The sequence below is a fragment of the Gymnoscopelus braueri genome (genome assembly GCF_963280865.1).
Source record: "Gymnoscopelus braueri genome assembly, chromosome: 3".
NCBI lineage: Eukaryota > Metazoa > Chordata > Actinopteri > Myctophiformes > Myctophidae > Gymnoscopelus > Gymnoscopelus braueri.
Window position 1 is genome coordinate 24,161,917 of NC_137612.1, and position 60,948 is coordinate 24,222,864.

A 60,948-nucleotide genomic window follows, 5' to 3' on the forward strand; every position below is an offset into this window, starting at 1 on the left:
GCATTATCAAACTGGGGGGTCCTTGAATTTAAAACGCTGAATTGAATCACTATCTAAAACAGGACTGACCAGGCATTGGTCCGTTGGGAGAATAACGGCTCCTCCATCTTCCCTGAAAGTGAGGCAAGTTTAATTGGTTTTAAAATGAGCCAACTGACACACAGGCACATATATACAGTTTCTTGGGCAGTCTCGTTAACTTTAGGTTTATAATGATGGGTATAGGTGAGGTTTTTCAGTGTTTTTACCAGTACATATAACTGACCTCTGGTCAATTCAACACTTTGGATTGTGGTTTATCAGAAACAAATGCCTGATACAGCATAGATTAGCCCAAGACAAATTTCCCTCGCAGGACAATATCTTATCTTATCTTACATTCTCTATTATGCCATGGTATACAGGGTAATGATGTACCAGGGATTCCTAAAGTGTGTTGTGTGCTCCCCCCAGGGCGTTTCTAGGGGGTGCGCGAGAGGAAAGAATCTAATGGTGGTAATAATTACCTCATAACAAATTAAATTACAATGTAATTATAATTTAGTGGGACTTTTCACAAGATAAAAACATAATGAGAAAGATCCCACCCACTGTCTAGAACTTGCACGGATCTTTATTACAAAACGACGCGGTGAAGGTCTAAGGACCGACTTATACAGTACAGTACCAGTGGTGGAAGAAGTACTCAGATATTTTACTTAAGTAAAAGTAGCAATACCACAATATAAAAATACTCTGTAAAGTAAAAGGCCATGTGTTCCAAAAAAATTACTTGAGTAAAAGTACAAAAGTATTGGCATCAAAATATACTTTAAGTACCAAAAGTAAGAATACTAAAATGTTTGAAATGCGACGCGTTGTGAGCTTGTCGATCGGCTATTTTCAAATAGCCTATGTATAAAATAGGGCTAAAGTGGTTCATGTATATTTTATAATATAATAATTTATATCTGCAAAGTAACTAGTAACTAGAGTTTTCAAATAATTGTAGTGGAGTAAAAGTACGATATTTGCCTCTGAGTTGTAGTGGAGTAGAAGTAAAAGTATTTTGGAAATACTCCAGTAAAGTAGAAATACCTTAAAATTGTAAATAAGTACAGTAGGCCTACTTGATTAAATATACTTAGTTACTTTACACCACACTGTAGAGTACATACAGTACAATACAATACAGTATATCACTCTCTCTCCCTCTCTCAGGCCACTAGTACTGCACTTGAAAATCCACAAATACTGTAGATCCTCTATTTGTCCATGTTATCAGTTTCTGAGCCTATATGCATATGTGTCTTTACTGTTCTTTACTGTACATGGTGGATGGTGGAACTTTATTGTAATTTGATTCAAATTACCGGCGTAATTTCCGTGACCACTATGTTATGAGGTCACATTACTTGTAACTGTAATTGACTTGTAACTGTAATTGACGCAATTGGCACAATTTTGTGGCTTAAAATGATGACAGCATTTTCCTCATAATGGGCCTATGTGCTTCTGAACCTGAACGTACAGTACTGTATGTCCTTGCCTTCAGTCATCTCTCTCTTTGTAGTTAGACTTTCATCTGTGTGTGAAAACGTATTGTTGCAATCTCTTGAATATTTCGTTACATGTTCTGATCATTAATTGTGCATGATGAAACTTGATGCCTTTAATGCAGATATAAATAGACTACATTGTGTTTTTTGTTTTTGTTTATTTGTTTGTTTGCTATCTATCTATCTATCTATCTATCTATCTATCTATCTATCTATCTATCTATCTATCTATCTATCTATCGTATCTATCTATCTATCTATCAATCTATCAATCTATATACCGTATTTATTTATTTATTTATTTGAATGGTGTGAAGGATTGGGGATGCAGTCACCTGGTCAGGATATAGAAGGGGTTGCATTGCATGAAACATGATCTAAACATAGTTAGAGAGTAGGAGGGTTTCTACGTTAGCATTGTTACTTACCACAAAACCACAGAAGAACTGAATATGACATTCCACCCGTCCTGTGTGGTCCGTGCTTATTAAATAAAACAGATTTTTGCCGCAATGACCACAACGTTCATATGACTTTATAGGTCCCCTTTCTCAATCTGTCTTCCCAGCAGTCCTCATATTTTTATGACATAATCTATTTAACCCCTGAACGGTATTCAGACCAATAAAGAGCTATATCCTTCCTGGTGTCAACAATTACGTCGCCAGAACCTGGCAATAGAGCAACGAAGCCCAGAATGGCTACACAAACAGCCAGAGATATGTAATGTGACCCTGTGAATTCTTAATGAAAACAACCTACCACTCTCTCTCACAGCCCTGTTTGCATCCTGGACATTCTCCCCATGCGCTCCCATCCCGGGAGAGCCAAGCAAAACAAAAAAGAAGCTCAACTTCTACGATTCCCCGTCTGCTCGGGCAGAATGAGCACAGTTGTAAGGATGCCAGGCGTTATATCAGCAATTAATTTGCCCAAATGTCCCTCCCTTGAGCATTTACATATGGAGCAGATTTTTGCATACTATACACACAGGAGAGGGGAGAAAGCATACAAATATCTCTTGAACCTATCATTCCTAAAAAATACCCTTCCGTTCAGTAGACGAGGATGTCTCGGACACACAGCCGATATCTGCGGTTATGTCGGTGTGTTTAAAAGGCCTTCTAAGTCCTTCGGAAAGTGTGTCCATATGTCGGCCAGTCTGTCTGTGGCCTCTAAAATCATGTTCAACTAACATAAACATATGGATGCCGCCCCAGGAGACACAATAAGGCGCTATACTCTCTTCAACCAATAATTTCCAATCTGCCACTCAGCGCAGACAGGGGTCCGTCTGCCTGTCCCTGGGGACGTGTCTGTCCAGCTTCCCCTTGACCCAGTCCTACAGACACAGGGAGGCTGGTACACTCTGACTACAGCTCAAATAAAAACTTCCCAGAGATGACTTTGTGTACTATAGCTTAAAGGAGTAGTTCACCAAAAAAAAATACTTATTTTCTATCAATTACACACCCCATGAAGCATCAAATTCATGGAGATTTTTTTTTCTTAGGCGCTTTCCTGAGCCAATAATTTGATCACCGGCGGAAAGATGCTAATGTATCGGGTAGGACACTCAGAGGAGACTCTTTGAGAGACCGCCGGTCATGAAATTATTGGCTTAGGAATGGGACAAAAACAAAAAAAATCTCCATGAAATCTCCAATGCTTCATGGGGTGTGTAATTGATAGAAAATAAGTAATTTTTTGGGTGAACTACTCCTTTAATCTTTACTTCACTCCTTTTGCTGGAACCCAAAGAGCTTTCCAGCATACACACACACACACACACACACACACACACACACACACACACACACACACACACACACACACACACACACACACACACACACACACACACACACACACACACACACACACACACACACACACACACACACACACACACACACACACACACACACACACACACACACACACACACGCGCGCACGCACACATAATCTGATACAACCTACATTTTTCCCCCAATTCTTCTTCTTCTTTGTTTTCTTTTTTTGGGTAAAACCACAACCAAAAATAGGGAACTGACAATTTGGCAAAGAGGAAGGAATCCACACAAAAATATTTCATTACACTGGGAAGCAAAAAAAAAACAATTTCCCAGAAAACATAATCCAAAACAAATGTTGTCTGTGTGTACTAGCAATGAGCGAGCAGACACACATACACACAAACGCACACACACACACACACACACACACACACACACACACACACACACACACACACACACACACACACACACACACACACACACTGTGGCATGGTCAATGAATTCTAAACGGACGGCCCCGAACCAAGGTGCATCAAGGAGTCAATATTGTTATGACAGGGGAAACGCGGTGACATAAGGGCCTGACAACTGGCCACCTTCAGGGCTGAGTGACCATGCACATGGTCAGATGGTGGCTGACAGCCTAGGACAGTGGACATTGATTAGCCCACATATCCATCACGGCCGTGTGAATGCTAATTAGGCGGGGAGGAGGAGGAGGGCCAAAGCAGGGCGGGTTTAAAAGCAAAGCGTACAGCTGATACTCTTATCCGCTCGCAACGAGCGCACAATACGCTTAATTTTCTATCACAGCAACCATAACGAGCGGCTAATGGCTACAAAAGGTCAGAGGGAGCAGTGATTAGACGAGGTTTCCGGTGATCCTATCTAAGATCACATACAACAGACAGGGCTGGTGTAGAGACTGATCTGCCTAATGAAAAGGAAACAGTGTTTCATGGAAGGGGCTCAGAGGGGCCGCCTGTCAGTATGACGTGACTAATCATTCAGCCATCACATTAAATACAGTCACAAAGAGAACCGTATCGACCATGACCGCTGGACAAGCTGTAGGGTAGCGACTGCCATTAACTAAACATGATAACGTGATTACGAGCCAGGGCTGAGAGAGCTAATGTATGTGTGTGCGTGTGCGTGTGCGTGTGCGTGTGCGTGTGCGTGTGCGTGTGCGTGTGCGTGTGCGTGTGCATGTACGTGTGCGCGTGCACGTGAACCTGGATAACTACAAAAAACATCACTCTCGAAACCACTGCCTCATCTCTTCAATAACTAGTATCAGAGGAAAGCTGAATGTACACCATAAAAAGTCTTCAGGGTTCATTTAACGCTGAGAATGTACAAACGGAGGGGGTCCATTTGGTTCCATTTGTACACTCTCAGAGTTAAATGAACACTGAGGACTTCACTGTGTGTGGCGCTGCATGGGCTGTGTGGCGCGCTGCCAGACCTTCATCATTTTCCACAACACGACGTCTCTTTGTGTTTCAACTGTTACTGTACCTTCTCCTCCGTCAGCCAGTTTCCTGTTCTGGTCCCTTGTCCCCCTCTACACTGCCCTCCTCCTCCCCCCCACCGCCCCCATCCCACTCCCCCCCCATCCATTCCCATTGTTCTGGGTGGGTTCCCATGGGCGTGCGTGCGTGCGTGCGTGCGTGCGTGCGTGCGTGCGTGCGTGCGTGCGTGCGTGCGTGCGAGAATGAGAGAGTGAATGAGAGAGTGAATGAGAGAGTGAATGAGAGAGTGAACGTAAGAGACAATAAGAGAGAAAGGAGACACAGAGGAAGAGGAGGGAAAAAAGAGAAGAGAGAGATGTGATGTGATATGAGGAAGGACAGAGAGAGAGAGATATATGGGAGAGATAAGAGGTGGACGAGGGAGGAAGAAGGGATAGAAAGAGATAGGAGCGGTCGAGTAAAGAACCAAGCGGGAAAAAATATCATAACAATATCCTTGTACAATAGTGTCTCTTGCTGAAAATAACAGATTTTCAGAAAACGGAAATGTGCTTGAAAACCTGAGGGTCTAATCTATGGGCAAGGTGACGCCTGCTGACTCCCGCTGACTCCCTGATGCCTTAGACGGTTTAATCTTATTAAAATATGGTCACGCATTTACTGTGGACATTTCCTTACAACACTGAACCGCAGAGCCTGAAATGGGATATGAGGTAGTCCGGAGGAAACCCCCCCGGGGTCACATTACTCAATTAAAATCAACCACCTTTGACAACCAAACTGTGACAGATGACGATGGAAGTGTCCCGTCGTATCGGGGGAAACGGCAGTGACCTAATTGAAAGACGACGAAGGACGCTGTCCGTATGTTTGCCGTCCGCGTGAAGCCGATCCGCAGCACTCGCTCCGTGAGACCGTTGGTTATCCATCCGTCTGACCTTTTCACCCTCGGCCGTAACAATCCCGTCGCAGGCTTGACCTTACGCGGTCACCTCCCCTTGCCCCGGTGATCTGCTGATGCCATTTATTGTCATGCCCCATTTCCTACTCAGCCTGTCCATTTGGGAAGATGGAAAAGCGTTGCTAGACGTGACCCGGGGGGGGGGGGGGGCCCTCGGGGGTAACCCTGTGGTCTGAATCATGGCTGCACATTCTATCGATGTAATGACAATCTGCCCTTTTGCTTTGGACGCCACTTACGACCAGGAATGATGGAGGATTTTATACCGCACTCATTTAAACTCACACATACTGACACAGAGCATGTGATTCAGTTTGCCCCTGCCCCCCCCCTTCTCTCTCTCTCTCTCTCTGTTTTCTTGTCTCTCTCATCGGGTCTCTGTGACTTGGGCTTTAGGACTTGTTTCTCCTTTCTCTTATTTTATCTCTTTATCTCTTTGTCTTTCCCTTTCTCCCCCCCCCACACACACTTTCTGTCTTTGTCCATCTGTCTTCCTGTCTCTCTCACTTTCTCTAGTGAAAATGAAATGAATACGTTCTCTCTCTCTCTCTCTCTCTCTCTCTCTCTCTCTCTCTCTCTCTCTCTCTCTCTCTCTCTCTCTCTCTCTCTCTCTCTCTCTCTCTCTCTCTCTCTCTCTCTCTCTCTCTCTCTCTCTCTCTCTCTCTCTCTCTCTCTCTCTGTGCTGTGTGTGTGTGTGTGTGTGTGTGTGTGTGTGTGTGTGTGTGTGTGTGTGTGTGTGTGTGTGTGTGTGTGTGTGTGTGTGTGTGTGTGTGTGTGTGTGTGTGTGTGAGTGCATGCGTGTGTGTGTGTGTGTGCGCGTGCGTGTGTCAGAAGATTGCTGCTCATAAAACTGTTTCCCCCAGGCTAGTGTCACAACAGTCCTGTCATACATTCATACTGTTAGACTAGTGCAGTATAATCAGGCCTGCGGTGGTGCCCAGTCAATCCAGCTACATCAAAGGGCCTTATAGAACACGCATGATTATATCATAGGACTAACATTGAAATAGAACATGATAGACATGCGTATAATTCAGCCTCATGAACCTCGTAAAAGGAGGTCATTGTATGTCTGGAATGTTAGAAAGCAATATCAGTCCCCTATGGACATTGGAAGGCTATGGGAATGTGATTAACTAATAGATAAATAAATATCGTCATCCAAGGTATTTGAAAAATGATTGATTGTGCAAAACCACAACGTATCTATTTGGTATTTTTAACTAGGCTGACATGTTTACTACCACAATGAAATGTGGATTTGGTTATCTCATCTGTCAAGTGATTGTAAAAAATCCAATGCATTAGAAAAATGAATAACAGTGACTATTGCTAGTGAGCTAACCGTACTGCGAGTACTCAATGTTTGCCTATCTGAGCTGGAACTGGGAAGTTCTTATTATCATCTCTGCCAGGCCGACAGGCGGAGATTATGTTTTCGCTCCTGTGTGTGTGTGTGTGTGTGTGTATACAGCTAATCTCGCAAACCACTGGACCGATTGAGGTCAAACCTTGCATGGACACCCCCAGACTGCAGAGGAAGAAACTCCACCACACTTTTTTTCAAATCGGCCTCATGGTGGCGCTATACCAGGCCACTATATGTTGTGGCCTATATCTCTTGGACCATAGGTCATACAATAAACAAATTCCCCTGAATTCCTTGGATCATGATGCAACTCCCTGATTTAAAAGAAATAAAAACATTTTCTTCAAAACACAGTTTTTGCTAATACTCGCACAGATTTTGTCCAAAATTCAGAGTCATGTGATAAACATGGATGACGGGGCGGGGCCTAGTTAACAAAAACACACGAACGCAGCGTGCAATCGACCCCGCATTTGAATCACACATTGAGCGGCCTCTATGATTTCACGTAGACCCATATGAGATTCCACAAAATGCTAGAAATGTCAGCAACGACATGTTAGTGTGTTGCCCTCACCTTCTTCAGCTGGCCGCTGCGTGTGCCCAGGAAGACCACGCTGTGTCCGTTGTAGACGTACGAGGTGACGGAGGTCAGTCTGTCCCTGGTCTCCGTGTACACGGTTTGGCCGGACACCAGCTGGGAGCCCCCCAGGGGTTGGTTTATATCCAAGCCACAGAAGTGGTCATCGATGGGGACGGGCTGCAAGATAAGAGAGAGATGCAAAGGAGGTGCGTCGTGAGAGTGAGCCAGACGGAGCCAGGATGGGATTATGGCCGTGAAGGGAGAGAGGGAGAAGAAAAGATTGAAAGGAAAAGAGAAAGTAAAAGGGATGGAGGGAAGGAAGGAAGGAAGGAAGGAAGGAAGGAAGGAAGGAAGGAAGGAAGGAAGGAAGGAATGAACGAAGGACAAAGGACGAAGGAACGAACGAAGGAACGAAGGACGAACGAACGAAGGAACGAACGAAGGAACGAACGAACGAAGGAACGAACGAACGAACGAACGAACGAACGAACGAACGAACGAACGAACGAACGAACGAACGAACGAACGAACGAACGAACGAACGAACGAGGAATGAATACAAAGAGGAAAAAATAAAAGAGGGGGGATCAATACATGTACAGTACCGTATGTCAATGGGAGGGAGTTAGAGTGACCAAGAGGGGAAAGGAAGATGGATGGATGGATGGATGAATGGAGGACGAGAAGGGAGGGAGGTTTTGAGAGTGCATGGGTTGCAAAGGGTAAGAAGAGGAGGGGAGGGGAGGGGGGGTAAAAGGAAGTAAGATGTAGTATGAAGGATACAGGGAGTGAGGGGGGTGTAGATAGATGGGAGGAGAGAGGAGGAGGAGGAGGAAAGGGGGGTTCGGCAGGGAAGATAAAAATGAATGAGATCACTGTGGACACAGAGAGGAGTGCGCGAGAGAGAGAGAGAGAGAACACAAACTGACTACTGTACAGCCTGACGCGCGTTCAACGCCATATCTTTGTGGGTTAGAGCAGAGACGGCATCTTCAAAGGGCTTCGCAGCCATTCTGTTTATCAACAGGCCTCATCCGGGCGCGCGTTTGTGAGGAGTAGTCTAATTGCTCGTGGCAAACAAGAGCGTGTCGTTGCGTTTTTCCTGCCAGTTCCTGTGATTCTTTAGATGGCTTGATCTGACATCATACAAACACGCAGCCCAAATGATGTCAGGTTTTCATTCTACGCATCAAAGCAGCCCTGTACGCTACATCTACAATTACCCACCTCAAGCCTCTGCTAATTGCTTGTCACTCAGAGTACAAATATCTCTTTTTCATCTGTTTAGAACTGTGCCTTGCGTTTACATAATGCCTCAGTGTGAGAAATACTGTACGGCCATCAGGGACTCCTGTCTGGCCATATCAACACATAGCATATAGAATGCCCAATATGTTTTAACCACAACTTGAGCCCCAGCATCCATATTCTCGGGGGAACATTAGCCAAAAATAGCCGATCTTCAAGCTCAAATGAGCTTTTGGTGGAGGGATTTTGTGTAAAGGGAAAAAGCGGTCCAAGTACAGGGCCAACTCAGGGCAGTTTTACTAAGTCTAGAGGGTTTAGGTGAAAATATAAAACAGTGGAAATAAATTGAAAATGGAAGCCACACAGCATTACCCTTACCCCTACCCGGTCCTCTAATTGCTTCTGTCCTGTCAAACAGTAAACACATTTTTTACTTTCATGAATACATTTTTTTCCCACTTATTTATTTCATTTTAAAGTAATAATATTAGAGGAATAACAATACAATTCTACATACATTTTGGTTCATTAGTATTATTATTATTATTATTAATAATAATAATATTATTAATATCATTATTAATAATATCATTATTACTATTATCAATGACATTTTTTTTTTCACTTCATCAAATCTTCGCTTCAATCTACAGTATGTAAGCGATGAACATAATTTGTCTTGTTTTCATGAAAGTCCCTCATTATGCAGAATTACGTCTGTCGCAGGAGCACAGCGAGAATGCCCTGCTCTCTACATTAAGAATGAGTCTCTGAGGGATCAAATACTGCTGACAGCCACAAGAAAAGAGAGAGAGAGAGAGAGAGAGAGAGAGAGAGAGAGAGAGAGAGAGAGAGAGAGAGAGAGAGAGAGAGAGAGAGAGAGAGAGAGAGCAAAAAGGAAAAGGAGAAAGATGATGGAGAGAGAGAAAGGAGAAAGGGAGGGAGAAAGGGGGAAGGTGAGAGACAGAAGGGGAGAGAGAAAGAGAGAGAGAGACAAAGATGGAAAAGGTGTGGGTAAGGAGTGGGTAAAGAAAGAAAGACAGGAAAACAGAGAGAAAAATATGCAACAGGGAGGGTGGGAGAGGGGGGGGGAAGAAGGGAGAGTGGGTCTGACTGACAGAATGAGGGAGGGAGGGAGGGACCTCATGGCGAAGCTTTTCCCTGACTGAAATCAAAGCTGCACACAAACCCACTCTGATTAGCATTGTAGAATTAATCTCCTCCAGCTCGGCTTCTCTCGCGGGATCCTACAAAAAAAACCTGAATGGTCTCTTGAGCGAGGCCCCGGCTATCTGCACATCAGCTTAAGGGAAGTGGGACTGTGGATGCAGGTCAATCAAAGAGTCAAGTGTGAATTCAGATCCCAAACCTGCGGTGGGTTTCATAATTTTTCATCATGCACAGCAAATTCCAGTCTGTTTTAATTTGACACTCGGTCAAATTAACACTCAGGATTTTGGTGTGTGGGTTTCATGTGTGTCGGTCTCTATCACTCTGCCTACTGCTCTGTTATGCTGGACCATATCCTTCTCCTCTTGATCTCCGTCATGCGTCTGTCCACCTGTATGACAGCTTGTCTTTCTCCCTCACTTTTACATCGATACACCTACAGCCTCATTTATACTTTGGAAAATAGCCGATCTGCAAGTTCACAATGCGTCACGATGCGACATGGTATGAGCTCGTAGGTCTGCTATTTTTGTTGCACGGCACCATCATACAACTAAGTCATTAGTCCTCAAAGTGGGGTGGGGGGGTCCCCAGCAAAATGTGTTAATATAGCAAAGATTTGAACCACTTTAACCTTTTATACTTTGGCTATTCAGAAATAGCAGATACTGTATACAAGCTCATATAGCGCGGCACCGAGTGCCGCGCTATGAGCTTGTAGATCTGCTATTTTTGAAAGATCATGAACTTTTTTGCAAATCTTTGAATACCTATATTTTTCAAAGCGAACATTTGTAACTCAAATCTTTGCTTCTGGGGGTCCCTGGAACAGAATATTTTGAGATGGGGGTTCGCGGCCAAATACATATAATTTTGGGCGTCCTAGACATGAAACAGTTTGAGAACCACTGAACTAAGTACCAGTGAACCATACCGCCTTGGTGCACTGCACGTCCTTCCCCAGCAGCCAGTGCAGCTCCAGGTTCCCCTCTCCCTGGTAGCAGGACTGCAGGCGCTCCTTGATGCGGGCGTTGATGTCCTGGATGGTGAAGACGCACAGGGCGGAGTTGTCCGGCGGGTCGCTGAACTGCTTCTGTCCCTTGGAGAACACGGCAAAGAGCACGTCCTCCCGGGCGCTGATGTTGAGGGATCGGGCCAGCACCCCGCCGGCCTTGGACAAGTGGGCCGCCTGGAGCAGGCGGTACTCCTCCCCGCGGTGAACGCAGCCCACCGGCAGCGACACGTAGGAGTGGAACTTCTTGTCGCCCTTGCAGAGGCGGACGATGCGCGAGGTGTAGAACAGGTCGCCGGGCGAGCCGCCGCCGGCGGGCATGCCGCTCTCCGGCGTCTCCGGCTGCACGGTCATGAAGTAGACGAAGTCGCCGCTGGCGAAGCCGTACACGTAGTAGATGTCGAAGAGCGGGACCAGGGCCAGCGTGTCCGAGGGGATCTTGACGAGGGACGAGACGAAGTCCGTGTGGAGCTCGTAGTCCAGCATGGACGAGGACTCCGGGTCGCGGGGCAGCTTGCGGCTGGAGATCGTGGGGAAGTAGTCCTGCTTGCCGCCGACGGCCGTGCCGACGAAGAGCGTGGCGTCCTGGCCCTGCGAGGGCACGACCACCCCGAACATGGTCCCCGCCTGGCTGTCGCTGGACAGGTAGTGCTCTTTCTTGTGCGTGGGCTCCACCAGGATGAACAGGTCGTCCAGCCTCATCAGCTTGCACACTCCCTGGTAGAGGCTGCCGCAGGCCAGCAGCCTGTCGTGGGAGTAGTCGACGAGCAGGAGTTTGTTGACGTTGTCGGTGGAGGCCAGCGGCTCCGAGCAGGGCTGGACGATCAGGGGAGGGTAGCAGGCCTTGTTGTCGTACTCGGGCCCCGTGTCGTGGGACACGAGGAGGGTGAGGTTGGCCGACAGCTTGTAGATGCGGTTGACCGCCCCGACGTACACGGCCCCCGTGGACCGGTGGACGGTCAGGTGGTTCAGGGACCACTCCCGCCTCTCCGACGGGAAGACGCTGAGGACGGGATGGCCGCTGGCCGCGTTTTGACCGATGGAGATCAGAGTCAATAGGCACAAAGCCAGGGGCCACGGCGTGGCCTTCGGAGGGACGCGACCCTTGGTGAGGCCGCAGTAAGTCCATCTTTTATCCAAGCACGATCCCATCCCCATGGGGTACAAGGAAACACTGGGGGGCAGGCAGCAAATGCCTGGGATTGTGAATCGGTGATAAACAAGATGGTGCGAGGAAGAAAAGGCGGGCGGCGGTGTAGTTTTATTCCCTCTCTGGTGACCTTCACATCATTCTGAAAGAGAGAAAAGAAAAAAGAGAAAATACTTTCAATGTCAGACCAACCTGTTCTCTGAATGACAGTGACCTAACTGCATGCTTTTGTGTGTAGCATTAACCCATTAAGACCTGAAGCCGATTCTACAAATGTCTTCTAAATCCCAACAGTTTTCTGAAAAAATTATGTTTCTATCTCAGTGGTGCTCAAACTTTTTCATGTCAAGGACCCCCAAAGTTATATGTATTTGTCTGCCAAAACCCATCTCAAAATATTTTGTTCCAGGGACCCCCAGAAGCAAAGATTTGAGTTACAAATGTTCGCTTTAAAAATATATATATTCAAAGATTTGCACACATGTTCATGATTTTTCAAAAATAGCAGATCTACAAGCTCATAGCGCGGCACTCGGTGCCGCGCTATGAGCTTGTATATCTGCTATTTTTTAATAGCCAAAGAAATCAAAAAATGACACAGATGCGTTCCCGGTTTAAAACGGTTAAATGATTCAGCCAAAAGCGTTCAATAAGTAAATGCGCTTGTTTTTCCGTACTCAGACATCAAGAGAAATAAGAAAGTGTTTATAAGAGCACTGTCTCCACATCTTTAGTTGCCTGAGAGTTGTTTGGATGTTCCTCCGTCTACAGGGGTGCTCATTATATCCACTTCTGCGTGAGAGAGGCCTATTACTCCGAACAAAGCGATGACAAGCGGCGCCTGTGCCTACCCTCTGTTTAGGCGGCTAATTAAATATGATCCAAATGTATTAATTATGCCTCCATATTTTTCGGGGCCTCTCTCTGTTTTCCTTTTCCCCCCCTCCCTCATGTTCGGCTAAATGGTTGGATCCACGAGGAATTAATCACTCTCCACAGTGGCCGACATTTCTAAATTAATCCGGTTTTTTTTCTTCTTCAAGGGATGGCAGGGAGTCATTAGAGACTCAGAATGAGGCAGCATCAACCCCTCACACTTCCACATTTAATTTCATTAGCATATTTTATGTAGATATTTCGAGCCAGGGACAAACAATGTCCCCTGGCGACATGAACGGAAAAAGGGACAATGGATGGATGGATGGATGGATTCGAGCGAAGCCAAACGGTGGCTGACGTGTTGTATTATTATACACACATAATATGTATTCTGTTCAGGGACGTAGCCTGTGAGTGTAGAAATACTGAGGTCCATGTCCCAATGCACTCAACGCAGATTTGCACTTAACCCGTTCAATCCGGGAACGCGTCTGTGTCATTTTTAGATTTCTTTGGCTATTCAAAAATAGCAGATCTACAAGCTCATAGCGTGGCACCGAGTGCAAATCTTTGAATATATATATTTTTAAAGCCAACATTTGTAACTCAAATCTTTGCTTCTGGGGAGTCCCTGGAAAAAACATTTTGAGATGGGGGTCCGCAGCCAAATACATATCAAAAAATTCTAAATCGTAACGGCATGTTGGTATATCAGTGGTGCTACAACTTTTCCATGTCAAGGACCCCCAAAACGTATTTGGCCACGGAACCCCATCTCAAAATATGTTGTTCCAGGGACCCCCCAGAAGCACAGATCGGAGTTAAAAAAAAGTTTAAACATATATAAAAGAAAATATTCAAAGATTTGCACAAAATTTCCACGATAAAAATAAATAAAAGCAGATCTACAAGCTCATAGCGCAGCACTCTGTGCCGCTATATGAGCTTGTATATCTGCTATTTTTGAATAGCCCAAAGAAATCTTAAAATGACACGTTCCTGGTCTTAATGGATTAATACAAGATTCACATGAAGATGTACTTTGTAATTATAAATGTCTACAGATGAGCCTGTGGTCTTCTTTTTCCCTCTCACTGAAATGCCAATCATTTTGTATGCCATGGCTCTGTCTGTGTGTCTGTTTGTCAGGGCTATTCTTGCAAACGGCTGGACCTACAGTATCAGTGTGCTGTATTGTCCTTCACATATGTTTTCTATTTTCAGAAAAATGTAACTTTAATATTATTATAACGGAAGTCAATGGGGGTCGGATCGGGTTGAATCCTCGCTCACATTTGGAGTCATATGTCATAGATATGTCATAGATGACCGACGTCACATACAGTATACTGGCCCCATGAAGTCTGAGATCCACATGGGAGCCAGGCCCGCTAATAGACCACTTTACCATTTACCATGTCTTCTCTACAGAGGACATGACAAGGTTACAACAAGGTGTTACCTCGTTGCTGACTTCCGTGTTCTCAAGAGAAACTATGGCCATCAGAATAAGCATAATATTACATTAAGGGTGAATTCTAATTCTAATCGGAACAGGATCAAATCTGCCATAATGCTGTACAGGTCACAAAGTATTGAATGTCCGTTGTGTTCTTGTGTGGCAGCTGAACAATAATGCATGCTAATAATCTCATAAGAACCTCGAAATGAATCTTGCACGTCATTAAAGTGAAATTATTCATAGCGTATGCTTAATATATGCTTTGAATGCATGTAATGATGTTTGACAATGTAATGCAATGCAGGTGGCTTTTTCCTTAGTTTCACAACTGTAATGTACTGTATATTTGATCATAAATCAGAGTGATTCTCATACAGAGCAGATAAAATAACCTAATTTGACACCAAATCTGTGTTTGGTCTCAGGTAAATGAAATAGCAGCAGTGTGTAATTTAGGCACACACTGAAAATAGTGTTGAGAGATGAGGTGGCTTCATACATGCAGTTACTTCATCTGGGCCCATTACTGGAGTAATAAAGCTGCCAGGTGGGAGGGGAGAGGACAGTAAATTAAATGGTCTGTATTTCTATAGCACTTCGTCCAAAGTGCTTTACCCTGTGTGCGCTACAGTCACCCACACACAAGGAGGCAACCATGCAAGGTGCTGTACCACCCTCATCAGGAGCAGTTAGGGGTTCAGTGTGTTGCTCAAGGACACTTCAAACACAAAGCCAGGTAGAGCCAGGGATCAAACCAGGGACCTTCCGGTTCCCAAACTGCCTCTCTACCTCTTGAGCCAAGGCTGCCTGTCTACACCCTGTTCCTTTTGCCTGAGTCTCTCCTGCTCTGGTGGCTCTTTAAGTGCTGCACAGCCTTATGCATCACTTACTGCACGTTGTTAGAAATCAGTATCAACAGTATCAACAACTATATACAAAAAGGGATACTTCTGCACACTTGCATTTAAAAATGCTTTAGAAACAGGTGGGCCGAAACCAAGTAAACCATCATGGAACAGGTAGAGGATGACAGTATAAAATATAACAGATAGAAAATCATTAAATAATATCTGTATTATGCTGATAGCGTCTAGTTTACAGATTTACATGTTACATTGCAGTCCAAGTACAGCAAATGTGTAAAAGTGCATCATTGGCGAAACACCTGAAGTGTCAAAAAGTCAGTCCTCTGCAAAAAAAAAGAATTTAACCACATTGCATCCCTATTTTTGGCATATCAGTGCAGGCAGAAATGTCCAACACTTTTCAAAAATGTTCACACTGCGATGACGTATGTACAAGTATAAAATAGGGCTTAAGCGGCTAAATCCATTTAGCCCCCTACCAAGATAATGTATGTGCCAAGCTAGGAGGCCTTAACACTGAGACAACTGACTGTTTTTGAGTTGTTTTTTTTTACCTTGGCTCAAACTCAAACAGGCTGGATTTCTCTGCGAGACTTCCGAGTATAAGTAAAGGTTAAATGAAGACAGACGTGTCAGATCTTAATGCGGGGCGGAGGGATGCGGTGGGTGCTCACCATTGGCTGGCTAACTAACGGGACGTCCGGCAGAGTTGGGTGGGAGCCAGCAGAGAGTGGGGCGGATGGACAGACACTGAGCTGGCTGGGTTCGGTCCAGCTTCTTTCTCTCTTGCATCTCCTGTCCATCTGTGCCTGCTATGCTCTCAGCAGGGGCACAAGGAGTCACTGGAGTGTCTCAGCCTCCACGGTCAAGTTTGGCAGGCTCAGTGTGAGCCGGCCTCCCTGTTAATGACCACCTAAGTCCAAGCTACAGTGCCATTTCCTTGTGTTACACATTTTGTGAAATCTGGTGGATTTGCGGGACATCACACTGCAAAATGGAACCAAATAGACCTGTAAGAGTACTATTTTAGCATGTGTCAAAAATGTATCACATTGTGTCAAATGTTTACCTTTATCCAATATAACAGTAAGAAAGAGGTTCTTATTAATCCTTTTAGTTAAGATTAAATGAACAATAAGATTCTCAACAACAAATCTTCAGGCAGTTTGCCATGACTCACAGGTACAGGAGGAGGGCCTCTGCATTATGGTGGCGGTAATACATCTCGACACTGCGCAGGGTTGCACAAAACCAATGCATTATTGTCACTAATAATAACCATTATCCCCTGTGGAGCACGACCCATGTCTGACTCTGTAGCTATTAAAGCTTCTATGTTTACCATTTCCACTGAGACCACTTTGAGGTGCTATGAACGGCGTTTCCAAACGTGAACAATTCCATTCTATTCTTTTTCATACCTCTGCCGGCAGACGGCCATGTCTGGAGGCATTGTGTTTTCATGTTGTCAGTCTGTTTTTCAGGTTAAAGGTCAAAGGTCAGGTTTGTTTTCAGGTTTTCAGGTTGTCAGTCCATCCGTCCGTCCGTCCGTCTGTACGTCCGTCCACCCGGTTACCCCATTAAGACCTGAAGCCGATTCTAAAAATGTATTTTAAATCCTAACAGTTTTATGAAAAACCTATGTTTCTATGTCAGTGGTTCTCAATCTTTTTCATGTCAAGGACCCCCAAAATGATATGTATTTGGCCGTGGACCCCCATCTCAAAATACGTCGTTCCAGGGACCCCCAGAAGCAAAGATTTGAGTTAAAAATGTTCGCTTTAAAAAAAGTATATATTCAAAGATTTGCACACATTTTCAAGATTTTTCAAAAATAGCAGATCTACAAGCTCATAGCGCGGCACTCGGTGCCACGCTATGAGCTTGTAGATCTGCTATTTTTCAATAGCCAAAGTGTAAAATAATGCTTTTTAGCTCAAATCAAAAAGTGACAGAGATGCGTTCCAGGTCTTAATGGTTTTAAAGGTCAAGGTCACTGTGACCTCTCAAAACAAAGTCTTCACTATACTATAACAGTCTGGACAGACACTGATGTAAACGGCAGATGGTTGGCGGAGGCATACAACCCACAATGCAATATTTCCAGTTTGTTTTTGTTTGTTTGCTTTTTAAAATCACACAACAAAGCTTTCAGTTGTGTTGGTACAATTTGGATTCTAATCTGATCAAGCGTTTTCCCCTGTCAGTGGGACGTGAGTCGTGAGATGAATACCTCCATCCACATTGGGGAAAAACAAACAAACAAACCTAGGCGGGCACAGAGGAAAAAGAAACATCAAAAATCATATATGCCAGCTCACGCCCAGCTCACGCCCAGCTGGACAGGCAACAATAGTGCTGCACAGAGGTTAACTCTTTAAGCCCGGGAACGCATCTGTGTTGTGTCGTTTTTAGATTTCTTTGGCTATTCAAAAATAGCAGATATACAAGCTCATGAGCTTGTATATCTGCTATTTTTTAAAAATCATGAAAAGTTGTGCAAATATTAGATTTTTTCTCTTTTTTTGGCGGACATCAACTAAAATCTTTGCTTCTGGGGGTTCCTGGAACTAAATAGTTTACAAATGTTCGCTAATAAATAATCCAAGATTTTGCCACGAATTTTCACGATTTTTCAAAAATAGCAGATCTACAAGCTCATAGCACGGCACCGAGCTTGTAGATCTGCTATTTTTGAATAGCCAAATAAATCTAAAAAATCACACCCAGTGTGAAGTGGGCGGTGTGGTCACAGTGGTCATCACAGTGATGGAGTGGCAACTTATATCGAGTAACTTATATGGAAGCTCACTTAAAAGAATAATGTGTTTTTTTTAATACCCTTTCCACCCACAATGTGTGATTCACTTAAAAAAAACATAAATGTGTTTTTTTTATAAAAAAAACATAAATGTGTTTTTTTTAAGTGCATAGTCCTATTTATAGGGCTATGCACATGTGTCATGTTTCACTAGCCAATCACAGTCCTGAATAGACTGTGATTGGCCAATCACGGTGCAGGGTTAGGGGGGTACACTGGTGGCCAATCACAGCGCAGGATTGGGGGGTGCAAATATCCAAACCTCACATATAGGGGCGGTTTCACCGCCCAAAAATGACACACAGATGCGCTCCCGGTCTTGATGGGTTAACTCACTGTTGAGAGCCTCAAGCTCGAGCTCTCTGGAGAAACACAGAAAAGTTCTTGCAGCAGAGCAAACCAGGACAGACAGGCAGGCAGGCAGGGCCAGGCAGACAGGCAGACAGGCAGAAAGTCTCATCGTTCCATCCATTTCTGCTCTGCTGGCTTTGGTCACGTCTGAGGCGTGCAGTCATGCTGCTCAGTGTTTACCCTGGATTATGGAGACAGCGCTTCACCTCGCGCACTGCCCTCCCTGCTGAATACTCGCCACTCAGACACACTCCTGCCCCAGCAGTGAATCTCTCACACACACACACACACACACACACACACACACACACACACACACACACACACACACACACACACACACACACACACACACACACACACACACACACACACACACACACACACACACACACACACACACACACACACACACACACACACACACAGGACCCAGTCACAATGTATACAAAACAGGGAGAGAAAGCCAGTCTCTCACGCTCTACAAACACGACCCTTTGACCTGAATCCAGATCACAGAACACATCGGTTCAGCTTTTTATTGGGGTGACTTGCTGTCACAGCTTCTGCAGTGTCCTATTTGGCGTGATCCGTGGGGCAGCAGGGATGGTTGGGTTTATTTTCTTGTTTCTTTGACCCTGTCTGCCAGCACAGATGAAGTAAAATGTTCACAGGGAATACAGCATCTGTGGCAGTGTCTCTGGCACATCACTTTTTATGTTGCTAGCTTTTCCTTTGTGTGAAACTTGTGTTGCGTTTGCTTTAGCCCAGTGAAGAACTGTCAGGAGTGTGCTCACACTGCTTGTAGTCAATTTGAAAAGCTTGCTTTGCTGCAGGTGTTACTAACAAAACACTAAATCAAATACATTGATGTCAGTCGTGCAGGCAGCACAACAACGTCTTTTGTAACATAGACAGGTTTAGGGAGAATAGCACAGTGTTGGACTGAGTGAGTGGGATCGGGAATAGTCAATAATCTGTGACACCAGGGTTTGATTTGCATGGGGGGATGGGGGGTGTATCCACACGCCTCAGCTTTTGAAATCCCTCACATCGCATATCAGTGGGGATGTTTTTTTTATCCCTGCTTCTGGTAAGACTGAATTAAATGTACATGCATTTCCTTTTGAGAAATGTAGACTGTCATGATATTTATGTTTGATAATATCACACTTTAACAATAAAACAAATTAAAAAACAATGTACTGTACAGTATGTTGACATTTGTCAAACAAAGTGTAATTCAAAAATAGTGAAAATTGTCGCAACGTGATGCGCTGTGAGCTTGTAGATCGTCTGTTTTTGATATGTATTGTACAAAGCATACATAATGTACTCATACAAAATCTCTGTTCACACACTGAATCAATAATGGGAGCCATGTCATTGTTATCAGATGTGATGTTTGGTCTTGTGGCCTAGTTTCGTGAGGTTGAACAAAAGCAATAACAGTACAGGGCCGCGGGGGTGGAAGAACTGTGTTTGAACTACAACACTCATAGCAGACCTGCTGTCCTCTTGATCACAGGAGGGGAAAGATAGGCCGAAAAAAAATTATCCTCACTTTGCCTTTGATCTTCGCACTCGCAGTAGCGTCCCATGGCGAAAACATGATGATATAATATATCTCCGTCTCTGGTCTGCAGCAAAAGTTCTGAAACCGAATTCTTAAGTTGAATGTAACTTTGTTGAAGTTGAAGAATTGCTGTGGGGCTATATTTTCTACTATTGCATTTCATAGTACTATGGCTCCGCTATATCACAGACTCTCTACCACGGGGCTTTGACGTTCCCATTTACAGTATCTAACCATGGTGAAAACTGCATGGCCTGATGGGATACTTTTGTCTGGGGGACTGGAGGGAAAGCCACACTTAGGAGTCGTTGGGGGGAGGGCGAGCATTGTACACATTACACATGAATGAGCTGTGAGGGCGCCAGCCGCAACAGAACTTGACTTCCAAATGAATAAATGAAGGCAATTAGTAGATCTGTTTACAATGTTGTGGAGACAGAAGTAGGTCAAACGTGTCAGAGACACGGGAGGGGGGGGGGGGATGGAGCTAGCAACGCCAGAGCCGGAGGCTGACGCTGGTACCTTCCCTGTGATGGGTAAGGGGGAATTAGGACATGAAAATGCCGTCTTTATTAAGGATGACTTTTAAATGAATGTCATGTTGAATCACAAGGGACCTGTGGGGCTTTTTTTTATTATAAAAGCAATGTTTCATGATCAGTCTGCCGTGCTTCATTTGTGGCAAACAACACAGAGGGGTCAGCCCATGGCTATGGGTCCCGAGTTGTCTCAGCCCCCCCCCCCCCCTCACACGGGAGCAAACATTCAGGCCCAAATGGCAAATTCATGAGGCGAATGTTCATATTGCCCGTATACCCACAGGATATCTTTTCTCTGACACCACACAATAAAGTCACTGTTTTGCGACACTTGTGCGAGATCTTCATCATGTTCCACATTTTAAATGCACGCAACTGTGTTTCCGCCCAGCCTTGTTTCTCAGCATAAGGGCCTCGGAAGACAACTTGCGATAATAAATGTTTGAGATTCCCTATCGAAAATATAGGCCTAAAATGAAATTATTTCAGGCCGGATGACAGCTTTGTCTGGCTTGCAGCATTAACACAAGATTTAATGTAAACCGCAAGAAAATCCAACCTTCCTCCCCCCACCCACAGTTGTTTGGTTTATTGGTCAATTCAGCGATTGCAGACTTTAGCACTCTCAAGGCGGCTGCTAATCATGATGGTAGAGTCCAGGAAGGTGTCCAGAGGGAACAGTAAAACCTGATTTATCCTTCAGATGCGCGCGGGTGTCGTGCAGCAAAATCAAGATCTACAAGCTCACAACGTGCGCTGCACGCGTTGCGCAGCGCACGTCACGGTCTTGTAGATCAGCTCTTGCCGGTGCGCGACACCCGTGCGCATCCAAGCATAGCTGAGGCTTAAAAGCGGCACTACATCATCCTAGTATTCTCTGCTCCTAACGGCCGCAGGATGCTGCGAGAGACTCAGAGAGGCTGCGGCAGACGCGAGGTGAGGGACCGATTCAAACACTTTGCCACACAACACAATCAGCTGTGCTTCTCCTGCAACGCTCACCATTATCTCGGGGCGCATGCATAATGCATGCAGATACAGTGGAAATTGCCGTTAAGAAGAATGCAGGAAAACCAAATGAAGGGCACGGCTGCACACAGACTCGCTCAACCACGCTTGGCTTCCCCTCCCCTTGGCCCCCGTCGGCCCCTGTCTCGTCTTCCATAAATCTCATGGTCGGTCTTCCTCGGCTAATGGCGACCTCAAGCAGGCTCCTCTCAAAGTCTCCCTCGTATCCCCTTGTGTTGCATATACGATGAGCATGGAGGGAGGGTAAAGTCAAAGTGACCTCCAGCGCTCTGATGAAAACCCGCGCAGCCCGAGCGCAATAGCAGGTCTTCTATAATTCACGGACCATCGTGGAAGAAAGAGAGAGAGAGGAGAAGACAGCGGCTGCTGTTGCTTGTGTGTGCAGCCGGCGGAGCACTTCCATGAGCTGCAGAGCAGCGCCTGCCCCTCTCCTCCCTCCTTTATGTCGCTTAATCCATTAAGACCGGGAAAGCATCTGTGTCATTTTAAGATTTCTTGGGCCATTCAAAAAAATTGCAGATACACAAGCTCATAGCGCGGCTATGAGCTTGTAGATCTGCTATCTTTTGGAGAAATCGTGATAACTGTGTTTTAAAGCGACCATTTTTAACTCTGATCTGTGCTTCTGGGGGTCCCTGGAACAACATATTTTGAGATGGGGGTCCGCGGCCAAATACATACAATTTTGGAGGTCGTTGACATGGAAAAGTTGGAGCACCACTGATCTAGCAACATACTGTTAGGATTTTGAAAACATTTTTAGATACGCATTTGGCCGCAGACCCCCATCTCAAAATGTTTTGTTCCACCAGGGACCCCCAGAAGCAAAGATTTGAGTTACAAATGTTCGCTTTATAAATATATATATTCAAAGAATTGCACAAATTTTCATGATTTTTCAAAATCGTGATGGTGAAAAATGTAGATCTACAAGCTTGTAGCTTGTAGATCTGCTATTATTGAATAGCAAAATAAATTAAAAAAAATGCGTTCCCGGTCTTAATGGGTTAAGCGACTACGAGAAGAACAAGGGGGTAAAAGAGGAGAGAGAGGGCATGGCAAAGGCCTGGAGTGTTCTCTGTGTGGACAGCACCTCTGAAGTATATATACATCTGAAGGGAATACGGGGCTGGGGGAAACATGAGCTGTGTTGTTCGCGGCATATCGACCAAGAGAGAGAGAGAGAGAGAGACCTGACACTGACAGAACATATCTCCGGTTGTGTTTTGGACGTACCGTATAAAGAGCACTCTCTCTCTCTCTCTCGCACTTATATACTCGCTCCAGTGTGCTATATTCAGGCCGTGTGATGTTACTGTCTGATACCGTCTTCAGTGTGGGGGCTCGTTCTTCGAAAAATCACTCCAGACATCCAGGATGCTCACACAAGCCTGATCCAGTTACAGCTGGGCCGGGATGCCTTGTCTGCATCAATCATTCAGAACTTCACAGTAAAAAAAAAAAAATGCATTACATCTCTCCAGCCCCCAGTCCGCATGGTGGATAATACACTCTACACGGTGTCAGTGGAGAGAAGCCGGGAGGGGGGTGGATCACTGTTGCGTACAAGTAGTGAAAATAAGCTGATCTACAAGCTTACAGTGCGTTGTGAGCTTGTAGATCTGTCGATATTCTTTACAACGTTAGAACATTTTCACCTACAACGACATACCCAAAATAGGAATGCCAGGCTTAAAGTGGTTAAAGGATCTACACCATGAATTTAAAAAAAATATTTGATATTTAATATCATATGGTGTATGTCCCTCAAACCTTTTTCAAAAGGTTTGAGCCTAAATCATCACTCAGATATACTCATCCCAAGTCAATTGTCTCTGGCTTATACAGCACTTTCAGCTGCAATACCAAAACGTCCTCTTGGGCAGGGGGGGGCTACTGAGCAATTCTGTCTGTTTTATTATTACAATTTATTAAAAAATTATTAAAAAAAAGAAAAAAATGGAAAAGTTATGCATAAAAAGAAGCATCTAAGAAAAATACAAAATCGAAAATAAAACACTTTGAACATTTTGTGTTTGAAGTGCCTGTTTCACCCACTTCCGGGGGGCGGAGCCAAAATCCGAGCCCGAAGTATTTGTTCGTAGACCCCCACTTAGGGGGGGTAGAAAAAGTTTCGGAGCGATTCGGGCACTTTTCATTTAACATTGGGTTTGCCATCAAAAATGTTTGTGACATCATGAACATTTCCATTCTGAGATCGCCTGTTCAGACACGCCCATTCTGGAAATCCATGAAATGAGAAGGAATGACTGAATTTAAAAAAAAACATTTTTTGGGGTACAAGAGACACTGGGGACCCCAAAAAATACAAAAAAACAAGAAAAAAGTGATTTTCATGGTGTATACCCTTTAAGACTGTCTGTGGGTTTTATAAATATGTAACTAATGAAAAGTGTAAGAGCTTGTGATTAAATAATAACCACATCGGATCCACTGGAACGCAGGTTCTTCTTTTTTCTCCATTTCCTGAAAAGTAACGATTTTCCACATACAAGGTTTCTGCGAAGCACAGACGTATAATAAGTATCACATGATCGCACACATGGCCTTACAAGGGGAGCAATGCCCTCAAATCCAACAATAAGTGATTCCAAAGAGGCCCTTGTATGTTTCTTCAGTGTTCCTTTACCCTTCTCCTTGCCCATATGGCGTGGTGGGGCAGAGGATGCCAAGATTGGAGGTAGCTGGCACAAGTGATTACGATCAAAGAAATTACAATGCAGATGGAACAGCTGCTACCTTCACCGCTGACAAACCATGAGTAGTACTTTGAGCAGAGATGGAGAGAGGCAGGCGGACAGACAGAGAGAGGGAAGAAAAATGGAAGAGGAAAGAAGAAGAAGAAGAGAGATGGTGATGATTGTTCCGCCTCTATTCTACAACTTGAAATATCTGCTTGCCACAGCACCCATTTAACGTTTAATCCCCTGTGCAAATTAGCCCCAGTGGAGATTCAACCAAAGCTTGTACAAATATAAGCATCTGCCCAGATTATTGCAATCTCTTTCAACAGCCCTGGGCTGGCCTCGCTTGACCCTAATACTAGCACTTTGAAATTCTATCCCCATTTGAAAAGTTTGATTTGGGGACAAATGCCTCAAAATTTACACAATAGTTTGAAATGGTAATACCGGTAGCCTGTTTTTTTTTTTAAAAGCCCTCTTGGCCGGCTTTGGTATCCCACTGGACAAGAGGCCTGCAAAGACATGCAATAAATAGTGAATTTCACTTAAATAGAAAAGGCACAAAGCAAACCATCCCATTTTCTCCATCAAACTGCATCCTCACATGAAAGCTCTCTCCGAAATAGCACACGCAGGGCAAACAATGAGAAATTATAAACAAATACACAGGGGAGGCAAACATGCCTCCTGCTTATAATCTCCTCTTGCCAGGACTTGATTCTCAAATCCATCTAGTCTACTGAGCGTGTCCAGTTCCACCAGCTGTGCAACTGCCAAGCTGCTGATTACTGCAGCAGCCTCACGGCCCAGGTGCTGCGGCCTTATGGGACATGTAGTTGGTTACGTGATGATGACCATCTTATCTCGCAGGCTCTGCTGAGTAGAGGTAGAACTACCACATTGAACATTCATGACAGAACTGTAACCTTGCTCTGTTATTTGCTTCTGTGGACCTTTGAACTGTCTGTGGCTTTCATATTGATCACTCGTTCAGCCGGTTTCCAAAGCATTGTAATGTTATCGATATATATATATATATTTATATATATATATATATATATATATATATACATATATATATACACACATATATATACATATACACATGTGCGTGCGTGCGTGCGTATATATATATACGCACGCACGCACGAACGCGCACACACACACACACACACACACACACACACACACACACACACACACACACACACACACACACACACACACACACACACACACACACACACACACACACACACACACACACACACACACACACACACACACACACACACACATACATATATATATATATATATACTGTATGCTGGCATTGGTTTCTGTTGTGATAAATGGAGATCTATTCCCTGGTGACAGAGAGACAGAGGGAGTGTGAGGGAGGGTGAGTGCGAGGGAGGGAGGGAGGGAGTTGTGATACACAGTATATGGATGGTCCCCTGTGACAAGCAAGGGAAGGAGGGAGGAAGAGTGGGAGGAGAGGGGTGGGAGAGTGGGAGGAGAGGGGTGGGAGGGAGGGAGGAGAGAAAGCCTATTTCGCTAACGCAATAACCCGGCCAACGCTGGGCACCGGAACCTGAACATGGTGATCGACGCGTCGTTAGCGCAATAACCCCGACAACCCCAGGCAAGCTGATAACAGTTAAGCTGATAAGCCTTTATCGGCTTGTAACAGCTAATTTGAATATACCAAGTGTTACATCTACTTTGAATGCACCAAGTTGCTACATCTAACGCCACAAGCCACATTTGACCATTTGACAGTTACACTGTTTCTGTCAATGTTGTTGTTTCTGTCATTGTTTCATTGTTTTTGAAGTCCACGATCATAACACCAGAGGCAGCTCCACGAATCATGTTCAACCCAGATTTGGCTCAACAAAGGGAATTAACTTGTTCTCGTTCTCATGAAAATGTGGAATACCCTACCAAAAGGAGTAAAGGAGTGTAAAACCCTACTCACTTTCAAAACTGCCCTAAAGATACACCTTCAGGAGGCTGCAATTCGAAAATGGCCCCTGTCTAAGTCTTAACCTGTAAGCTGATTGTATGACGTTCTGTATAGTAGTGTGTATATCTGTCTGTCTCTTATAAATATGTCATCATGATTTGTGTGCATGGGGATCTCATTTCAAACTAGAAAAAGCGCTCCTCGGAGCACAGGTCTCCGCCAGGTCAGGTAGGTTATTGTGGCCTCCTGGTGGCGCTATAATAGGCCAATGTGAAAAGGTGCGATTTGTTCTTAGGCTTTTCACTGCAATCGGACACTGCATTCATGATTTGAGGCATTCTATTCCAAAAATGTGTTTTGCAAAATTAGACCTGCTGGTGGCGCTATAACAGGCCAATGGTAAAAGGGTGGCATTTCTTCCTTGGCCTAATAGAAATGTGCGTGTGAAATTTCACGGAAATCGCAAGCTGCGTTCATGATTTGAGGCATTTTGTTGAAAACAGACCAATCCTGCAAACTTTGGAAGCCAATCTTAGGCAATCAGGATGTAATATGGGAAATCGGATAGATCCGTGTTGATTACATGACTATAGAGATACTGTGTACCGATTTGTGTGATGTTTGGACAAAATCTGTAGGAGTAGCATCAATAAATGTGTTTTGCACAAATCGGCCTCCTGGTGGCGCTATAACAGGCCAATCTGAAACATTTGGGCCAGAGGTTCTGACTTGGCATCCAGGGAGTGTGTGTGCACAGTTTCGCAGCGGCCGGGCCAACGGTGCCGGAGATTAGGTGGTAACGGACGGACAGGACACAAGGACACACGGACGGACGGACGGACGGACGGACAGGGGGTAAAACATACTCTCTCGCCATAACTTTCGGCCTGGCGGAGACAACAAGCTTAGTGCTTTATGAATCTTCCACTTTAGTAGACCTTGTATTGTGAATTTGTACTTCCATGTAGTGTTGTTCTCATGTCTTACTAAATAAAGTACATCAATCAATCAATCAATCAATCAATCAATCAATCATTTCATATTCCATAATGAACTAACTCCGTGTTCTGAGACTGCATAGGGCAGTGGTTCTAAAATTTCTCAGTGGTTCTCAAAGGACCCCCAAATCAATATGTATTTGGCCGCGGACCCCTATCTGAAAATGTTTTGCACCAGGGACGAGGGACCCCCAGAAGAGAAGATTTGTGTTAAAAATCCAAAATTATTCAAAATCTTCCAAGCATTTTTTCGATTTTTCAAAAGATTTTTCAAAAAATGCAGATCTACAAGCTCGCAGCGCAGTATGAAGTGATGCGCTGTGAGCTTGTATATCTGCTATTTTTGAATAGCCAAAGTATAAAATATGGTTAAAGTGGTTATAATGATTGTGACGCTATTAACAAATTATGCTGGGGACCCCCTGGAACCACCCCAAGGACCCCCTAGTGGGTCCCCGGACCCCACTTTGAGAACCAATGGTATAGGGACTCTTACGCGCTGCCACAAACACACAACAGCATCAACAACAACACACAGGTCAACAGCACACACACACACACACTGCGTCACACAGAGAACACACAGCGGCAAACGATTGCTGTGTTTGTATCAACAACAGCGTTGACAATCTGGAGGCGACATGCCATGTTGCAAGGCAGCAATCACTGCATGCTGCGCAGCGCCAAAGCAGCCATCTGGCAGGTGAGCCGCACGCTTCCTTCCACCTGTATGTAATGTATGTACAGTATGTATCCATCTCTCCATTCTACAGCCCCGTTTAACCCGTTCAAACCGGGAACGCATCTGTGTAACCAACCACTTAAACCATTATTTTGTACTTTGGCTATTCAAAAATAGCAAATCTACAAGCTCATAGCGCGGCACCGAGTGCCGCGCTATGAGCTCGTAGATCTGCTATTTTTGAAAAATCTTGAAAATGTGTCAGAATATTTGAATATATGTATTTTTTTAAGGGAACGTTTTTAACTCAAATCTTTGCTTCTGGGGGTCCCTGGAACAAAATATTTTCAGATGGGGGTCGCCGGCCAAATACATATCATTTTGGAGGTCCTTGTCATGAAAAAAGTTTGAAAACTACTGATATTATAGCAACATATGTAAAAAAAAAAAATGTTAGAAGACATTTGTAGAAACCCCAGAAGCAAAGATTTCAGTTACAAATGTTCGCTTTAAAAATCATGTTCAAAGATTTGCACACATTTTCACGATTTTTCAAAAATAAATAGCATATCTATGCGCTACGAGCTTGTAGATCTGCTATTTTTTTTATAGCCCAAAGAAATGACACGGATGCTTTCCCCGTCTTAATGGGTTAATGTCGCCCGCAGATTTTCGCTTATACTGTACAATAAAGTATAAAGCCTAATCTATGCTTTGTCGTACAAAAGCCACACGTGGTACGACGAAGTATAAACCAGGCAGCTTTGTCTCCATCTCTCCTCTCTACCACCCCTTTCTTTCTATCCTTTCAATCACTCACTCATTCTTCAGGTGGGGATTATGTGGTCGGCAGTCCCTGTGTCTCTCATGTTGCCTACCTTTAAATGCCTGATTTACACTTGGTTGTGAGCTTGTAGATTGGCTATTTTCGCTGAGGGACACCTTCGTATGACAAAGTATAAATCAGGCTTTACTGTCTTTCACTCTCCCCATGCTCTACCTGTCTCCAGCTGAGACTCTATTCTCTCTCTCTCTCTCTCTCTCTCTCCTCTACTGGTTCCAGTGCCTCCCTACAGGCTGGGCTCACACTGTGAGACAAGAAGGTGAGGGACGATCGACAGGGGAGGGCCAGAGGAGGCGATTAATTCGGAGGACTTTTTTTTCTCACCCTCTCACACGCGCGCACACACACACACACACACACACACACACACACACACACACACACACACACACACACACACACACACACACACACACACACACACACACACACACACACACACACACACACACACACACACACACACACACACACACACACACACACACACACACACACACACACACACACACACACACACGCGCGCGCACACACACACACACGCGCACACACGCACACAGGCGCACACACACACACACACACACACACACACACACACACACACACACACACACACACACACACAGGCACGCACACACACACACGCACGCGCACACACACACACACGCGCACACACACACGCATCTTTATCTGTACATGTCATGTACACACACTTCATGTACTTATTTGAAGGTGCATCAAACAGCATGTCTGCACATGCAGGCATACAATGAACAGGCCAATACACATACAGTGCAGTATGCACGCTGCTGCACATGCATGTGCACATGCATGTACACATATGATACACACACACACAATGCACACACTGGGGGCCCCCCCTCCTCCCCTTCTTCCTCGGGCTGTAGCATCTGAACAGTCGTGTTTAATCAGTGTCTCCGTGGGCAACGGGGTGGGGGAGTCTGTATGGCGGTGGTACTGTGTGTAGTAGTGAGCTGCTGTGCACCCACACACCGTGTAATTGTCTTACATACACTAATTTGCCCGATTTACTTCTGCAACTAGCGGGCATGGCATCGGTTCCTGCCCCACATCGCACTCCCAGCGACATCTGCATCACACGAGGACGTCAGTGTCATGAGATGAATTGGTCGTCAGTCATTCAAACCAACACTATAAGGCATTTGTGGATAAAGTGGTATGTGTCAATTTTCTCCCCCTGACGTACAGTGCATTAACCACTTGAACCCCCCCAGCATCCATATTCCGGGGGAACGTTAGCCAAAAATAGCCGATCTACAAGCTCACAACCCGTCGCAACGCGAAGAGATTTGGTGTGGATGAAAAAAAGGGGTCCAAGAACAGTTAACTTTAGGTCTGTTTTACTAAGAATAGAGGGTTTAAATGGTTAACCACATTAACCCTGGTATCCGTATTTTTCTAAAGAATTTTAAATAATGTAGCCTTTTTTTAACTGTTTTTTAAATTGTTCAAATAGCCGCTTTACAGGCTCAGCTATTTTATAAGTAGTACATTAAGTTGTTCAATCAGACAGAGATATAGCAGACAGAGATATTAATACTTGACTCATGGCTTATATATGGGTGTAAATGACACAGATAGACTGATGTTCTAAATTACTACACCTGCGTTTGCTACGTATTGCCTTCAGGGTAAAAATTACGACTGCAAAAGAATGTCAGCCCTCCCCCAAACCACTGTACATCTGAGCAGATTCACAACCCATTCACCAACAACAACAACAACATCACCAGTGATTAAAAAAAAGAGGGTGGGTATGGTGCATTTACTTTATTCTCTAAAGCGCTTTACAACCTGCCTTACATTAATTCCCCCATTCACACACACAGTCATTCACACACCGATCACAGAGGAAACCATGCAAGGCACCAACCCGCTCAACAGGAGCATTTAGGAGTTCAGTGTCTTGCTCAAGGACACTTTGACACGCAGCCAGGAGGTGCCAGGGATCTAACCCTCATAAAGTTATTAACTTATGGTGGTCATCATAAGACAGACAAGACAACCGGCCATTTCAACAAACAAAGAAGAACAAATGTAATTCAGAAGAAAATACAATTACATTCAATATGAACTCATTTTGAATTGTGCGTCATCTTTTTGTTGATGACCTTCATCAGTCTGACACCAATAATCCACTGAACTTTTATATCAGGATAATAAAAAGTCTATTTCTCAGAGGTTAAGGTGAACCCCATGAAATGTGAAATTCATTAAATCATATCAAGTTCAGCTAAAAGAGAGAAAATTAACCAATATAGAGACTAATTTAAATTCTAAAATTAGCAGGCAGCTGATAAAGTGTTGGTCCGAGACTGACTGGCATGTAGAGAGAGAACCCAATCTCCCTCTCTCTTTCTTCCTCTGTCTCTCTCTGAGAGGCTTTGCCCACTCTAGAGGGTCCAGGAGAATAAAAGGCGAGTCCAACTGGCCAGCAAGATAAGCGGGAATGCAGAGAGCAAGCAGAGGGAGAGGGTTCATCTGGTTTGCATGATGGGGGTGAGAGTCAGAGAGGCTACAATCCCCCCACACACACACAGTACACCGTCCACCACCAACCCAAAACACAAAACAACCCAACCCAAACACAAAGACGCGCTTGGTCAACAGCATTGTTGAGCTGGGAACAGCTTGTGTTTGCTTTAGTTTTTTTTTAGGCTCATACTCCATCTCAGCTTATACCCAGTCTTATCACCAACCCAGTGGCTCCTGCCCTCGGGGGTCCGAGGCTGTACTGGATAAGCCTGGGTTATGCCGGAGACAGGGGCAGAGAATCAGTGAGCCCGGTGAGGGATTAACAATCTCCTGGCAACAGCTTTGCGAGTTAGGTTAAACATTTTTTGATGAATTGTTGATAATGCTGCCCTGTAAAAATCTGTGGATGGTATCTTGTTTCAGGAGTTAGGGTCTAATAGAAAGTACACAAGGATGTTCTACCCTCTTCCTTCTATCTCCATTACTGTTTCTCTGTCTATACTGTCTTAAGGATCTCACTGATAAAGCCTCAGGTGTTGGTTGGTGGCCTACTGTATATGATATCCTATCTTTTATCACCTGGTGGTCCCTATTATAAATTATGGCCATTGGGTTCCTTCCAATTTTGAACAGGTATCTATAGGCTCATAATGCACAACAACCTTTGTCTAGTTGGCTGGTGCACGTGTATATTATTCTGATTAACCTGTGCTTTTCAGACATAGTAATGCAGTGGACCATATTTGGCTGCCTCCTCACAGATGACTTGTAGGCTACATCTCTAGTAGGAGATACTGACATTCAAAGCAAATTAAACGCCCTCTATGTATTGCCTGGCAGACAGTGACACATCAGTTGATTGCTGTCCCGCTAGCCAAAGCCACACAGCAATAAACCAAAGCCAATTAATTGCAATTGTAAGTGCAATACAGGAAAAAAGTGCTCCTCTATACTGCTACCAAACGCACATATTGCCCTGAATGCCCTCTGTTTGTGCCCGAAGCCACAAAGTAACCCCAACTTTGCCGTTCTGCATTGGCAAGGTTACAATAGAATAGACCAGGGGTCTTCAACGTCTTTCAGCCCAAGGACCCCCTGGCTGAGAGAGAGAGACGAAGCAGGGACCCCCACTACACTGAATACAATTGTGTTACTTTTTCATAGATTTACATAGCTTCATTGACTATCAGGGCTGTGTAAATTAATGTTTTTTGTTAATTTCAAACATTTATCCACAGTTTAAACCTTGAATACTTGGTACTTGATCCCCCCCCCCCCCCCCCCACACACACACACACACACACACACACACACACACACACACACACCAAACCTCTTTGCAGAAAATAGCCGATCTACAAGCTAGCTGTGAGTGAGGTGTTGTGAGCTTGTAGATCTGCTATTTTTGGCTAAAGTTCTCCTCAGAATAGGGATGCTAGGGTTCAAGTGGTTAATGGAGGAAAAAAATCCTATCACACAAAGATTTGGCGGACCCCCTGCAGCAACTCTGAGGACCCCCTGTTGCAGAGAAGACCCCTGCAATAGACTATTGGTCTTCAGTTCCAATGGTAAAGAATAAATAAATAGACCACTGACTCACCTTGAAATCAGAGAATACTCATTTGTGATCTAGTGAGTTGAAGGGATGCTGATGGGCAAGGCAGCGCAGAGCCTCTGTTCTCTCCCTTTGGAAATGATCTGCTGTGTCCCGCGTCTGACTCCAGATAAAAGAGGGTACGATGATCAGCAGAGCGTCTGACTCCAGATACAAGGGTAGAGACTACAGTGATCAGCTGAGTCTGACTCCAGATAAAAGAGGAAGAGGGTACGATGATGATGATCAGCTGAGCGGCGTGTGATGATGCCAGGAATCAGATAAAAGCAGATGAGTCGCAGCTTCTTACGCACATGATGAATGAATGAATGGGGCAGACAGTGGTCCTAATAGACTAGGCTCTTCTTTTGGCTCAAAATTGGACTTCCCTATTAAAGTGACTCTCCGGCTTGCTGAGGATATCGATCATTTTTCTATCATCATCATCATCATCATCACCAACAGGCTCCCACTTAATAGTCTCTCCCGGTTATGACTGTAGGCTACTACTCGGCGAGTGCCGGTGGTACATGAAGTCACTCAGCAGTTCACTTGCATCTCACGTACAGTGTGCGGTTTAGACCCAGCCTCTTCGCGTCATCCTTTTGGCACGAGCGCGTTGCAATCTCGCTCTGGTCCAGAGCGTTTAGTGAGTTCTCTCTCTAATGCCCTGGCCTGCCAGGGGCGCTGCTCTGCTCATAGACCGAACGTTCCACTGCCGTGCGAGGTCTCTGTTAATAGTAAAATAAACAAAACTATTTTGCTACTCACCAAAACAAAGGCAGTTTTGTGTTGTTGAAAGTCTATTCTCCAGGGTGGGAAGCCTCTCAAGACCCCAACTTTTCTGTATAATACGCTTTTTGGGCAGAAAATAAAATATGTCCGCCAGATGGAAATTTTTTTATTTACTCCACTGCGCCCTCTGCAGATCTGGTCAATATAAATTACCACTGACCGGATCTGTAGAGGGCGCAGTGGAATAAAGACAATAATTTCCGTCTGGCGATACATATTTTATGTTCTGCCCAAAACGTGTATTATACAGAGAAGGTGGGGTACTGAGAGGTTTCCCACCCTGCAGAATAGACTTTCAACAACACAAAGCCTTTGTTTCGGTGAGTAGTGAAGTAGTTTTGTTTATTTTTTACTTAAGACGGAGACGGAGAATGTTCGGTCCATGAGCAGAGCAGCGGGACTGGCAGGGCGTTAGAGAGAACTCACTAACGCTGTGTGGACCAGTTGCAATGCATCTGATTTATTTTTGTTTGACAGATGAATACGTCGATCGAAGTCAGCGAGCAACATTATATTATACGCATAATTGTTAGGTTTCAAGTTTCAAGTGAGGTATCTTTTATGTAATTATAGACACAATTTAAACTGTAGCATAGATTGTCATTTTGTCTACAAAGCTCAATTTTAGCCAATATCAATCAGGTTACACACTTAGGCTACCAGCAAACAATGAAACACACATTTCACGGTGACATAGCCTAATATACTTGACTATGCATCAGAGAGTTTTGCAGAGAGTAGCTATACCCATGTAGCCATGCATGCGTAGAAACATGAGCAGAATGCAGTCTACGATTCCCCTTAGAAACACAGTGACATCTGTAGGTAACTCATTGCAATGGCACATTCTTTTCTTTTTCTTTTCCTTTTCTTTTGCAATGCAGATGAGAGGTAATCTCTCAATTCAAACTTACTTATTTATTTCTGTATTTATTTATTTACCAAATGGGTTCCCAGATTGGATGACTAAGTAAGTTTACATATAGATTTTTAGAAGCATCCTTATTGGTGGATAGTATCTTATTAGAAAAATTTTCTCCAATAGGCTAGATGTGTAAAACGCCATATAGAGAAAGTGCACCATATAGTATAAATAGCCCTTTAAAATGCATATTCGGACATGGGCCAGTCAAAGTTTATTACTACCCTAGAACTGCTTACGTTGGGTTAAAAGCTTGGTTGGCATTTTTGACAGTTTTCCTGGAGGGAGCAGTGACCACACGGGGTCCACAGGCCAGCTGTCTGCCTCTCATTATCCACCGTTTGGTGGGTTGGAGATGAGTTGGAGATGTCAGACGGGCGACCTGTTGGGGCTGAGTTGCTCTGGGTGGCCAGCAGTCCCCCTGGGTTGACCAGATGGCAGCTATACTCCCTGTCGGTATAACCTGAGGTGATATGGTCATGGGCCCCAATTACACACAGAAATGCACATAGCCATGGGATTCTGAGAGATATACGTGTATATACAGTATATAGGCCTACGTGGCATGCCGGTATAACGCCTACAGCAGGCAGAGTCACACAGATCACAGATTGGTATGCTTTGCACAAACATACAGGGCAAGGGGCTTCAGAAATAAAATCACCAACACAAAAAATACAGTTTAACTTTACAGAATATATGGTGGCGGAGTGCCTACTATAGACTACTGCTGTTTGAGATGAAGGACCAAATGCATTTTAACATTGATGGCAATAAGAGGTCCACTTACAACAGCTACATTTTTCAATTAACTACTGTCTTCGTTCCCAAAAAAATCCAAATGTTTTAAAAAGAGCAAAAATAGCGGATCTATTAATAAGCTCACAATATTCTGAGCTTGTAGATCGGTATATTGAAGTATAAAATAGGGCTTTTAAAAAATCCCTCAACTGGTTGAAAGGCTGCTCTGTATCAAATTCAAGAGAGTTGAATTAGATGGAAAAAGTAGATCTGCAGTCTATCAGCTGCATGGCGAGCACATTTTTGTTTTTACACTAAGCAATCCAAAGAGGAAGTAACGTGGACCTTGCAGTGATTTTCAATGCCCACTGGCAATAAAATCACATTGAGCACTTGCCCTTGTCCTGGGTTGAACTGCACACACTCAACTTGTCAGCGTAAATTGTCCAATGTTCTACATTTCTTGTCAGCATGTTGTGACCACAAAGGCGGCAAATGACCTTGTATTAAAAGGCTTCCTATTCATTTAGTGAAGCAGCTTGTATGTCATAATAAGGTGTGAGTTTACACAAAGTGACAGCAGCACCACATAACACTATTAACCACTTAAACGCTCTTGAACTGGACTTGGATTATACAGTAACTGTACTTTGACCGCTTTTCTCTGTCTACACCTATTTTTGGTGAAGGTATTCCCCCCCAGAATAGGCATGCTGGGGTTCAAGTGGTTAACCATGTTTAGCCTACTTACATGGATGACAGCTATGAAAATGGTGCAGTGACCTGGATCACATGGTTGAGCCCAGAGCTCCAGCTGTGGTCATGATGTCAGGGAGAAATATACATGGAAGGGAGTATTAGAGTTCAGTCAAAGGTCAGTTATTCATTCTACTGATTGAAAGAAAAATAACCTTTGCTACTACAGTTTGTGTTACCTATGTCAATGGGGATGGAGTGGCATGACATTTTCGCACCATTTGTTTGTCTGTCTGGTTGTATGTTTGTAAAATAACTGGATGAATGAATGGATGGCCGGATGTTCTTGAAACCTGTAGGAATGATCAGTAGGCTGCCCTGAAGTGATGATTAATCTATGGGTTGAAATGGTCAACGGTCAAGGTCACGATCAAGGTGAAGGTCATACTGTAATCAGTCACATCACAGGAATGAAAAGCCTTAAGCATGGTTCATGCTTCTTGCAGTCTGTGCAGTCTTTGACGTTGTGGGCGGCACTCATGGTCTCCACAAACATCATGCTGTTTACTAGTTATCGTGGTCAGAGTGGCTCAAAGAAGAAGATGATGCCACTTTCTGTACACTGAGCAGTCTGCATGAAGCATGAATTAGGCTTCAGAAAGATGAGCTTTAATGCGTTAGATTAATGAAGAAATGGTGTCTGGGTAGTTCAGTCGGTAGAGCACTCGCCTTTCCACCACAAGGTCATGGGCTCGATCCCGGGCACCTTCAACTCAGCGTATGGAGTAGCACGGCTTGGGTGCAAGTCGTGTGGTAAGTACTGGGAGCTCCCTCTCAGCATTCCATCTCCCAGGGGTTTAGCTAACGCATTGTGAAACGGGGAGAGACTGGTCGGTATCAGCGCCCTGGCAATAAGTCTGTCCGACTTACTTACTTAGCCTGCTTAATAAAAGATTATAACAGTTTGATCGAGTGATGAAACCCCTTACCATTCATAATAACATACAAATGTAGCTCTAGCGTGAGTTCAATAAGGAAGATCTCTCTCTCACACTTTGATCTTTATTGCTGGGGATGCTTCACTAACATCCTTTCATTCAAGCTTTCATTCGCAGCTTGAAGCGTGAGCACTTCTAGCCAATCTGCCAATCTGCAGTCAGCCAATCCGGCGATTGGACTCCGCCTACAAATACTGTATCACAGCAAGCAACCCACCTCCATCCTCAACTCCACCTTGTACAGTCTGAATCGTCTAGAGTCGAGAAGGAAGGGTTCACCCAATTAAAATCTAATCATATACACTAAATGTTAACAGAGACTAATCGCCAAAATGTTTTATCTTTTATTCAATAAAACTTTTAGTTTGCAACAACTTGATCTCTTGATTTTGATGACCCCCTCGAAAACAAGATGATTCATCTCAAGGGGTTACTCCTAATAAAGACATTTCATACAATATCTCTATTGAAATTCTGTGTGTGACCAAAATATTTCCCCCCTTGTGTCCTGATGGCTGCACGCACGACTGGTGCGTAAATCTGCATTCCGAGGAGCACACCTTTCTTAGCCTGGTTCCAGACGAATCTGCCTTTGCAAAATTGCATTGCACTTTAGCCCACGCAGTGTGTCGTGTGATATTGTCTGGCCACGCGAGGCTACACTTTTCTAGTTCATCATCTGGTTTGGTGCTTGACTTGTACTCTTACCTACCTTTCATGTGTCTCATTGCTCTGCTCATCTCATCTCATCTCATCTCATCTCATCTTTATTGATCTGGCATTGCTCTGATGTGTTCATTATGGTTATTATGCTTCGCGCCTTTCAAAGACATGGCCCAAATGGAGCAGCCGGCGAGATTCAATTTACAGCACAGAATTACCATAACAACACAAACACTGTGTGGAAAGACGCAAAAGGAGGTATATGCAAATGGTCCCAGCAATGAACGCAGACTGCGAGCCCAATCAAGCTGTCATAACAGAGAAAATAATAACAACTAAAGCACATTAAAACCTTTCACTCCAAAGCGGTACACCTCGCTGTGCAAAGAGGATTGAGAGGACCGCACTACTTTCATTCCCTCAAAGCAGACACAAATACACAGGCCATGCCTTTATTCAATTCACATCCATCATCTTCAGATTATAATGAGACATTCATCAAAAGGAATCTAGTGGTGGAAAACAATTATCTGTAGTCTGTTCACTTGGACGGTACGTGTTTAGACTGCAAGATAAATGTCATTCATTCTTGCCTGTGTAAATGTTTACAGCCCTTTCAAATGCAGGATTTTCTCTGATAGAAAAAAATGGGGTGCACTTTAGCAACGGTATCTTGAACATTTTAGGAGTGGGCTTGTAATCAAAAGGTTGTTTCCAATGGACTGAATTGGATGTTGGATCTATACTGTAGCTGTATGGGGGGGATACTGTGATGGGGGGGGGTACTGTGACATTGTTCCCTTTTTTTGAAAAGTCATCTTTGAGGTGCCACTAATACTGAATTGCCAAGAATACAGGCTTGTGGGCACTGCTCGGCAACTCACAGTGGTGAATGTGTTTGAAGGTGACATAAAGCACTGCTGAAGGAGTGCAAATGGCTGCAGCAAAGCCTTCCATCAATAGGAAGATTTAAAAAAATGTTACAACAAATGTCTTAAAGGTTTTCACAATTTGATCGGATAGATATAAATTGCAGAAACAGGCAACACGCTCCCAAATTGTTTGACCCTTGCTGAGAAATTATCCTTAAAAGAGTATGTCCCATGGCTATACAGAGCAAGTGGTCTATGCAAACAACATGTTGATCACACATAGAAGTCTGTGTTTAAAGTACAACCTTAGAACCATTCAAAAAGGGAATTAGTAAGGGAGTTCGGAGAAGATATGCAGGGTTTCACTCCAGATCACTATAGCAAAGTTATAGCTACCCCCAATACCTTTCTTAACAATGCTAAGAGAAACTCATCTGCAAATCATCTGCAAGTTATGAACATTAATCACCAATTCTTTCTAACCTTTATTACCTGCAATTTCATGCATAGCATACTGTATTGTTGCTGTCTTTTGTGGCTACACACCTTCAGCAACAAACTCAGTCACAATGACAATTCAGGCCAATTCACTGTGTTTCAGGTTTGGGTACACAATGATATTGTGTGGGTGAAATAGGCTCTCTCTCTCTCTCTCTCTCTCTCTCCCTCCCTCCCTCCCTCCCTCCCTCCATCACCCTCTCTCTCATTCTTTCCCTGTGTCTCTTTGTTGCTGATGAAGCTCTGGTCAACATCATTACATGGATGAAATAGTCTCTCTCTCTCTCTCTCTCTCTCTCTCTCTCTCTCTCTCTCTCTCTCTCTCTCTCTCTCTCTCTCTCACACAACAGAAGCTGTGGCCTAAGAACGGCGATTAGCGCTGATGTTGGGGATCTCCATACTGTATGGGCATGTCACGTAAAACACAATGATGTTGATTTGCGCTGACGTTGGGTCTGTCCATATATGGGCAGAATCTTCCCACCCACACGCCTGCCACAGATAGACACAGAGACACAACTTCAACTTTTTATAGTAGACAGGCAAAAAACAAACACATATTGTTGGGTTCAGCAGGTCAAGTTCCAGTACCCAACATTGGACAGGTTATTGCATGGTTGAAATGGGCTCTGTCTCGCTCCTCCCGTTCTCTCCCCGCTCTCTCTCTCTCTCTCTCTCTCTCTCTCTCTCTCTCTCTGTGTTGTACAGTGGGAGACTCTCTCCCTCTCATGCCTCTCAGACGGAGCACTGAGACAGTAAAAAAATGGAATTATTCATCATCCACTTCATCTTCCTCTTCTTCATCGCTGATGACAGATTTCTTTGCCCTCTTAGTGGCCGCCTCATCGTCACCCTCAGCCTTCCTCTTGCCCTCGCCCTCCTCCTCGTCAAATGTCTTGGCCTTCATCAGCCTCTGGGCCTTGTCGTCATCAGAGCCTTCATCGCTGTCGGACGAGTAGATCCTGCGAGTAGATGCCTGCTCCTCCCTAAAGCCTCCTCCTTTGTATTTGCTCTTGATGGCGGCGAGGCTGACGGCCTCCTCTCCATCCTCCTCCTCATCATTGCGGTCAGGCTCCAGGTAGCTGCTGCTCAGCCCTCTCCGGTGCTGTTTCATCCTCATCCTCGCCTGCTGGGACTCCCTGCGGACGGAGGCGCGCAGGCGCTCCTGGTCTTTCTTTATCATCTCAGGGCGCTGGGACTCGGGGTCCCGTCTCGCCATGGGAAGCATCCTGATCTTCTGCGTTTTGGAGCAACGGTCAGCAAGAGACAACTTCCTGTGGGTGGCGATGTCTGTAGAGTGCGGCTTGAATGTGAGTTTGCTTTTGAACACAGCCAGTCCCTGTAGACCAGCACTGTGTCTGATGAACAGATGGTTATGCGTGCTCTGCGGAGAATCTTTGCAAACATCAAACACCTCATTTCCGAGGTGGAGTGACATGCTGCCATCAGACCATTTGACGATGCGTGTGTTGCTCTCACGTGTCTCATTCCCCTGCTCATCTGTCTTTGCTCTCCAGCGAATGGTATTCTCCACCTTCAGTTTGAGCCTGGACCATCCCTCTTCATCTAGCAAATCCTCATCCTCAAACTCCTCCTCATAGTACTGAGGATCAAAGGGCTTGGGCTCCACAAACAGGGAGTCGGGCAAAGTGGCAAAGTAGAGGTCAGATCCGAGGTCAGCGCTGACTTTGGGCATCTCCACCTCAATAGTACAGGTCCTAGGGACGAGCTTCTCTTTGTCAGGCTGTTCCCCGTCAGGCTGTTCCCCCTCCATGCCACCCTCTGCATCGTCCCGGCGCTGTCCTGGAGTGGAAGGCTTCTCAGTGTCACTGTCTGAAGAGAAGTCTCCAAACAGGTCATCTACCGCTGCCTTCCTACTTTTCTTTTCTCCAATATCAATATCACTGCTCTCTGGAGACTCTAACTTCCTGTTCCTTGAACTCTCGTCGTCCGAGTTATTTTCTTCATCAGTAGATGTGTTGTAGTGACGCTCATCCTCTGACTTCTTGGCACCTTCCCCCAACCTCTCATCATCAGATTGGTTCTCACTGCCGGAACCTTCTAGGTCAGAGTAAAGGGTACCCGGACCGGTCTGGGGAGTTCCCGGCTCACTGTGCATACTTCTGTCTGAATGGTCACTCTCCTACTCTGAATCCAAAACCGAAGCAAGGGCCGGACTCACGTTGCTCATGATCGTAATCGCACGTTGCTCCCAATTTGTCCATGTCCGCCATGTATCCCCAGTCCCTGACATCACAGCCCCAGTGGAATATGTCCAAATATGGACATGCCTGATGTCATAGCACTGACGTGAAATCGGCGTTGTTAGGCAGCAGCTTCTGTTGTGTGTGACATCTGAACAGCATGATCAGCAAGGGAGAGAGAGAGAGACAGGAGCAAAAACATCATCTCCATCCATCCATCTCAAGGGTTAAATTCATTCTCCTGCTATGCAACAAACATGTGGAACGCCCTACCAACAGTACTCATAAAGGAGTGTGAATCCCTACTCTCCTTCAAAACCGCTCTAAAAGAGCACTTACAGTTGGCTGCAATTCGAAACTGGCCCCTGTAAAAGTCAAAGCCTAGCCCCCACCCCCTGAAACTGTTTGCTGTACATATTTTTGTTTTTGTTTTAAAACTGTTTATATGATGTTTTGCATAGTTGTGTATATTTGTCTGTCATTAAAGTTTTGATGAATTGAGTACAAAGGACCCCAATGTAAACAAGCCATAGGCTTTCTTAGGTTTAAAATCCTCTTAGCAGACCTTGTATTGAACTGTGCTTTCCTGTGCTTTTTTTTTGTGCAAACTGCTAATAAAGCATTCAATCAATCAATCAATCCCGGGCCTTCTGCCTGGCCGAGGTAATAAGCAATCCGTCCAGAATGCTCTGAGGTGGTTAGTGGTAGATTGGATGGACCAGGGAAGGGGGAGCGCTCGTTTTGTTTCACTCTCAACTGAATAAAGAACGTCAGTATGCATGACTTTACATGCATTTGAAAAAAAAGGCAGGCGTGCCAACAGCGACAGCGCTCGTGAGGCATGCCCGAGTGAGCCGCCACTAGGTGAGCGAGTTACCGCGCCGAGCTGCTGATAAGCATGCCATCCGAGTTGGCAAGCCGTGGTGGATGGAATGAGGTTATCACCTGTTTCAATGCTCTGAGGCAGTTGGTGCTACATTGGATGGGCCACAGGGAGGGGGAGCACTTGTTTTGAATAAAGAATGGTTTTATACGCGTGACCTATTGACCTTTTACCTCACTTGAAAACAAGGCCGGCCTTGAGGCATGAGGCACGCCCAAGCGAGCCGCCAGGCAAGCGAGCTACTAGGTGAGTGCCGAGTCTGCCGACGGACTCACGCGTCAACAGGCGCACCGTCCAAGTTGGCAAGCCATGGGGGATGGAATAGGTTTTCGCTTGTTTTAATGCTCATATTTTACATTTATTCTCACACTAAAGGCCAGAGTATCTTCTGTTTAGCCTGTAGGACATTTAACGCACACTGCTACATAAAGTATTCACTGATTATTTTGTTGAATGATTTCTGTGTTCATTATTGTCTCCGCCAGGCCGAAAGGCATGGCGAGAGAGTATGTTTTACCCTCCGTCCGTCCGTCCGTCCGTCCGTGTGTGTGTGTGTGTGTGTGTGTGTGTGTGTGTGTGTGTGTGTGTGTGTGTGTGTGTGTGTGTGTGTGTGTGTGTGTGTGTGTGTGTGTGTGTGTGTGTGTGTGTGTGTGTGTGTGTGTGTGTGTGTGTGTGTGTGTGTGTGTGTGTCTGTGACCAGCTAATCTCCGCCACCGTTGGCTTGATCGCAGCGAAACTGTGCACACACACTCCCTGGATGCCAATTCCGAACTTTTGCCCCAAATGTTTCACATGGGCATTTTATAGCGCCACCAGGAGGCCGATTTGTGCAAAACCTATTTTTTGACAGTACTCCTGCAGATTTTGTCCAAAAATCTCGCAAATCAGTACACAGTATCTCTATAGTCATTAAACAAAACCGGTCTTTCAGATTTTTCATATTCCATCCTGATTGGCTAAACATGGCTTCCAAAGTTTGCAGGAGTGCTCCGTTTTCAACAAAATGCCTCAAATCATGAACACAGCATGCAATTTCCGTGAAATTTTGCACGCTTATTTCCACTATGCCAGGAAGAAATGCCACTAGAAAATTTTCTAATCAGCCTCATGGTGGCGCTATAACAGGCCGATTCATGTTTTTACCTATAACTGCACCGATCTGTGTAAAACTTTGTATGCGCACTCCCTAGAGGTCAGGGAAAAACCTTTGCCCTGCATTTTTTACATTTGCCTTTTATAGCGCCACCAGGAGGCCGACTTATGTAAAACACATTATTTTATATTACTCCTTCCGATTTTATCCTAATTTCACGCAAATCGGTACACATGATCTCCATAGTCATGTGATCAAGACGGATGTGTTTGATTTTTCATATTCCATCCACATTGGCTAAGATTGACATCTAAAGTTTGCAGTAGTGGCTTGTTTTGAACAAAATTCCGCAAATCATGAACGCGTCCGATTGCGGTCAAACTTTGCACGCACATTCACACTATGTTGAGGAACAAATGCCACCCTTTTAACATTGGCCTGTTATAGCGCCACCAGCAGGTCTAATTTAGTAAAAAAAAAAAACACACAAAATGCCTCAAACCATGAATGCAGTGTCCGATTGCCGTGCAAGGCCTAAGAACAAATGGCACCCTTTAAACATCGGCCTATTATAGCGCCACCAGGAGGCCACAATAACCTACCTGACCTGGCGGAGACCTGTGCTCCGAGGAGGACTTTTTCTAGTTAAATACTGCAATGGTTTGTTTTTACGACGTGGCTCTGTAGGAGGCAAGCTGCCTAGAAGTGGGTCTGCCGTGTCTGTGTTTATTTGAGTCTAATCTCGCAAACCGCTGGACCAATCAGTGGCAACTTTCTTGTGCACGCTGCCAGTAGGACAAGGAAGTACATACACTGATTATTTTCACGTGTTCATCATGTTTTATATTTGAAATATTTAACTTTAATCTTAGAGTGCAAGTGAATGGCGGTCAGATCGTGCTGAAACCTAGCCCAAATTTGTAGTCATACGTGATAAATACTGTACACCATACATACATGACTGACATCACAGACTGGCGACATGAAGTCTGAGATCCACATGGGACCCACGCTGTATGAATTAACTTTAATATCATTGATTGGATGGTGACACTGTAACTTATGTCTTTTGAATGACTATTTTGACTGATTTGAACGTTTTGTTTCACTCTTCCTGTTACCCTTTTGCAGACATTATAGTAGATGGGCCAGACCAGATATCGGTGCCATTTGAGTGGGCAAAACCGTACCTATATTAAATTGCTTATACGGTCAATATGTGTAAATTGGTATATGATGTCCTATCCACAGGCGTAGCTTTTCATATTAGCAGAGAAAAACACAAAAAACAACCAGGTGCTTAATGGAGATAAAAAGTAGACTGATGGTGCTACTAGGATCAATGGGAACCATGACTGAAAAAGGAGAAAAGATCGAGCACTCAAAAAAGGACAGGAGGAGAGGACGTAAAATCTAAGTACGTATGCCTATCACAAAGGTTAAAAAGGCAACCTCGCACGCGCACGCACGCACGCACGCACGCACGCACGCACGCACGCACGCACGCACGCACGCACGCACGCACGCACACACACACACACACACACACACACACACACACTCTAGATGGCTGGCCCCTTCTGTGCCACACTGTAAAAAATCTTTGTTATCCCAAATTGCTCACTCAATGCCACACATGTCCGGAAGCACTTTGTGAGCAGTGGAGGCGAGACACCACAGGTGTCGATTAGATAATTCAGCCTATTGTGGAAGAAAACATAGTTGGTCTTGCAGCAATCAGATGAATAACTCTCTAATTGTGATTTATTAAAAGTAGTGTTCTCAAATTACAGAGCTTGCAAGTTTATGAGCAGAGAAAGCTGGATTGTTCATCATGTGCTCACATGTTGAAGTAGAGAGCATAAGATTCAAAAAGAAAAGACGAGAGTCTGCATATATTATAACACACATGCACACTCTCGCACACGCACACCACACCACACCACGCACGCACGCACGCACGCACAACTAGGGCATTAACGAATAGTGATTTATGGTATTCGAATTATTCGACCCAAAAGTATTCGAATATTCGATTATTCGATTTGATTATAAAAAATTAAAAAATTAAAAAATATATATATATTTATTTTTTTTTCAATTGCATTGATGACTCGACTCAATGAATGCGAGTTGACGTCACACCAGAGCTCACAGCTGCATGTCTGCTCTAGAAAAGCCACAAAAAAAAAAAATCTTTAAAAAAAAAAATCTTAAAAAAATGCTTTTTTTTTTTTTTGAATAGTCGAATAGTGGTTTGATAGTCGAATAGTCGGTTTGATATTCGAATATTCGACTATTCTGTGAATGCCCTAACGCACACGGACACGGACACACACGGACAGACATATTCTTTTTTTATTGCATATATTAAAGAATTAAACGTGAACTAAATCCCCACTCTGAACAGATTGACTTTAAAGTGAAATGATCTCAGCTTTGCTGACAACAGTGTGAAATTAAGTTCTCATTACCCTCTCAGATGGAAGCACAATGTTTATCTTCATGTTATTACCCTCAATTGGCTCTGAAGATGTTTCCAGGGTGCCATGACCCTTTGAGAGATGGGGAAATAGAGAGGGAGAGCCAATTGTGTGTGATTGGGCAGTGAAACACACAGCTCACCCATCAGTCATGCATTTCCAACAGCTGGCATTTGCTGACATTTTGTGGCTAGCATAAAAAAACACAAAGATCTAGAGGGGTATCATAAAACAGCAGAGGCATTCTGTGTTAAGTGTTTATGAATGGTCAGAGTTATTGCATCAATGTCCTCCCGTTTATCGCCACTGCCTGCAATGCTGTAATTCAAAGTCGTAAAGGTTTGGAATAGCTGGCCACAAGAAAAAAACACCCACCACAACACTTTCACAATATTGTAATGATGCCTATGGTGTGACTAAAGCAACACTATAAATCTACTGTGCACTTCATAGGTTGTGATTAAAATGATATATGGTTAACATGGCATTCAGTGTAGCCTTGAGTTTTCACATCGCATTCAGTCAAATAGATGTACTCAAGTTTTTCATGTTTACACACAAAAACTTTAATAGAAATGTTCAGCTACATAATTCCAAATTGAAACTACATCACAGAAATTACTCGGTTGTACCTCTAGTGTATGCTTCCAAGACATTTTAGGTCCATCTTTGCTTTTCTGTTGTCCACTTCTGCATCACTTGCAAGTCACATCCCCTAACTATCTCATCTCTCCTTTCATCTCTTCATGCCTCTACCATGCATGCAGTACACAGCATCTCCATGCTGGGCCCAAGCCATGACTGGTCCTGCTGCGTCACCTACCTGTTCCTAGAGGTCATTCCCATGGCGAACAGGTGGACAGAAACCAATCAGCCAAGTCAGCGTTTCCCAGTATCCTACGGAGCAGGAAACATTCATGAGCCAAATGGCTCTGGTGACCTGCCCCACTGCACACATTTGATTCCCGTGGCTTCATGAGTTGTACAGGCCAGGGAGAGCGCCTGTCCAGTATGAAAGTTTATTTTTCCATTACGTTGTAGGGTAGTCGGGAGCCCCAGGGGGGTCTCCAGATGACAGTTAAGTGACAATTTAAGGACTTTTAAAACCGTTTTAACACTTTTTCAAAAAAGAAGGAAAGAAATGACCATTACTGCATCAAAAGTAATCAACAAACTATACTATAAAAACTGGTCAAACATTGGCCAAATTGTCAAATAATATAAGAAATAGGTAACAATTGTGAAAATAGCCGATCTACGAGCTTGTAGATCTGCTATTTTCACAATATTTATCTGTGGAACTGAGTCTAACTAAATGTAATGCCTCAAGTCCTACAATTCCAAGTGCTTATCAGGGTGGGGAGTCCCCAGTTCAAATATGATTATTTTGGGGGGTCGCGGCCTGAAAAGCTTGAGAACCACTGATCTAGAAGAGGGTCTGTGCGTCTGTATGTGTGTCTGTATCTACGCGGCTAATCTCGTGAACCACTGGATGGAACAGTGCCAAATTTCTTGTGCAGCGTGCCGTGCACAAGAAACCATTTTCACATAATATATTATATATTTTCTTTTCACATTTGCTGAATAATCTCAGAACCATCACTCCATATTTGGGCATGCACATCATTAACATGAGGTCAGCTACATGATGTCCAACATCTGCATGCAACTCACACTGTTAATAGACTCCATCTTGTTTTTAAATGCATTAAATTCCCAAGGGCTTATTATGAGCTGGGCAAGTTAAAGCTTATGGGCATATATTATGCGCCAGCACTCAGGTCAGAGTGTAAAATATTTTAAGACGTATGCAGACGTCTATGTTTAGACCAACATCAAACCCTATTCAAAGAGGTCTTGTGAAAAATGTTGAATACGTTTGACCTTCTTTACTGGAAATAATTTGCATCTAGCTTTATCGGATAAAAGCAAATTTGTATGCCAAATAAATTGGTATTTTTTTGTCGTTAGCATGAGAGATGGGCTTGTGTAAATATTCAACAGGAATAGTCAGGCGTCTGCCCTGGGCTCGCAAATTAATGTGGTAAAATATGGAATTGGGTACACTACAGGACAATGCTATGGTCAGAGAAACACAGAGGTGCATCTCCGGGAAGGATTCTGGCGGATTCCTATTAAGTGTCATTTAACAACCATCGCCTCTCTGCGAGACACTTAAAATTGCCTTACTGCAGATGTACCCAAGTAGCCTATTTCAAACTCAGCACAAATGTTGAGGAGGAGGATTTTGATTGGCTGTGACTTGAAAGAACTGCAACACAGACCTTGAGCAATCATAAATCTGAAATTGGCCTCTGAAAATGACCTCTGATTAGCTTGGTTCACTCTGTACACCACACAATGCTACAGCTCCTCCGCAATGTGGAGCACTGATTGGATTTCTTGTAGATGACTCTCACCTTGCAGCCTTTTTTATTAGATTCTTTCACCAATACTCATGGAAGGATGTTAGATGTGTGCTCAGAATAGAGGCCCATGTGTGATGGCTACAAGCACAGCGGATGAGCAAATATAAAGGGGAGAAAGCCTAATTTATGCTCCGTCGCATGACGGTGTCGCGCACGCTGAGAACAGCAGACTTACAAGCTCACAACTCGTCACATCCACCACGTGCTGTGAGCTTGTATGTCTAATATTTTCTACGCGTGACACCGTCGTGCGATAAAGTATGAATCGGCCGTAAGAGTGAGAGGGAGTATCATCAGTCCTGAATATTTGATATAGTTCATGTTATGGTCTCATTCCTCATTGTCACATTAGGATTCACCTATCAACCAGAATAACTAGCCTGAGCATTTTGTCCAACCCAGAATCTACATGAGACCATTTATTCATAGATTGATGGAAGAAGTAGGCCTATACTGATGTTTTCACGGTTTGGCTGATCTTAAATTGATATTTGCTGTTAAGAAACTACATTACAGTAAGCAAACCCATGGGGGGTTTTGGTAATTACAGAATTGTTATCTAGTAAGCACAGATCATAACTTCATGCACTAAAAAAAGACATGAAATGAGAATGGATGTTTATTTGAGCACTTATATTACTATGCGAGTAATCAGCGTATTCATCTTGTCTCTAGACAAACAAATTGTATTTTGCACATCAATTTAACATTCCCAAAGCTTGTGAACAATATAACAGAAATAGCTCTGGTCCATAGCGTTAGAAGGAGTTCTCCTCCAACGCTATGGACCGGAGCTAAGGCTGTCCCATGAGCCAAGAATGAGTGAAAGTTTATTTATAATGGTATAAAACAAGACTGGTCAAAACCTTAGTATTTGGCGGGGTGTTATAGGCAGATGTGTGGGCAATTTGTTGGAGGGATAGCGAGTGAAAGTGTCTATAATGTGAATTGCTGCATATCAAATGTTCATCTGCAATGGTCTTTGGTCTTTAGATGGTCATACACATACATACACACACACGCACGCATGTGTGCACACGCACGCAGACACACACACACACACACACACACACACACACACACACACACACACACACACACACACACACACACACAAGCACTACTCTTTGACACACTACACACACCGAGGTCAACAAGTATCTGCTATAGAGTGGCGAAGTCCTGATATTGCTGCCGCTAGAGGGCGCTATCCCCCTTGGTCACAGTGTTATTTTTTTGTGTTGAAATCCCCATAGGGGAATCTTAGATATTCGCCTCATATATAAGAACTGTGTTCGAAAAATAAACAAATCATCCGGGCGATTTTGCTCAAATGGATATGAAGCATCGACTGAAGGTGGAAATGTACAAATGTACCCAAAGAGTAACACAATAAACGCTAGAAACGAGTCAAACAACCCAACGACTACATTTCCCATGAACGTGGCTGCTGTAGGGACAGTGATTTCATACCCGGAAGTGTAGTTTTTAAGACTTTTAAGGACGAATTAATTACATTTTCTCCATAGACTGGCTGTATCAAATATGAATGAATATCATAAACGATGCAGAGCCACCCCCTGACAGAAACGCCAGGATGATTTGTTTATTTTTGGATGCAAAGTCCTTTAGGCTGTGTGTTAGTACATGTGTTTAGCCAGTTCACAATGTATTACCACGATACTGAGCCTCTGCTGGCCTACATGCAGTCTTGGGATCGCAACCGTGACTACAGATCTCATAACCCGTGGCAATTGTTGGCAAAAATGAAGAAGCTTAAGATAAAATCACATTTGTCAGCACCTGCATATGCCAATGGTCAATGCCCATGTGCATCAGGCTATTTCTGGCCACTTTTCCCCCAGAATATGGACGATGGGGTTCAAGTGGTTAAAGCATGTGCACTTTATTGACTACACACAAGTCTAAATAACCCAGCCTATGTCTGCTTGCTATGGGTTTAAATCAAAGTCAATACAACTGCCCCGTTGAGCCAGCTCTTTCTCACTATGCAGGGTGTGAGTGTCTACATCCCCAAGCCTAGGTCCTGTACAGTGCAGAGTACATTACTATAAAGAGGAGAGCACAAGTAGACAATTGAAATAACTTTTAAGATGAGATGGACAAGGTAATATCAGACTTTAATCTATCAAAAACATGCTCGAATGAATATGGTTAATACGTTGTAAAATCTACAAGAAAAATGCATTCAAGTTTTTTTCCCAAATAGCTCAAATTCTTAGGGTTAGATGCATTCCAAGGAAGATATGTCAAAAGCCATTAGAAGTAATGGAGGTACATATTGAAGATCAATTAAAAAAAAGAATCTATCTAGAACATGAAGACAGCTTATAAGTGTCCAGACTATAATATGTGAGTTTATTCACAGAGAGCTCACAGCTCACGCCTGAAGAAGACTGATGTTGAAAGATTGGGATTGTGAAATAAAGTACCGGTAGTCAATTTAAAGTTTCAATGGGTTTCATCAGGCATTCATTATTAAAGGACAGTAAATCCTTAACCAATCATTATCTCCTCCATATACCATGTTTAACATAGGCGTGTGCGTGTGCGTGTGCGTGTGCGTGTGCGTGTGCGTGTGCGTGTGTGTGTGTGTGTGCGTGTGCGTGCGCGCATGTGTTCATGAGTGTGTGCAGTACGTGTTAGAATGTGTCCACTAGGCCGCTCAGCATCATATTCCTGTGCACACTGACAGCAGCCCAAGGACCTAGATTCTTCAAATCGGTTAACAATAACTATGTAATCTTTTGAATTTATATTTTCAGAGCGATCGTCCCTCCAGGCTATGGTATATGCATCCCATGATGCCGGCACTAGCCAACCAAAACTAATAGAGCATAATACAGTGGCGTCTTGAGATCACAGACATGTACAGTCGAGCATTCTGTATTTGAAAATGACATGTTCTGGGTGATTTGATCGGGACATCCCAGCTGAATTCAGCATTCAAAATGCAGTTTACACAGAGCATTGAATGACAGAAATCTGTTCAGAATTACGTGCGGAATCTCATTGAAAATGAAGCTGGGAATGATCATGCACACATACAATGTATTAGCCTATTAACATTGTAACTTCATGTCTGACCTATAGTGATGACAACATGATATGTGTGTGTGTGTGTCTGTGTGTGTGTGTGTGTGTGTGTGTGTGTGTGTGTGTGTGTGTGTGTGTGTGTGTGTGTGTGTGTGTGTGTGTGTGTGTGTGTGTGTGTGTGTGTGTGTGTGTGTGTGCGTGCGTGCGTGCGTGCGTGCGTGCGTGCGTGCGTGCGTGCGTGCGTGCGTGCGTGCGTGCGTGCGTGCGTGCGTGCGTGCGTGCGTGCGTGCGTGCTTGCGTGCGTGTAGGTGTGTACGTGCGAGCGTGCGTGTAGGTGTGTGTGTGTGCCAACAAACTCATTGGCACTGAGAATGCATACAGGGGAACTAAGCACACCTGAGGCCAGATACCATATTTCCTCATAGAGGAGAATAATTACATCTCTGATAGCCCTCACACCAGTCTATCAACCTAGCCGTGCCTGGTCCGGATTGACGTTTTGGATTAGATGGCATGACATGTGCTTTTTCAAAGCCAGGCTTATTCTGCATGCCGCCAGGCAGAGGCGGAGGGGCAGCTGATGACCTGCATGCCGCGGCATATAGAAAGAACACAAATACACCGGGGCATCAACCACGGCCGCCGAGCCTCTGCCGCATCAACCTCATCTGATCAGCGGGTCACCTGGGATTGCATCCTGGGCCTTGTCTAATAAATGAATCATTTCCTCTCATCTGTCTTTCAAGACGATGCCGGGGTTCATGGACCGCCGACTGGAGGCCGTCAGATATATGGGAAGGAAGATGTGATGGAAAGGAGCACATATTGTATATACTGTAGGCCCATGCCGCAGCTGTCAATTTATAAAAAGACGCTTTGGGGAGACATGAGTGGAGGGCGAGTTGGAAGGGGGGGGGGGGGGGTAAAGGGGTGTTGCATGATTGATTTGATTGATGCAAAGATTATTGAGTCCAGAGACAAATTTTCAAACAAAACGATTTTTTTTAAGACTCCATAACCAGATATCTTGCTCTCTACGTTTCAGTCTCTCTTGATCACTCCCATTCTCTGTCGCTTTCTCTCTGCCACCTCATTCCTTCCCCTCTAACTCTCATTTCAATTCATTGATTTGAGTTGATTTTTTGTTATGATTGGGACCTTTAACTTTTCCTTTTTCCTTACAGGCTGAATATTTTTTTCTGAAGGACATGACATAATTATCTCTGCCAGGAGATAGTTCTGCCCTGTGTCTGTCTGTCTGGCTGTGTGTGGCTGTGTGTCTGTCTTTCATACTTCTTGTGCACGCTGTAAGCAGGCCAAGGACATCATGTCTCAAATATTTTTCAAATCGGGCAATGACAACTAAATCATGTATTAAATCGTTTCATAATGATAGAGCAATCGTCCCTCCGCTATGGGATAAGTGTCCCGCCAGGCTATGGACCAGAACTATTGACCTGTGCCGTTTCAAACTCACGCACAACTCCAAAACATTGTCATCACATTCCCCACACAGACAGAGAGAGGGAGAGAGGGACACACAATTAATGTGTATGACAGAGGGGGATAGACAATAGAGGCAACGTACATACTGTACATATCGCTCATTATTTGGGCACGGGTCCTGCCGATTTGCACTCTACTGAGCACACCTTTCTAGTTTGACTATGTTATTGGCCACAGCGCAAATTAGCCAATCCTCTGTGTGAAGTTTTATCAGACATGCTTCTCTTTCCCTCAAGAAAAACAAGACAGATTACACAGTAGTGAACTGTGGTGATCCCTGTAAGCTACAGAACCGTCTCTGTTGAGCATTTGTTGTTGCTGTTATACAGTAGTAGTTGTTATTGTACAAATCCAAAGCCACGTCTCTTTTAGGATGTTCTCTAGTATGCTAATTGTGTACTCTGATGTTAGTAAATGTATTAGGTCTACCTACAGTGTTTGAGACAAATAGCTAATGGATTCCTGCTTTTTTGATATGCGGAAATAGCTACATAAGTATTTCACAGTGAGCGATCACAATGCGCTCCGTTTGATCATATGCCCCATTTCTGTAATTAACACCGGATTACTCGTCTTAGTCACAGGATTTCAAGCTTTTGATTTCCTGTAGCCTATCTTGAATGAGACCTCATTGGTATTCCTCACTTAAATAATGATCATCCCCTGATGCGGCTTTTCTACTACAATGGCTTTCTTGAGTCAGCTAATCCTCTTTTTACTCTAGGATGTGCCAAAGGCCCATCAGAGGTTAAACCACTTGAACCCCAACGCCCCCAATTCTGGGGGGAACATTTACCAGAAATAGGTGATCTACAAGCTCACAGCGCGTCGCAACGCAACACTTTGTGAGCTTGAAGATCGTCTATTTCTGGCAGAGAGATTCGGTGTAGAAGACAACAGCAGCAGACAATTGCAATTCAGTTCCGTTTCAAGTAATTTCGCCAATGACTGTCATAAATTGGTTTGTCATAAGATAGTTTTGCAGAGATTAACTGAAAATGCACATTAAATTATGAATAATGGGAATTATGTAACATTTTTAATGAGACAGTCATGGCCCAGTGATGTTACAAGACTTTTGTATGGGAGGGATATTACAAATCACTTTTCTCTGCATTATTACTGTGCCGGAGTTTGTCATTTCAGTCTACTCCCACCATCCTTGTGTAATTATACACCCATTCTTGAGAATTGGGACAAATCCTACCAAAACATTTCAAATTATTATTTATTAACACACTAATTTAAAAAAAAAGTTGGGTGGAAATATATTCTTAAAGGATTTATATGAATTACATGCGATTTATACAATGTTTTGGTCTGGTTTCCCTTTTTTTTTACATCCAAACTTGGCAGAAAACACCCTTTTTATTGTTTTGTTAAGAGTATTAAAAAAACTAACCATGTGTATTGATAACATAGTGTAAGAATGTACTAATAATATCATCTTTGTTTAAAAATTAGTTTTTTGTCAAAGTTTTTGCCCTTTAAAGTTGTGTCCAAGATCGCAGTCAACTCTGTCAGATTTCTACAAAAACATAATTTAATCAGGCATAAACAGGTTTAGCTATATCCTAAGGTCCCCTGTCTCATTTCCTGGTTTAAAAAAAGGCGGGGAAGATACGGAAGCTCTGGTAAGCTTTCTATTTTTTGATAAATGCACTAAATAATATCACTATCTGATGTGTTCCAACCATAACATGTCAACTGAGTCAGTCCTTCTAAATCCAAACTAAATAAAAAAAGTTTTAAAATGTGTAATTCTATTAGCATTAATAGAACTCTAAGCAACTTTGAAAAGTAAATTGTCTACTCACTACGACTGTGCTGTGGAATGAAAAGAACATAACATAACATTTCTTTCAACTCCGTCAGACTCTGTCAGATGTCAACTCCGTCAGATATGCCATTTTATGGAGTTGACATCTAAAAAAAACTGTGGGAGGTTGGCCCATTACATGGTTCAACAGTCAACACTTAATGATCTTTTATTTTAAAATATATTTTCCCAGCATAATTGAAGGAATATTACAAAAATATAAATAAATTAAAGTTTTTGTCCCAATTCTGCAAGAACGAATAAGCTAACTAATTCGGCCATCCTAAATTTATAGAAATGTAATCAACAATCAGGTATCAGCTATCTTAGATGTCATCGCAGGACATCAGAGTTGGGGAAAGGTCTAAAAACTTTGGAAGTTAAAAGACCAAAATCGGTTAACTGTAGCCTATAGCGTCTCCTGCAAAATAATAGATCGGAACTCCTAATTCCCCCGTGCTACAGCTGCAGCAGGCTGCGAGCCGCGGCAAAACAGGTCCAGGGGCAGTGGGGAAAAGAAATTGAAAGCAGCAAGTAGCTACAGTCAATGACCTTTGCAGCTTTCTAGCATGATAAATGTCAAAGGTTCTCTGTTTTTAATTTGTCAGACTTTCCAGAGACGCCTGACCTATGCCTACTTTCACCCACAGTTTTCCCATCACGGCAGTCACTGAAGCGGCACCTCAAAACCTATTACTACCCCTCCCACTGCTGAGGCTAGTGCTGTCAAAGCTGCAAATTAGGCCATTTGCAACCTTTCATAATGCACTGTAGCAGAGAACAGCATGGGTTGGCATTTTTTTCTTTTGGGAAGGGACAACACTGACCGACATATATAAAATATTGCGAACACGACATATTACAGACGGACCTGGGTACATGCATTCATATTTGGCAGGAGCCATTTTGATGTGCTGGTGCAATTCGTAAAGCTTGAATGACTTTCTCGTACGACGGTATCGTATGCCGAAAATAGTAGAGCTACAAGTTCACTCTAGAGCTCAGCTCTTGTAGATCTGGTACTTTCTGTCCATAATACCATCATTAATCGTACGACAAAGCATAAATGAAGCATAACTAGGCCGATGCCCTTTGGGAGCGATGTCCGTTGGGAACGATGCCCATTGGGAACGCATGCCCTTTTATTTTTTTGCAATACCCGTACGCGTTAGTTGTGTTCATAGCACAGGCCAACAGACAGACAGACAGACAGACATGGGGATCGACACGTCGGTGCAGTGACAGCTTGAAATGCAGCGTCTTCCGCTTGCAATGATAACTGTAGTATTACGTATGTATGTGTCTGCCTGGTTAAATAAAGGTTAAATAAAATACAAATAAATCAAAGCCCCTCAACAGCATCATGCTCATTTATTAATACCTTTCATGATGCACATTGCTGGGTCTCGCTTTGTAATCTATGATTGTAAGACAAGTCCACATCTTCCGCTTAGCTTTGGAGCCATGATATTTTTTGCTGAACTTTAGCCCAGAGTGCGTTCTTTGTGGCTGTGATGGTGACATTCCGGAGCTCACACTGGCATTTCTTGTATTCATAATCCATCGATGTACTTGCTGAATTATGCAGTGACCAATTCCGTGTAATCATCAATATTATTCTCCACTGCTTCCCAGTGTCTGTAGTGTGGAAACAGTCAAGCAGAACAGAGTCAGATTCATCCAGTATGATTCCACTCATTGGTCTGCCTTCTTCAGTCCATGACATCATTTACAAATGTGTCCATATCTAGACAAAGATGTAATTATGTGGAAATGACTTCAAATGAGAATAGCTGGGCATCCAGGTGGCGCAGGGTAAAGTTCCAGCCCACCACCTACTGTACAATAATGAAGTGCATTTACTTGAGTACTGTAATAAGTACATTTTTGGTGTATCTGTACTTGAGTATTTGTATTTTTGGATACTTCACTTTCACTCCACTACATTTGAAAGACAAATATTGTACTTAAGACTCCAGTACGTTCTAGGAAGGGGGAAAGTATGAATTAACCACTTAAGCCCTATTTCACATCCGATATAACAATTGCCCAATGGGTCGGCAGTGGGTGGACGTCACAAATTGGACTTGGCGAGGCGCACCGTTGCTCCGCTCCGCACCAAACTTGGCACAAACACTGTTCAGGGGTCTGCCATGAGAATAGTCACTCCAAGGGCCACACGGTTGCTCCAATCAGCACCAAACTGGCCACAAACACTGTTCAGGCGTTGGCCATGAGAACAGTCACACCAAAAAAACTAAATTGCACATATGGGGGACTACAGCAATGCTACTATGGCAGCACAATATTGGACTAGTTAGGAGATTTTCAGGTCAGCTGTGAAAATAGCAGATGCAGATCTGCTATTTTTACTATTATTGATATATATTTTTTTAAATATCAGGATTTTTTTTATATTAAAATAGAAAATCCATCTAATTTATACTTTTGAATACTTGAGTATTTCAAAAGCATGTATACTTTCACTAGTTGAGTAATATTTGATCTCGAGTATCTATACTTTGTCTCAAGTACTGGGGTTGATTACTTTGTCCACCACTGAGAACATGATAGGACGTGTGTGCACCCCCCTCAGGTGTGAAGCCGAATCGGGGGGGGGGGTGATTTCCGTCGCTGCGCTGGTGGCTCCTGCAGGTTGGTTGAGCCACCTGTACAGCAGGGCACGGACCTGGGAACCATAGTGTGTTCTTCTGCTTGTGTTACACACTCCCGCGGAAAGTCCTCACTGTCAGGTAAAAGAAGCGGCTGGCAACATCACGTGTAATGAAGGAGACACACGTCAGGAAACAGATTTATTAAAAAAACTGCAATTTAGTGCAGCGTTGTGCAGGTGAAATAGTCCGAATATTTTTGTGTACATGTTGAGACATAATTGAATAATATTAATGAACATTTAGCCAAATCTGACCTGTGGAGTGGGCATATATAAAGCTGTAATTGATAGTCTACTTCTGTGGGGACATAGCAGACAAATCTTGTGGTTCAGCCTTCGACCATACTGTATAAAATGTATGTCTACCGTATATAACATGAGTAGTCACACCACATCAGAATGATATTTAAAGATTCATGTAGACCTTAAAGAATGAGATCTTGGTTTGCTTCAAGAGCAGACATCAATGCATGATTACTGATTTCCAGTAGTAGAAGCAAGAGAAGAGCAAACATCCCCGTTCAAAGAGATCTCTCTTCCCGTCTCAGTGTACTTGATCAGTGGATGACTAATCAGAAGACCCTCTGGTCCATTCCACATTAGCCTCAATCTTTCTTATTAATAGACGTCCCCCTATTTTTCCTCTACTTTCTATGGCTGTTTGATGAAAGGAACGCATATAGTGAGCTGGACATAGGCCTATGATTGAATATTTACTGAGGAGTGGATTTGCGTTGTGAGCTGAGTAATGATAAGACATTATTGGATGGGGAGAGGTCTATTCTAGCTAAAGGATACACTTTCATGTGTGCACATCATAGTGGGGTGTTTATGTTACGGAGCTCTATGGTGCAACTCGAGGGCAGAAGAACAGCGCTCTGTGTCATGTTCCATTACAGACTATATGGCCTCTCTTAAGCAGCAATCCTGGTCTTCCAAACAGTCTATTAATTATGGGCCGGGGAAGAAACCCTCTCTAGAGACAAGTTCAATAGCACGGAATATGGAAAGTTTCGGTTCAATTTAAATCCAAACCTGTATTCACCCCGCAAGGGAAATTTGTTTTGCAGGCAGCTGGTTTATAATAAAAAAAACACAACAATAAAGGTATATAAAGGGTAATATGACATGACAAGACAGCAACCGCTTACAATAAGAAACGGCGCCCACAACAAATCACCACATCATACACTATATAAGCAAACCTCAGTTTGTCAAAGTGATGGATCAGGCCCCTCTCGGGAGCATTGCCTCTAGATATAAATGATAGTCCATGACAAGCAGTGGTGGAAAAAGTACTCATATGTTTTACTTAAGTAAAAGTATCAATACTGCAATGTAGAAGTACTCTGTTACAAGTAAAAGTCCAGAATTCAAAATTGACTTGAGTAAAAGTACAAAAGTATTGGTATCAAAATGTACTTAAAATACCAAAAGTAAAAGTACTAAAATGTTTGAAAATAGCAGATCTACAAGCTCAAAACGCGTCGCAATGCGACGCGTTATGAGCTTGTAGATCGGCTATTTTCAGATATCCTAGGTATAAAATAGGGCTAAAGTGGTTAATGTATGTTTTATATTGTAATAATTTATATCTGCAAAGTAACTAGTAACTAAAGTTTCCAAATAATTGTAGTGGAGTAAAAGTACAACATTTGCCTCTGAGATGTAGTGGAGTAGAAGTAAAAGTAGAGACAATTGGAAATACTTCAGTAAAGTAAAAGTACCTCAACATTGTACTTGAGTACAGTACTTGAGTAAATGTACTTAGTTACTTCACACCACTGATGACAAGCAAGCAGAGACGGAAAGTGTACCTGCTCCTCCCGTGTCTTCAAGCAGTGGAGCTCTTCAGCATGCAGCGCGACTACGCTGACCTTCAGCCGACAACCCAGAGCATCTCTCTCCACCCTCCCTGAGGCTTGGACATGCTGCTGGCTTGGATGTTTTCCAAGGTCAGAATGAAAAGGCCCGGTCCTGAGGGGAGGTGATGAGGTGATGTACACAACAACCCCTAATGTCAGTGAGGCTAACAACTTGATGGAGCGCGAGGGCGTCGTAGATTTGAGGTAAAGCAAAAGGTGAAGGCGGTCCTCCGTCATCCACACTTACTGTAGCTTCACACACACACACACACACACACGCACGCACGCACACACGCACACTCACTCGCTCACTCGCTCGCAATTATAAACCTAACCCGAAAGCTGATAATAGTCGATCTACAAGCTTACAGGAAAATTACCACGAAAATGGTCCTCACAATGTCTATTTCTCGATTTCTACTACACTTTTGGCCCTCTCAAGTACAGCAATACAAGGACATGAACACACACGAGAAAAAACACACACACACACACACACACACACACACACACACATACACACACACACACACACACACACACACACACACACACACACACAAATCAGGGGTGGTGTTTTTTTGTAATGGGAAAGCAGTTTTTTTGTGATGAGCTATTATTGTTCGCTTTGGAGAAAAGCGCTATATAAATGCAGTCCATTTACCATTGTTTGCTGTGGTACTGCTGCCAGATATTGTACAATGAATAAACCTTGTGCAAACCCTCTATAAATCCTTAAATGTGCATGTATCTGAAACATGTGTGCAGCTGAGAACATTTGAAAAAAAAGATTACTTCTGTGTAATTGTCTGTGAAAACACAGCTGTAGGCTATTATTGATCGGGATATAGATTAAGGTAGACTAAGATGGACAGAGTACCTGTTTCGCGCTATTGCCAGTTTTCTCGTCTCCTCTCGTCGACCATCCTCTTCCCCCTCCCTTTAATCTCTCTCTCTCTCTCTCTCTCTCTCTCTCTCTCTCTCTGATGCAGTTTTCCGATGCTAATGACAGGGCTTTTCACGAGGGGTTGAGATGGGCTGTCTGAGCTCCCAGGTATTTGTGCTGCTGTGACTGGTCAATAAATGACACTAAGGGGAATTACATGTGCATGGCTGGACTATAATGAAATGCATGTCTGGGAAATGAATGGGAAAGAGAGCCAGAAGGAAACTGACAATTTCCGGAGGCGAAGTGATGCTGTGTTTTCCCCCACCTGCATGTGTTTGGGGCCAGTGTGGGAGTCAAATCGTACATTAGGAGATATGTTGGTGTGGAAATGGAAACTTTGGCCTAATGGTGGTGCTAGAGCAAAGGCCACTGGGTCGCCAAAGTCAGTATAGGTGCCATTATCTGGGGAGCAAAAAGGTGCACAGTAAATACTATGGCAATCCAGCTAGTATTTTGCAAGATATCTTGTTTGGGAGTCAAATGTGTGCAAGTGGATTTTGGTCTAATGATGGCATTAGAGGAAAGGCCATGAGGGTATGAAAATCAATGTGGTCCAGAAAAGTGCATAAAAAATTCTATGGCAATCCAGTCAGTACTTTTCAAGAGGACTACAGACACATGGATGGACGGACGGATCAACCAATATAGCCATTCTTATACCCC

The 60,948-nt window shown here is 43.8% G+C and overlaps 2 protein-coding genes across 2 annotated transcripts in view; both read right to left on the reverse strand.

Moving 5' to 3' along the window:
* Positions 1–12,308, reverse strand: part of LOC308082818 (plexin-A2-like) — a gene marked incomplete at both ends in the record, with an annotated part of 102,600 nt that extends 90,292 nt beyond the window's left edge. Inside the window, 2 exons of the mRNA XM_080424843.1 lie at positions 7,721–7,903; positions 11,079–12,308. Coding sequence (XP_080280969.1) covers positions 7,721–7,903; positions 11,079–12,308 — 1,413 coding nt within the window. The remainder of the gene's footprint in view (positions 1–7,720; positions 7,904–11,078) is intronic.
* A 27,784-nt stretch (positions 12,309–40,092) lies between these two features.
* LOC308081862 (RNA polymerase-associated protein LEO1-like) lies at positions 40,093–59,573 on the reverse strand (the record flags this gene model as incomplete). The annotated part of the gene is made up of 2 exons (XM_080423481.1): positions 40,093–41,466; positions 59,289–59,573. 2 exons carry the CDS (start codon positions 59,571–59,573, stop codon positions 40,093–40,095), a joined length of 1,659 nt encoding a protein of 552 aa, XP_080279607.1.
* Positions 59,574–60,948: the final 1,375 nt, after the last annotated feature.